Below are 72,089 nucleotides of genomic sequence, written 5' to 3'. Positions count from 1 at the left end.
GAAGTTGTACGACATGCCACGTGTCACTGTTTTGACCTTCAGATCTGAAAAATATAAACGAGAAACTAAATCCTGTCCTCTTTTTGTAAATTTCTTATGAAATTTCAAATGCTCAGAGAAAAAGTTATGACAATTTTCCCAAGGTCACCTATTTAGGATGTAAATCGAGAGCTTACAAAAACCCTAACTTCCTTAGATTATATATCCAAAACAATAGTGAGGCAAGATCTGAAATTATAACTTGAGATTCACCACGATTTACGATCAAATGGGTTTTAATTTCAGAATCTGAACCTTCATAGAAAAACAATTATAGCGAAAATTCCATGATGACTTGTTTTAGATGAAAGTCTAGAGCTTGTAAAAAACCCTAACTTCCTCAGATCATATCTCCAAAAATATAGTGGGACAAGATCTAAAATTCAGACTGGAGGTTTAGACCGATTTCTTCTCAAATGGGTTCTTTTTTAACTTCTAAAACTTCATAGTGAAAACATTATAGTGACAATTCCACGATGACCTGTTTGGAGCAGCAAAACCTTATAATCCAAAGCTCTGATACCAAATGTTATGAAACTAGATCACAAAAAGATAGAAAAGAAAGATAAACGCCTTAGAATTCAGCCTCTTCGAGGGGGCAACCTCCTTTACATTACACAAATGAAAAATTCTTGGATGATACAAATGACAAGACCTCCTTTCTATATATAGGAGTCTAAGAGTTCATAATGTAATCAGAGTCGACATAACAATAATAATGTAAGGGCACAATAATAACAATAGTGGGTTTCTATGGGGCACAATAATAACAATATGGGGACTACATGGGCATAACAATATAATAAGTGGGTTGTACTAATAACAATAAGGGGTTACACCAGTAGTATAGGGACCTAACAATACCTAATTGGTTGGAGAACTTATTTAGTGGCTTATAATTCACCACTAATCTTGGCTTTCCCCTCTTTTGTTTTGAGTGATTATTAACATAAAATCCTATGCAAGCCCAAGTATTCTTAGATGGACAAATAACACCTTTTGTTAGAAGATCTTTTATTTCCTCTTGGAATATTTTAAATTCTGAAGGACTCATTAAGGCTGCAAAAGCCTTATGGGGAATAATTTTTGCCAAAGGATCATACAGAATATTTACAAAAAAAAATCTCCTATGCAAGAAAGCATTAGGGGAATCAGAAGTGCAATCTTATCTTATCTTTCTCGATATATCTTTAAGAACATTTTCTGAGTGCAATTATGCATAGCAGATGTTGTGTTCCATTTTATCTTGTTTTACCATAGGTGTTAGAGTGTACACAAACTTGTTTTGTTCTGCCTTTTCGTCAAAATTTTGCTCTTACAAACACCATATCCATACATTGGTGTATGTACTTGCTGATTATCTATATAGAATATCAATCCATGCCTTTTTACTTCAAACGTAACTGGGCTAACCATATTAATAAAATCAAATCCTAAGATACAATCATATGTGATTTCCTATACACCATAAAATACAACTTCTAACCTTTTCCCTTCAATTTATATTGATAATGGAATAATTACTTAGGCCTTATTTACAACATTGAATATTGTTTCTTTCCACATATATGCAGGGATGACATGTTTCCTCATTAGATTTAGATGTTCCCCTGTGTCTACGAGACAATCTATCTGGTGTGGATTTATATTATCTAGATGAATCCAAACTTTTATAAAGAACTTAATTCCTATAGAAAATAATGTAGGACGTGCTTGTTCTAGGCCCATTATGCTATCTTCTTCAGTTCTAGGTCCTTCTTCTTTAAGTTCAATTCCTTTGTTCTTTTTTTTGTATCATGCTTTATAGGTTCGATCTATCTCGATTTCATCAGTCCCTAGACATTTCTTCATCCGAGGAGACGATTTATTCTAGCTTGATGGATTCCAATAGGATTTTAAGCTCTTTGACCTTTTCTATAGCCTTTTTAGCTATTTTATTTTGTTCTTCAATATGGACTAGTAAAAGAGATTATTTATCTCTTCTAAATTGTTGCCTATCATAATGTTTGTGGGGGAGGGAATAGGGATCAGCAAGATTGTAAATAGATGGATTTGACTTGTAGGGAGATCTATTGGAATTTTCAAGTTGTTGAGAGGTAGGCCTAGCCACTTGCTGCAAGTGAAAATCTCTCACATATCTTAATGCAACCCATTCTTTTACTTGCCAAATAGGAAGAGTGTTGAGCTTTTGACAGATTTCTTCTAATCTTTCTTCAGGACTCTTTTGTTTGGTAGTAGTGAACATGAACATATCATATTGTGGCCTTGGAGTTGCCAGATTTTGGCAGTATTCTTCAAAGCTTGGATATTGGGAATTTTCAGAAGGAATTGTCAGGGTCTTATCTCCCTCCCAATTTCGTGGGTCTAGAAGACAAAATTGATCAACAAGGTGTTCAATATCTAAATAAGAAGAAGTAGTGGAAGAGGAATCACTATCTTCATTAGAGGGAAGAAGGATGATATCATTAGATTGTGGAGGAGGAGTAGTAGAATCAACAAAACAAAGATCCCACCATTCTGAATTGAGGTCTTCAGCGAAGAGAGCATAAAGATGAGGGTTTTTGGTTTTCTTGGGACACTTATTTTCCCAATGTCCCAGTTTATGGCAGTTATAGTAGAGAGTATATTTTCTTGGGGCAGATCACCTTTTGCGATAAGATTTATTTGGAAAAGAGTGTTTATGATAGTGGGTTTAGAGCTCTTATAGTACTTAGCAAGAAGATCAGGAGCCCAACGAGACTTAAAAGAGTACTTCTTATATTTCTTCTTCTTATGTTTGCATCATTTGCAGTAGCAAGATGCATAATTTATGCATTGATATCCTATATTGAAAGCACCATATCCCCATTCTAGCATTTTCCCCACATTTTTGCACAAAGAAGGAGTAAACATATTACTAAACCTTTTAAAATCTTTTGATACTCTTTTCTCAAGGAAATGTTCTTGAATTACTACATCTATATAATAATTTTCCATGGAAAGGGTCATGACTTGCAACCGTATATCTTTATCCTTAAATTATTTCTCTACTACATTTGGAAGGGCACCTAGGAAACTACAAATATACTATTTTATATAATTAGGATCAATGGATTTACCTGCTCCTATGAGTAATTTTTGCATGTCACATAAATATTTATGCTGAAGATACAAAATTCCTAATCTATGAGACATGAAGAGAGATTGAAGATGCTCTACATCTGATCCAACCTTCTTAGCACCATAGAATTGCAGTCCTAAGGCTTTTAGCAAATCATTATCAGCAGTGGGGGAGTTTAAGAATTCATCTTTGGTTGTTTGAGGCAACCAATGCCACCATTCCCATGCAAGATTGGTAAACCCTGCAAAATGCAGATTATCCATATGCCCCGGAGAAATTATACTATCTCGATCTTTCTAAGCAATACTCCTATTTCCTAGAAGTTTGTTAGGGTCCTATACTACTAGTGTAACCCCTTATTGTTTTTAGTACAACCCCCTTATTATATTGATGTACCCATGTAGTGCCCATATTGTTACTATTGTTCCCCATAGAAGCCCACTATCGTTATTATTGTGCCCTTAAATTATTATTGTTATGTTGGCTCTGATTACATTATGACCCCTTGGACTCATATATATAGAAAGGAGGTCTTTTCATTTGTATCATCTAAGAATTGTTCATTTGTGTAATGTAAAGGAGGTTTCCCCCTCGAAGAGGCTGAATTATAAGGCGTTGATCTATCTTTTCTATCTTTTTGTGAGCTGGTTTCATAACATTTGGTATCAGAGCTTTGGATTCTAGGGTTTCACTGCTCCAAATAGGTCATCATGGAATTTCCTCTATAGTTTTTTTTTTTTTTTTCTGCAACATTTCAGAAGCAAAAAAAAAACCCATTTGAGACAAAATCATACTGAACCTCGGGTCCAAATTTCAGAGCTTTTTGCACTATATTTGCGGAGATATGATCTGAGGAAGTTGGTCTTTTTGCAGACTCCTGAATTACATTCCAAACAGGTGACCTGGGGAAGATCGTCATAACATTCTCTCTGGGCATCAGACTAAAATTTCATAAGAAGGTACAGAGAGGACAGACTCTAGTTTCATGTATATATTTTTCAGATCCAAAGGCCGAAACAGTGACACATGGCACGTCGTACAAGTTCGATCTACTAAACTATTCTGTAATCAGGTCAGTATGGGAGATTTGGCATAAATCTTCTCTGGAGAATCCAATTTGGATCAAACTGGTGGCATTGGAAAGAGGACGCAGAGGGCTACTGCAAGTCGCAATTTCAAAACTTAAAGATTTGAAGGTACAGAGTTACAGTCGTTTCAAGATCAAGCTCCTAAAATCAAGAAAAAGCAAGATGAGGAAGTTTGATGGCAAGGATCCGGAAAATTGGATACTTCAGATGGAGTAATATTTTGATCTACATAAAACATAAATCTCTACGCAGTTCTGAAGCGATGACGAAATGAAATGCTTCGAGTAGGGTTTTTGGTGCTCGGGTTCTGGGAATGGGGCGTCTGAAGCCCAGCCCCAACTCCCTCCAAGGACGTCGCAACAGGAAAGGCCGCAGGAATGGCCCCGGTTTTTCTCGCCCTATGAAGATTCAACAACAGGGGAAACCGAGAGCCACGGGAAAGTCCGAGGCTGTGGTGGTCGTCAGACGCAGATGCCGAAGATTATCCAACATTTCGCACCAGCTCCTCTTAGAAGAAGAAGTAAACCCAGCCAGGGTTAATAAAAGCCGTGCTCTGCCTCCCCGGAATGGTCGATACTCCGCATCTCATTTTCAGAACTTTCCAAGCTTCCTGGATCTGCCTAGAAGGAGCATCTGGGATCTGAATGTTTCAACCTCGATTCCTCTTTCAGGCAGCCGAGATCTTACTCATTTCCAGCAAACGAGTTTCCAGATTCAGATAATTCTTCTGACTGGCAAAACCCTGCTCCTAGAAGTCTAGCCGTCTTTCACAGTGCGCCATCTCTCAAAGATTCTCGAACTGAGGTTGGGGATCCCTTCCTCCCTTCTGCGGCTCCTCTTTGTTGGTAAGCAGCTTGATAACAATCTGCCTCTTTCCTTTTATAATATTGAAAGAAATGCCATAGTGATCCTATCACTTCGACTAAGGGGAGGGGCAGTTGGGCAATCCTCTGCCTCCAAAGGTTTCTCATACAAAGATGCAGTACATGCACAGCCTGCCAAGAAGCCTGCCCAATCTGCTGAGGCTCCCAAACCCTTCTTGGTGGACAAAATGGAGGAAACCCCTGCCATTGAAATCACTCATCCATCTTTGGATGATCAATACCAGACATTTGCAGAAAAAGCCCTCATCTGCAGATTTAATAACCTATGGCCACACACTGCTGATCTATACCAGTGGATCCATTCTAATTGGACCAACAACTGCAAAGTCTTCTTCTGCTCGAAAGGCTTCTTTATTGTAGTCATTGCCTTCAACGAAGATTACCAGAAAGCCTTAACGGGTGGCCCCTGGTTCTGGGGATCAGCTGGACTTTTCCTCTCCCCCTGGTTCCCAGACTTTGACCCCTCCACTGCAGTCATCTCCAAGCTTCCTATCTGGGTCAGGCTTCCAAATCTCCCTGCGCATCTATGGCATTTTGCTGTCTTTCAGGGAATCGGAGACACCCTTGGCCGCTTCCTGGCAACAGATACCTCAAGGGGGGAGAAAGGAATATACACCTATGGCAGAATTTGTGCAGAAATAGACATCAGTAAAGGGCTGCTAGATCAGATCATCCTCAAAATCGGGGACTTCCATTGGACGCAAACTTTGGACTATGAGAATACAGCCTTCAGGTGTCGCCATTGCCATCAGACAGGGCATCTCCAGAACACATGTGCAGCGTTCCTCGACAAAAAGAAGAATTTCACTCGCAAATCCAAATCCAAGAGTTGGAAACCTTGTGACAGACCCCCTATGGATGACATAGAGCCCTCTAGCTCTGATGAGGAGGAATTGGAAGTGGACGAGGAGAATTTGGAGCAACCAAAGGACCTGCCCTCAGCCAGTGCCATAGATCCTTCTTTGCCTCTGTTCTCGCAAAAACGTCCTCATGAGTCTTCGCCTTCTGATTCAGACAAGGAGTCTCCTCCTTTAGCTCAGATCAGTCTGCAAGTAGTTCCGGTCCAGCCAGATCCATTTGGTTGGGTCAAAGTCAGCAAAAAGAAAGGAAAAAAATGTAGATTGGAAGATTCTGCCCATGCTGGGTAGACTCCCTAGACCAGCTCGTTCTTTTTGTTCCTCTCTGTTTTCTTTTGCTTATGCTATCGTTGTTTTTGGGACCGAGGTTGATATCATATCATTTCCGGCTCCCTTGCTCCTTAGCCTCGATTCTTTGTAAGCTCTGTTTGTACCATATTTCTTTTCTTAATAGATTTAGTCTTAATTCAGAAAAAAATAAAAAATAAAAAATAAAAAAAATAAATAAATAAATAAAAATAAATAAATAAAATAAAATAAAAAAATTTAAAATATATATATATATTTTGATCTACATGGTGTACCACTGTTACAAAAGATATGTATTGCATCTTCATATTTAGAACCGAATCAATTTTTATGGTATAAACAGCGTTGTTCTCGTAAACAACTTGTTACGTGGTCAATTTTCATGGAGGAAATGATAGCACATTATGAGGATACAAAGAGCAACACCTTCTTTAGAGCAACACCACAACAATTGGAAAGAGTAAAAGGGCTTTGTTACATAGTGGAAAGTAAAATTATGGCAACAAGGAAGTCTACCCCTCACAACTATAAATATGGAAGTGTTGTTTCTCCTAGCCTTCCACAACCTACAAGGGTTACACCAAAACAATTGGAAGAAAATAGAGAAAAATAACTTTGTTATAATTTTGATAGCAAATGCACTAAAGGTCATAAGTGTGCTGAGAAGAAATTATTTTACATAGAGTATGAAGAGGAGGAAGAAAAGGATCAAGAAACATCAAAAGAAGAGGATATACGCCAGGACCCAACCCCAGAGAAAGAAGAAATGAATTAGACCATATCTTGTAATTCATTGGTCGAAATTACCACTCCTCAAACTATCAAGATAGAAGGACATATCAAGAAGAAAAATGTTCAAGAAGTGAAAGATCACATTGAGCATCAAGAAATGAATTCGGCCATATCTTGTAAAGGATTGGAAGAAATTACCACTCCTCAAACTCTAAAGATAGAAGGACATATCAATAAGAAAAAGGTTCAAGCAGTGAAAGATCACATCGAGCATCAACAACAAGTTCTCCAACTTTTAAAGGATAACACCACTTTGGTGCAAAATCGAATGAAACAATAGGTAGATCAACATCATAGTGAAAAATGTTTTGATGTAGGCAATTGGGTATTTCTATTGCTACATCTCAAGCAAGCTATTTATGAGAAGGAAATGTTGGCAATACTACATGCACTTAAGAAATGGCAACCTTACTGAATGGGAAGACACTTCAAGGTAAAAATGGATCATGATAGTCTTAAATACTTTTTAGAACAACTATTATCTTTAGAATAACAAAAAATATGTGTCACAAATATGTTGGGTTATGACTTTGACATCATCTATAGAAAATGGAAGCAAAATTTTGTTGCAGATGCACTCTCAAGAAAGGAGGAGGATGTGGAAGCATTGTTTTGTGCTATTTATATTATCCAACCAGATTGGATAAACAAAGCAAGGGATGAATGGAAGAAGGACGAAGAAGTATGGCCACTTATTCAAAAGTTGCAAAAGATCCCAATTCAAACAATATTGCCAGAAATTGAAGAGGAAGGAAAAATCATATTCGAACTTGGAGCAGTCACAGAAACAAGAACATGACAGCTACGAAATCGATCAATTTCAAAGTATCTCATCAAGTGGAAGAACTTACCCTCTGAAGATTCCACATGGGAGGACAAGAATTTTATACAAAAGCATCAAGAACTACTCAAGCGTTGAGGACAACACTTTTTGAAGGAAAGGGGCATGTTAGGCCCCTATACTACTAGTGTAACCCCTAATTGTTATTAGTACAACCCCCTTATTATATTGATGTACCCATGTAGTGCCCATATTGTTACTATTGTGCCCCATAGAAGCCCACTATTGTTATTATTGTGCCCTTAAATTATTATTGTTAGGTCGCCTCTGATTATATTATGACCCCTTGGACTCCTATATATAGAAAGGAGGTCTTTTCATTTGTATCATTCGAGAATTTTTCATTTGTGTAATGTAAAGGAGGTTGCCCCCTCGAAGAGGCTAAATTCTAAGGTGTTGATCTATCTTTTCTATCTTTTTGTGAGTTGGTTTCATAACAAAGTTGCAAATGCTTATTTAATTTCTTCTCTGCTTTGATGTCCTATATTAAGTATAGGATGCTCTGGCATTGTGGCTATGAGTCTATTCATTCCTTTGATGTCATTGCTCCCTATATTAGTTAGCCTTGATGTGTTTGCAGAGGCTTCCCCCATAGTTTCCTCAAATCTGTTCTGGACCTGAATATGTTGAAATTGAAGTTGGGTTGAACGTTTCAGCAATGATACTCCAATTTTGAGTATTTTTGTATGAAATTGGTCTTCCTCTGATTGTAACAATGTAGAAAGTTTATAACAAGGATAAGCCTCAGAGTAGGTAGTCGGTTGATCTGAGCTTTCAACAACAATTTCTTTAGGAATGTGATAGGGTTAGATTTGATAGGGACGGTAAAATTTTCATGCAACACATGTTAATGCTTCTCACATATATTGTTGTTGTATATCTCAGATATGTTTATTCCACTAAAGACAATATTCAATTGGGCCATACTGCAATTACAAACAACTTTCTAGACTAAAAAAATTTGTATTATATTTTAAAATATGAGGTCTTATATTGAAAGGTGTTGTGCAAATTAACAAATTTTAAAGATAATTAAGTGATTCCAAGGATGTGTCTTAAAAACTGGATGGTTGAAACATGGACTATTAGAGCCCTGAATTTGGTTGATCATATGGTGTTGACAAAGGCGGTGCTACCATCTACTCCGGGTTACATGCTATCCTCCTTGCACCTAAGGGAGTGCTACAAAAGATCAAGTATATTTAGAGAAACTTCTTAGGGCGAGGGGCAGAGGGAAAAGGGAAATCGGTATTAGTGGCCTAAAATACAGTTTGCAAACAAAAAGGTCTTAGTCTTCAGGATCTAGAGATAACCAATAAAACAAATGGAGCTAAATAGTAGTGGATATGGTTAAAAGGCCAGTCAACGCTATGGAAAAGGTTGTGGAAATAAAAATATGCACCTAATTGGCACACAAAATACCTAGTATGATTATCGGGCTCCATTAAGGGGTCGACAATTTGAAATTTAGCATGCAATAACAAAGGTATCATACAACAACAATGCTTCTGGGAAATTATAAATGGAAGGGAGCCCATGTTCTAGGAGTACACATGGCAGCAATAATCAAAGTTAAGTAGGGAGGAACGGTGTCCCTTCCAACTAAGCACAGAAAACCAGGGGTATAGATAATTCCACCAATTCTAGGAGAAGGGGATGAAAAATAACAAATGGAGGTGATGGAAATTTAACATCTTCTAGCATCTAGCCTAGAATGACTTAGGTATTCAGTGCCTAACGGAGGAAATTAGCAAACAAATAATTTTTGTCAATGATGAACATGACCAACTCAGATGGGGGCAAAAAGGAGGGGAGTTCAATCTTAAGGATTATCTAAGTGAGTGACACACTAGTATAAATAACCCAACGTGGAGAAAATTACAGATGGCACCACATTAGCCAAAAGTTACACTTTTCATGTGGTTGATCTTAGACTGAAAGGTTCTAACCTAGGACAATATACTAAAGAGATGATTTATAGGTCCCTCTCTATGCTTCCTCTGCAAAAATGTAGAAGAAAATCTTAATCATCTACTGAAAACTTGAAACAATACAGAAGAAATATTGGAATTGATGACTTTCATATTTCAACAGATGGACCAGAACCAAGAGAGTATACAAGAAACAATAAATAATTGGCGATTGCAGTATAGAAAAAACAAGGTGGTGAACCTTACCTAGAATTCAATTATGGGTTTCATCCTTTAGGCAATATAGAAGGAGTAACTAATGAATATTTTGTGATAAGAAGCTCCCTTTAGAAAACTTGGTGGAAGGAATAAGGCATCAGCTAAACGAAAAAATGATTAGTAGAGGAACTCAACTTTCAGAGTAACAACCATCCCCCCAAGCAGCCTGAATTCTGAAGTATTTCAATTTGGAATACCTGACTGGGCAATGTCATCGGGTAAGAGAATGCCATATCCAGGTGGGATTTGTGGTCCTTGTAACTCCCCCTAAAGGCTTCCTGAAGCTGAAAATTGAAGGGCCATTGAAAGGGAACCCAGGAAAGGCAAGTGCTGGAGGAGTTTTTCAGGACCGGACAAGAAAAATATGCAAAGTATATCTCATAAACCTGGGCCATGCTTCAATCAATGTAGCAGAATTCTAGGCCCTGGAGCATGGGGTATAAATGATGATTTGGGAAGGAATGATGAATGCGATTGTCGAAGGTGACTTGGATTTAGCCATCCAAGTGGCACACAGGTTACAATGTGGCAAACAGTTAAGCAAAGTAACACGGAACTGATGCCTATCCTAGTTAATCCAACGCATTCAAAAGCATCTTTAGGTGTTGAAAACCATGAAGTTCACCTTATTTCGACGGTCGGTGAATGTGATGGCGGATAGGGTGGAAAATGAAGGGGTAGAAAGTGGTCATTCGCTAATAGACATGCCATGGAAGGAGCTGTTAGAGGGTCAGATAAAGGAGGAATGTTGTAGGTTAGCAGAGAAAGACCACTCCACATTATTAAGCCAAGTTGATAGAAAGGGTGTGGGTGTGAATCAGGATAATGACCTACCTAGTTATGAAAATGAATAAACACTCTATATGGAAAGAAAATTAGAGGTTAACTGGGATACGAAAGGGGGTACATGTTTATTGTACAAGGATGTAATGATGGTTGACGATGGGAAGGAGGATATTTCCTCTATAATATATCGCCATTTGGATCGACTAATTAATACAAGAGTGAGGTGAGAGGAGTGGGAAGGTATGACATCAATACGGGCACAGTACAAGAGTAGGGTCATGGCATTTATGATTCTGTACAGCTTACTCAGAGGGGAAAATGAGAGGGAGGATGTCTACAAGCACACACAAAAGAACAACAACATTACTGGTAGTTTGTAGTTACAGAAAATGGAGAGGGAAAGTATTCAAAACTTGGTGAGGGAAGTCACATCATGGGAGTCACCTTTAAATCACAGCTAAGGAGAAAGTGTTGTCGACATAAGGAATATCACTGAAAGGTGGTCTAACTGTGAGTTCGTGGTAGTAATTTCAGCAAGGGAAGTCAAGTTATTAGGGAGTGCAATGGGTAAGGGCCGAAGTATAAGAGGTAGGCCAAGAGGCAGGCCCCGAGATGATGCTTAGGGCTTTGGGACCAGCAAACGAACATACACAAAGGAAGCGATGAGGGCTGCTGCTACCAATTACAAAGGGACAGTCCTAAAGAAAGGGAATAAGATAGTGGAATTATGGGAGAGTGAGGTTCGAAGGAAGCACAAGGTTGTCCTTGATGGCAGAACAGAGGAGGAAGTGGACTAGATTATCGACACTAGTAAATCCAGAACACGGATGATTTTGTACCATAATAACGTGGATACTTAGCATGTCAAGACTTTAGTGGAGAAGTTGTAAGTGGAGGCAGCGCAGGAAAGGACGAGGAGGAAACTTGAGACAGAAATCTAGTTAAAGGTTATACACCAACAATTGAGAGGAATATAAGAGGTTCTCAAGGGTCTAATGAATATAAAAAAAATTGCATTCTTGCAGAATTAGGGATATGAACACAATGTTCTCAATCTATCTAAATTATATTCACAATGTGGATATCTCGCTGGGTGAAGAGAAAGGAGCTCCGACCTGTTTAAGAAAATATAAAGTCTGGGAGGTTAGAGGTGTTGGAGGAAATCCACAGGTGACTCCAAAGGCTCCATGACAACTCCAGGGGTGGATCCAGGAGAGGGGACAAAAACGACAACAACTCCAGTCAAGTAGGACTCTGCTTGGGGAAACATATTGCTAGTTTTTCATGGTGCTAACCAGTGTTCTGTTTAATTTATTTTTTTGTTTTTATATGCAGTATTGTATTTATTTTGAAAAGTCTAGGTTTGAAGAACAAAGTTGTAAATTTATCAAGATAGGAATACCTACAAATAGTAGTAGTGGGAAGGGAAAAAATGTTGAATTGTATAAAGGGTACTAGAGAAAGAAAAAATTGATTGCATGCCTAGTTAAATGTGTGATCAAGAAAATATTCTTCCGTGGCTAGTCTGGTTTCCAATGGAAGACTTGCTGCTATTTTTGTACTTTTTGTTTATTTAGTAATATAATGAATCTATACTGACTTACAAAAAAAAAAATCAATAATCACAACTAAATCATAATTTTAATTTTTTATTATCATTTAATTAATCAAAATAATTAATCCCTCTAGTCTCATACCAGAGGCTAGGATTATACAATGAATATTTCCTTTGGTATCTCATAACTTACCCCAAAAAACATTCTACTCATAATTTGAATTTATTTATTTCTAATGTCATGTTTATTCATAAAATCTTAATGGTTGCTTAAGAGGAAAAGCATGCTTGAAAATCATAGCAAATGAGTTTTAATTTGGATTTGTTTATTTCTAAAGTACATTTATTCATAATAAATTAATATATGCTTTAAAATCATAGTAAATAATCTAATAAAATAAAGATGATTATTCAATAATCAAAGTTAAATCATAATTTTAATTAATTTATTATTATTAATTAATTAATTAAAATAATTAGTATCTCATGTAGAATTTTATTTTTCTCCTCTTAGTAAGAAAATTTTCTTACCTTAAAGAAAAGAAAAACACAAATGAGATCCTCATAATTCATGAAATTAAATACATAGTAACAAAAACTTTCTAGGATAAAAAATAGCCTATTTGATATTTCTAAAACCATGATTAAAATATTTAAAAAATACAAAACACAAAAACATATACTACCAAAAAAAAATGTTTTTATACTCACAACAAAATAATAACAATAAGCATGTAATACAGGTGGTAAAAATTAAAATCAAACATTACATATATATATGGCAATTTTAAAAAGAAACCCGTCATAAGAAAAAAAATTTATGGGTAGTCAAATTTATACCTTGGATATATCTAAATGTATACCTTGGATACGTCTGAAGTGTTTTCAAATAAGTGCAAACTATTTTCCAGTTTATCCGACCAGTCATAAGAAAATTTCTTTATGGGTAGTCAAATTTATACCTTGGATATATCTAAATTTATACGTTGGATACGTCTGAAGTGTTTTCAAATAAGTGCAAACTATTTTCCAGTTTATCCCACCTTTTGTTGAGTTTCCCAAATAATGAAAACAACGCAGTTGAAAATAGCATAGGCTTTTGGCCTCTTCTTCTCGGGAAGAGGCCAAATAAGATGATGAAAGAAACTACCATATAGTTAACATACACAACTGGTTGCATAAGCCGCACACTCAGTGTATAAACCGCGTGAATTAATGCTAAATATCGTCAATCCCATTACTATAGTCTCTGGCCATTGCCAGATGGCAAGGACTAATAAGTGCAAACTATTTTCTAGTTTATCCTACTTTTTGTTGAGTTTCTTGGCATTTCTATATATATGATTTTATAAAGATGAATTAGCTAATTTTTAAATCCGTTAATGTTACAACATTATTAATTTTTTTCTAATTAACTAATATTTAAATTCCATAAACCTGCATGGTAATGACTCAAACACGAAACTGGTTGCTTGTGGAAGATGTAGTTGGTTATTTTGTATGGTTAGATAGTTTGGACATGTATTTTCTGTGGATGGCGGTTAAACACTATAGATGGGTCCCGGTTTCCCTTATGGGCGGGCAATGATCTGCTCTTGTTTGTATATTTTCCTTTAAGTTGACGTAATAGAATCTCGACTCAGTTTACAAAAAAAAAATATTTAAATTCCATTAAATTCCAAAAAAACATAAAAGCATTTTGTTTATTACTATGACATTTATCTAATTAACTTAAATGGATAATAGATATCTATAATAAATAATAACATATTAGGGATTATATATTAACTATTGATATTTATCATCAATATATCATTTTAATTAACTTAGTAATTAAATATTAAATATCACTATTTATTATAATAAATAATATATATATATATATATATATATATATATAATTATAATATTTATTTATAGTTTATATATATATATATATATTCTATGTGGTTCAAGAGTGTCAAGAATATTGAACACGTGAAACATATATATATATATATATATATATATATATATATAAACCATAACAATGGTATAACTATATAACAAACATATATTATAGTAATTATAATATAATAATATATAAATATACTATAATAATCTAGTAATTATTAATATTTATATTAATTATATAATATATTTTATATATTTAACTAATCTAGTAATTCTATATTATTTTTTAGGGAAAATATTACATTTCTTTCTAAATAGGAATATAGATTGTTATGCTAGATATTTCAGGTTAGTTTTTTAATGGGAAGATTAGAGCATAGCCAAGAGTATAGAGGCATAAGATAGCATAATTTTTAAGAAAGCTAAAAAACTTATAAATTTGCTGAAAAAAGGTGTGAATTGGCCATTAAGACCATTGTGAAATCAGAAGGTAAAATAAACCAAAGCATAGCATAAGGCTAAGTAGAAAGATCACAATCTATGGTTGCATCCTAAATGGGGTCCTCATTTTTTGTTGTGGGTGTTGCCTACAAGGGGAGGACTACCAAGGTGTTTCTCAATGCAATTGACACAATGGTTTAGATGCCTCATATGACAATGCAAATGGTCTAGACAATGTAGGATGTTTACTTGATGGTCAAACTGGAAACATATTTCTGTCAAAGAGAAATTTCAAACGCCAATATAAGGAAGTTGTGTACATGTACTTGTTGAAGCAAATTTTCATGTGCCCAACATTTGGCACCCAATTTCTTAGTTTGGCAGTTGTGTCTAAAATTTGTTGTGTTAGAGATTCTTCTTTGTGTTCAATACGAATTAGCTCCTCTTGGATGGGGTCCAGGGTGAGATCCAAAAACTTAGTATTTGTTTCCTCCAGGGAATGATTGGTACATGAATGTCCCCAAGAAGCATGATCCTAATAATAAGCTTCCCTCAGAAAAAACATGTATGTTGATAAGGCACGGTGAAAGGCCTAACAAGGATACCAAACAAGTTATTTGGGAGGGAAGGGACAAGAAATATTCCAAAAGAGAGGTGCCACGTGAAGCAAAGGAAGGGCCAAGGGGCTAGGTGACAGATGAAGTAGGGAAAAAGAAGAGGATAAAACAACCAACTTATCACAAGAAGGAAAAGCTAGCTTGGGAGGGAGTGTAGAAGAAACCACATATCCTTCCAAAGAAACTAGTAGGGGAAAGCAAGAATATGCCAGAGATAGACCATAAAAAAAGAAAAAAGCCTCAAGAGAAAGCCAAGAATTTCTAGGAGAGCTCTAAATAAGAATATTGGCCAAGAAAATACGAGTAGTGGGTTCAATATCACAAACACAAACTAGGAAAAAAGAGGAATTCAAACTAGAGACAATAAAGAGAGCTCCCATTGAAGGGGGCCAATGCCCAGAGAGACTGTCATCCAACATGCATGTGAAGCTATATTTGAAGACCACAACATTCACGCCTACACTACAAAGAGAGTGAAACAACAAAGCTAGTATGATATTCCGAAGTGTCAAATGTAAAGTGTCATTGAATCTCCAGTTGGGGAGAGAAGACCTACTAATTCTGGAGTAGCATATGGGTACCAAGAGTAGGGCCTGGTCAAGGTTCACAGAGGTGGGTCGTCTAGTGCTCCCAATTCGGATTAATAAGAGCTAAGATAAAATTTGCAGATGGGGAATTTTGATACCTAACAGTACAAAATGAGAATTGCATCGTTGAGGAGAGTGATGTGAACTCCATTAGAGTAACAATGATCACCACATGAGCAGAGGCTTGACATGCCCAACGGAATGACAAGTATTCAATGTGGTGATAATGTTTAGGCACGAGATCAGGGAGATTGCAGTCAACCCACACGAGGCAGGCAAGGTCTTGAAATCATAAATTCCATAAAGATGTTTTATGTGGATGTGTTTCCATATCCCCCAACTTCTTAGACAGGTGGCCAATTTTTAAAAAAAAAAAATTATTGTTTTGTCATAATTTTATTTAATATTTAGTTAAAAATAGTTGAAATAGTATATTTGAATTGTTAAATATATAGAAAGTAAATATTTTAGAAGTCCTTAAAATTTCTCATTTAGGTATAAAAAAAATCTTAAATAATTAAAAATAGTATTCATACCAATAACTGTATAATCAAATATCTGATTAAAAAAAGGCGAGAACATCTAATAATTAGACTAAGGGTCACCCAACTTCTTTTAAATTAATATTTCTATATTTCCTTATCTTTATTAGATATCTTAAATAAGCCTAATCTAGTTGTTTTATGATTTGGTTAGTTATATTGGTTATTTTTTTATAAATCTAACATAGATTTATTAGAATTTCACGTTTGAGTTATATAATCTACTATATTCCTCTAAATATAATATTTATTCGAATTATAAATTTGAACTATCACACTAACTTCAAAATATAGTATTTAATGCATATAAGGATTCAGGTCCCTAACATACATTTAAGTATATTTATTATTAGAATTGTAGATTACACTAGCTTTGAGGTATATTATTTAATACATACATAGATTCAGGTCCCTAGCATACATCTTAAGCAATCAATATGTATAGATTTAATAAAAATAATATGTCATTCCAGCCATTTTTTATCAAGTAAATATCATTTAAAGATATATCAAGAAAGTGGAAATTTAAAACATTTATTGGGTTACATTTATGAAATACCAAAATACATGTTTTTTACGTTGTTGTTTTTAAGATATCTATATTGTATTTTTTAAATATATTGATGTATTGAGTGTCTTTAAAAACCCGTTGAATTATTTGGATTGTATGGAATATAAACTTCAGATATTAATTTCAACAAATCCTTATAATGTTTTTGAAAAATTAATAAGTAATTAAATTAAATTATATATATTTTTTTTGTAAGCTGAGGTATGATTCTATTAAGATAAAAATACAAAAACTATGTACAGATACAGATACATGACCCCACCTGCCCAGAAGGGAAACCAGGTGGCCTCCAAAAAAATATTATCCCCATCAAAAGGAAGTGTTCAGTTTGTCGAAAGAGAATTAAGAACCTACTATTCTACCTAAAAACATACTATGCAGATCTGTAAGGAAAAACTTGCTGTACTTAACATTAAACTATGCCCGCGGAGAGAGCAAAAACACAGAAAAAGTCATTTATAAAAACCTCCATACGCTACTGCTTCATGGCCTCTGTCTGGATATCAGGTTCAGTCTTAACTATGCCAGCATCGTGAAGCATCTGGACCAGCTTGTCCATCTTCCTGTCCTGCACCATGAGAGTGATGTGGAGATTCTTCAATTCTTTCTTCAGGGTTTCTTGGGCAAGCTCCACCATTTCAGCTGCTACCTGTTCCATTGATTTTGCGAGCAACCGCTTCATACCCCAATATACATGCAGAGACTGTTTGTAAAGGGACATCCTCCCTCTGGTGTGACCCGGATCAGGAAGATAATGCTCCCAGTCAGCCATCTCATCTGCCGACTGGTCCTGCAACGCCTCTTCCTCCAGATGGTCGATAATCCGCCGAACATTAGGATGGGTTTCCTTCACATAAGCGCTCTCAGCTTCCTGCAATTTTCGTCGCATGTCCTTCTTGCCTCGTTTTCTGCCAGGAACTCCAGCACTACAACCTTCCTCAGACGCATCGTTGCGAGCTCGGTTCGAACCACGGCCTCGTGCTACACCGCGACCCCTTCGTCCTCGACCTCGACCGCGGCCACCGTGAACCTCGTCGTCATCATCTTCCTCTGGACTGCCATCATCCTCCACAGCATCGTCGTCGGGGCCGTGGTGCTGCATCCACTTACCAACTTTACCTCCCGAGGGCGGCATTGGCGCCTCCTCTGCATAATACTCATCGGACTCCTCCGAGATGTCAACATAGACAGAGCGAAAGGTTTCCTCTGCCGAAGGTTTTCCTTGCTCCTCCAGAAAGACCCCCTGACTAAAATTATATACTAAATAAATAAAATTTTAAGATTATGCATTAAATAAATTATGTATTAAATTAAAAAATTATACAATAATCTTATCACAATTATATATCAAAAAAATAAAATAATAAAAATTTATAAAACTTTAATTTTTAATTTAGTAAATTGAAACAAAGGAAAATGCCAAAACCTTTCACCGGATTTCTCCATGCAGCATGGACGAAATTTCACACCACATAAGAGTGGGCACAAATGTTATTCTGTTTTGAGGATCATTTTTATTTTAAAACGGCGTAGAAATTCATTTGCGGAGATCAAAGTAACGAAATATAAAAAGGAACTTCCATAAGGTTGTCTGAGTATAACCAAAGTGCGTTCTCCATATGTTATGGCATTGATGGTTTTTTCCAAATATATAGAGAAGCCAAGCTAGGATATGATATGGGCAGTACGAAGGTCATAAAAATTGCCGCCCCCCACATGCTCAAGGTAGGTGGTGCGGTGTCCTTTGATATGAATGCATGGACAGTGAGTTGGCAAGGTGGTGGAGGAAGGAATAAGGAAGGGTGGCAGAGAAGGTTAAGGCATTCGACATATAGGGTAAGAGAGAGTAGCTGTGGAGATAGGAGGTTACTCAGAGCTGTGGAGAGGTGAAGGCAAGCAAGGAATCTTGGCTGCAGACAAGAAACAAATTCCTGGTATGTAATTTGGTCTCGCTCCTGTATTAATTCCATGATCTAGTTGGGGTTCTGCTGGTGGAAGGGAGGGGCAAGCGGTCGTCTCAATGAGGGGTAGCTCTGTATGGGATGCACTGAGGGAGGAAAGGGTGTGCCATGGCCTGATTCTGCTTCCTGTTTCTATCCCAATCGAATCAGAACCTTGGTAGCGGAATTGGCAATTGTAGGTTGAGAAGATACACGGGCCTATCTCTAGTTTCTCAGACCAAGGTAATAGGGGATAATGGGTTTGCCATTCCTGGGCGTTGGGAGCTAAAGAGAGAGGCACGAAAGAGCTGAGGGGCAAGGGGCAAGGAATTCAACCATGGCAGTAGGATGCCGAGAAAACCTTGGGAAACTGGGCACCCACATGGTATTGAGGGCAAAGCTAGGGATCCTAGGTGGCATTTTGTGCAGAGGGGAAAGTAAAGCCATGGCTGGCATCTGCTGGATGAGGGTGCAGAAAGTGGGTATAAATGCAAGCTTCGTATTAGGCTCTAGACGAGCCTGAGGGCTTGGTTCCAGATGCAGCAAGACGACTGGCAATTGAACCATAGCAAGGGAGAGGGGTACTATGAGGAGCCCTGGGAGAAGAGTCAAAAACCCAATTCCATTGGCCACCTACGGGCTCTGGGCTACTTTAACTCTTAGGTGGAGAAGTATGGAATAGAGGAACTATATGAACAACAAAGATGGGATGATCAACAACATTTGACAAGCCTAACCTCGTTTGGTTGTCCACAGGATGTCACTGCATAGGTTATGGCTCGAGTGGCAAGAAGACGTGGTCGTGGTAGGAGAGGCCCATCCCACTGGGCAGACAAGGGGTCGAGCACGTTAGAAGCTCGTAGGGGTGGTAAGCCTGTAGAGCACCTCATTGTAGAGGCAGCAACGACATCCCGAGATGAGACAGACGCAGGAATTTGGAAGCTGATTGAAGACTGGGAAGTAGAGACTAAGCAGGAAAGTGAATCAGAGGAAGAGATTGACAATTGGAGGATTTTGATCCTAGATCCAGGGAATACTCGTGGTAGAATTACTCAGTTTAAACACACCCTTTATTTGTATTTCTTAATTAAAATTCTTCTTGGAAAAGCGATGGAACAAATCTTTGTGGGGATGGCGGTAACAGTACAGGGTCTGCCAAACTATAAAAAAGACATGGAAAAATCATCTTTCAGTTGCACAAACAGGACATCAAGATAGATCAAATCGACCGCCACATCCCTTGCATCTTGGAGCTATATGGAATGCCAGGGGTGACTGCTGAAGATCCTGCTCGTGTAGCCTTTGTCTCAAATGAGCCGAAAGACTAGACTCTTATTGCATAGTTTTTGTTTATGCAGATAACTTTTAAGTTTCCTATTGCATACGCTAGTTGTTACAATTATGTAGTATCTAGACATGAGATTGAGACTTATCTAGCTTGGCTAGAAAGACTGAAGCAACTTTGTTTTTGGATGGCTTATAATACTTACCGGTGGCCAATAGACTTGGTTTCCCCTCGGGGCAAGTTGAGGCCGCCCAATCGATCTTTGTGGTGTAAATTTATCTAATATATAATAAAAAATGGATGGACTTGCCAAGCTTAACAAAAAAAAAAATAGATTTACAAAAAAATCTGATATATATATCTTACAGAAGCCATTGAATTTTATTGTGAGAGAGTAAAAGTACTCGGTTCAATTGGATATTTAAAATTAATTGAGTATATCAAATTAAGTTTAGTTATTTATATTTCAAATATTTGACACTCATTTGAGGTATTTATATTTAAAGATTTTATATTAAAAATGATATAAAGAAAGATATTTTACTCTTTTCGTTCAATTAGATGTTTAAAATTAATTGAGTATATCAAATTAAATTCAGTTATTTAAATTTCAAATATTTGACTATCATTTGAGGTATTTATATTTCAAATATTTATATTTAAAAACTTTACATTAAAAATGATATTTATTAATGATATTTTTTTTTTGAAATCTTGAAAATGTTTATAGGCCAGAATAGATTTATTTTAAATACAAATTTAACATGACTTGAGCTATATCTTGATATTTTTTTATAAATTGATATTATTTAAATATTTTATTAATTATTTAATATTTTAGATTAAAAAAAAATATATTTTAATACTAAAATGTAAAATGAACTTCCCTGCTCAATAATCCAATTTTATTTTTACATAGTAATACAACCACACAAACTAAATCTTTGATCTGCTAATAAGCTCATAGCTCTGAGGATTCGGGCTTTAAAAACCAAAAAATTATTATACTTATATCTAGATCAGATTTTCTCTAGTCAACTTGCTTTACGCCGCCATGCTATTTTCCAGCTTTGAAAATACAGTGGACCACCGCCTTACATAGATCAGATTTTCTCGGAGAAACGTGTTTTGCGTGTCTGCCCCCTTGATGAAGTCAGGGTCAATAAAAGAGCCCGGGCCCCGATCGGATTTTCTCCTATAAACTTGTTTTTCTGTGGTGTCCGTTCAATGGTGCAGTCAAAATCAAAAGAAAAGCCCAATCAGACTTTTCTGGAATAAACTTGTTTTGCTGTGGTGTCTCCCTCAGTGTCAGAAGAACTGACAGCAGCGGAAGCTCCGTGTGCTCCATATATTCAGTCAACCCTTTCAGATGCACCAAAGTCATCGGTAGACTCTTACCCATCTCGAAGCTCCATAACATTGCACGAGTTGTCTGCATTTGTAGGAAACATCTCCACCCACGCTTTATATATCCATTCACATCCTTACCCTCTCACGCCAGACCCCTCGTTGCCCCTTAGGGTTTCAGCGCGCAGGCGCTGAGAGTGTTCATGTAATTATTAATCTTTCCTACTACATTTTGATAGATGGAGATGTGAAAGAAGAGCAGGTTGAGAGAATCAATGGGGAATCTTATGTGCTGCGCTCAAGCGTCGAGAACCATGGCGGCCGCAAAAGTTATACGGTGGGACGACGGCGGCGTTGAAGAATTTAGGGAGGCAATTAAGGTGGGAGAACTGATGATGGACAATCCCCAGCAATTTATATGCAATTTCAGTGACCTCCGAGCAGGGGTTCGCATCGCAGCGCTCCCTGCAGAGAAGGAGTTGCTGTTGGGAGGCGTCTACCTTCTTCTGCCAATGCAAAAATATTTGCGTCGTGTTCTATCGCCTTCTGATATGACCTCACTTAACTTGTTAGCATTTAATTGCAATTCCGGCCATAGAAAACTCTCTTGCGACTCCAGGATCTTTCCAGCACTTGGCACCGGCAATTCGTATGAAATTCGTTCAAAGCAATGCAGTATGGGGAGATCAGATTTGAACGAGAAAGTAGATGAAGACGAAGATCAGCCGTTGGTGTTAGGGTTACACGAGCACCGGATACGAGGGTTTCGGTGCTGGAAGCCGGCGCTAGAGACCATAAAGGAGTCCCCGCTTGTTTGTAAACCCTAAAAGCTGTGCTGAACCTGGTTATATTAGAACTTCACTTTCGTTTGAACTTTCAGCAATGATGCTCCAATTTTGAGTATTTTTGTATGAAATCGGTCTTCTTCAGATTGTAACAATCTAGAAAGTTTATGGCAAGGATAAGCCTCTGAATATGCACCTGGTTGATCTGAGCTTTCAGCAGCAATGTCTTTAGGAATGTGATAGGGTTAGATTTGGTAGAGGCGGTAAATTAATTTTTAATGCTTCCAACATTCAGTGTTGCTGTAGATCTCAGATAACTTTATTCTACTATAGACAATATTCAAGTGGGCCGTACTTTGATTACAAACAACTTTCTCGACTAAAAAATTCTGTATTTACTATTATTTGTTTAAAGATTATCTCCGATATTAAAAGGTGTTGCGCAAATTAACAAATTTTAAAGATAATTGAGTGACGAAAGACGTGTACAAAGAAGATTAAAGAAGAAAAAGATGAGATCTGAGTGATCCAAGTGAAATTATTGTATTTATTGTATGGGTGAACAAAAATATTTATTTTCGTATAGTATGGGCGGTGAAACTTGATAGTTCATGTAAATATTTTTATGAATATAGTTTGTTTTTAGGTTAAAAATACACTTTCATACTTTAATTTCTCTTTAATATAATTTCATAGTTTTGACCATGGAGTGCTTTATGATTTTAAACCAGAGTTTTGGTTAGGGAGATAAAGCGATAAAATTAAAAATTGATATATTCTAATTAGAAATCTTATTAATTAAGGCTAATTATAAAAAATTTACAAGTTTAAATTTATTCACATATTAGAATTATTAGAATTTTGAGACTAAGAGGGTTATTGACTATTCTTTGATGATCATTTGGTAGCCTAGCCTAGCTTAGCTAACAATCACTTTGAATATTTTGATTGGTCACATACTTCAATTCTAATGCGACTCTAAATTTCTTTCAATTTAGTTAAATCTCCATGTAACTAAAATTTTGTTTTGTTTACGAATGTTTTACAAAAAAATATATAATGTCATTTTCTTGGACTTATATAGTTTAGTATAGTTATAAAATAGATAGTCTAGATGTGAGCTATGGTCCTTTTTCCTAAATTTTACATCATATCACTAAATATATGGGTAAATTTGATGTGTCTCCATGCATAATTTTTTCTTAATATACTTTTCTACTTTAAAAAACAATTATTTCATATTAAAAAAACTGTCACACCTTAACAAATTTGATCTTTGTGTATATTCAATAGATAATTATTTAATGTAGAATTATATTATATTTATTAATAACAACTACTTCACTATGTTCTAAAACATCTCTTTAATCGAAATGCAACAATTTTTTTAAAAATTGAAGTTATTCGATCATTAAATTATTCATGTTTTTTTTGCTAGACTAATTCAAGTAAACTTGGATTCATCATAGAGTAAATTTACCATCAGTGGTTTACTCACTACATAACTCATGGTGTTCCCTAAACATTCTAATTGGATGGATCCCATTTAGAAGTAAAATGATTCTATTACTAATTGTCTTTGAGCTAAAATAATAGATTTATTATGTGAAGCTAGTTTCCCCTCAAGGGTTTTCAAGTTTAAAGATGGTGTCCATGTGTTGTTAATGTTTATATGTTATAATATAGGAAAATTATAGTAATAAACATGTGTCTGAACCAAATTAATTGTTAGATGTGTGTTGCACATGACAAGATAGAAGTTTGTGGGAATCAACCTAATGGCTGAGGTGAAGAGAAAGCAAACGCCATCCAAGAAAAGCTCATGAAAATTGACTGAAGAGGAGCATTAGATATTCACTATTGAAGTTCGCATGGGTGAGTGAAAGAAGAGTACAAAAGCAGACTTGTTGGCATTGTTGTATGTTGAAGCAAAAAGTGAAAGTGATGTTTTTTTTTAGAAACCAAGAGGTGAAGAAAGTGGTTTCACGGCTATTGGATGAATTTGTATGCAATCAAATTTGAAATCTATGCCAATGGGAGATATAATTGATCTAGGGAATGAAAATGATGTTGGAAGGCTAGGTCAAGGTGAGAAAACAATAATAGATGATTGATAAGTGGTGGTTAAGGAGTATTTGCAACTCATGGATCGAAATGGGCTAGAGATATAGTTAGAGATAGGTTGTAGAGCTGCATGTATGAGAGAACATAGATGGATTCAATGATCTTGAGGTCACGTAAAGGAATCAACAAGTAATGGAGAATGACAGTAATGCATGAATACCTTAGAGTGTTTGGTCTAAGTTGTAAATCCTAGCCATATGCAAGTTATATTCCCCAAGGTTATTGTAAGACCTATTTTTTCGACATACATGTAGAATGGTAGCATATGATATCGATTTTTTGAATGAACCAGTTAAACTAATACAAGGGTGGAATGTGTACTCTTACACTAGGTTGAGGTCAGTTTGTTATAAGACTTGTTAGTGAGGAATACATGTTATAGTGCAATGCATTGAGTTATATATAATCAAATTGTGGAATGTACCACTAAAATAAGTACTGGATTTCTTTTACCTATCAACTTTCCCATAGTATTATAATTCAATGTACCTATTTAAAGTCACTATGATTTCAATACTAATTGGTTTTAAACCAAGAATAATATATTTATTCATTCAAAACCGATTATCTCCCCAAAACTTTCCAAATTAAAATATGATATGCATATCTATTAATATTAATATTTATGTGTTGTCATTAATTTTTCTACATTATCTTTTTACTAACATTGTTAACATATATATTCATCATGTTTACTTTAATATTAAACCTAACATTACATATAGTTTACTAATCATTAAACATATATTTACGTCATAAGGCATTCCCCTTCTGAGAAGAATTGCCTAGTTGACACCGTGTACGGCTCTGAGCCATTAGATGTATTATTATACAGTTGTACCATTATCTATCGTCAAATTGAACATTCATCTATCTCCATCATGGTTTACAGTTTCAACTGAATACGACACCTAGCATATGACCCCTCTAGGATGGTTAGCTTCACCTTCCATTTTCATTTTCAATTTGTATAGGAAAACTCCTCTTAGGGTTTATAAGATAGTTGTTACCATACCCTGGGGGCTTCATAGTTATACTAGTTAAACAAGGTTTATCATATCGACATTGCAGAGAATGTAAAGTTGTTATTGTTCACCTTTCACAATAAGAAAACCCTTTTTGCTTTGAACAAACAATGATTTCTCACTTATTCTCCTTATTTGAATAAAAATAATGTGAGAGTGAGCAGAGACGAGGGTCTCCTTCAGCGCCAGAAATTTTGGGGCGGCACCAAGACCCCTGATGTTGTAGGAGATTAAGAAGGTCATTTAGAGGGTTGACCAGCCGTGCATGCTCTAAGAGGCTGAGGAGAGGGGAGTTCGTGAATCGGGACATCAACCAAAGGCAGGTTTGTGATCTCCAGTTCAGAGGCAATCGTCCGACCTCTAAAGTGGCGGCTTCCCCCTTTGTGCTTTTTTCTTACAGTGATATTTTTGGCAGAGTTGGGGCTGATGGAGGGGAAAGAAGGCTTATGGATCGTCAGGGGTTCAAGAATGGATGGATGGCGCTGAAGAAGAAGATCGATGTCACTATCATGTCTGTTGACCGGCGAGTCTGTTGGAGAATTGAAAGGGGTCGGCGTCATCAAGGCCTCTTTTCCTTTATGATTGGCAGAGGACGATTTAGTGGGGGAGGGGGATGATGATGAGATTTGTATAGGGTGCGTTCCCACAACGAAGTCAGCTTTATTCATGGCCGGCGGAGATGGGACAGTCGCCTCCTCTTGCTGTTCAAGGATGGGAGGACTAATGAAGTCGGTCATATTCATGAGCGGTGGGGAGAGAGCTGCCGATACATTATACACCTTCGGTGAGCGTGGACTCTTGAGATCCGCCATGATTGGAGACCCAGGTCGATTTTGTGTGTATACCTGTGAGCATCGGACATCATGAGAATTGGAGAAGAAATGATCCCCCGATGGGCTGACATCTTCAGTTTGTGAGACAGAGTCGGATTGCCGGTCCTTTCGTGGAGGGATGATGTCTGGCTTGTGTCGACGGAATCTGCAGTTGTTGATGAGGTGACCCGTCCGATGACAAGAGGAGCATCGGAACGGGATGCCCCAAAAATCAAGGCGCTGGCAAATCTTTGACCCCTCCCAGGAGATTTCAATCTGGTCGGGATAACCTCCCTTATATGGTTTTTCAATAAGAATCCATGCGATTCTTTTATCCTTTTCGCCTCTGACCCATGGATCCACATATATGAACTTTCCAATTGCGTTTCCAATCAAGGCCAGAATCTCTGTTGTCCAAAGCTCCAAAGGCAGATTGGGGAGCTTGACCCAAATCATGCTGTGGGACGGAGTGTTTTTGAGAGGGTCAAAACCCAAATACCATCTCGACTATATCAAAAAAATAAAATAATAAAAATTTATAAAACTTTAATTTTTAATTTAGTAAATTGAAACACAGGAAAATGCCAAGACCTTTCACCGGATTTCTCCATGCAGCATGGACGAAATTTCACACCACATAAGAGTGGGCACAAATGTTATTCTGTTTTGAGGATCATTTTTATTTTAAAACAGCGTAGAAATTCATTTGCGGAGATCAAAGTAACGAAATATAAAAAGGAACTTCCATAAGGTTGTCTGAGTATAACCAAAGTGCGTTCTCCATATGTTATGGCATTGATGGTTTTTTCCAAACATATAGAGAAGCCAAGCTGGGATGTGATATGGGCAGTACGAAGGTCATAAAAACTGCCGCCCCCCACATGCTCAAGGTAGGTGGTGCGGTGTCCTTTGATATGAATGCATGGACAGTGAGTTGGCAAGGTGGTGGAGGAAGGAATAAGGAAGGGTGGCAGAGAAGGTTAAGGCATTCGACATATAGGGTAAGAGAGAGTAGCTGTGGAGATAGGAGGTTACTCAGAGCTGTGGAGAGGTGAAGGCAAGCAAGGAATCTTGGCTGCGGACAAGAAACAAATTCCTGGTATGTAATTTGGTCTCGCTCCTATATTAATTCCATGATCTGGTTGGGGTTCTGCTGGTGGAAGGGAGGGGCAAGCGGTCGTCTCAATGAGGGGTAGCTCTGTATGGGATGCACTGAGGGAGGAAAGGGTGTGCCATGGCCTGATTCTGCTTCCTGTTTCTATCCCAATCGAATCAGAACCTTGGTAGCGGAATTGGCAATTGTAGGTTGAGAAGATACACGGGCCTATCTCTAGTTTCTCAGACCAAGGTAATAGGGGATAATGGGTTTGCCATTCCTGGGCGTTGGGAGCTAAAGAGAGAGGCACGAAAGAGCTGAGGGGCAAGGGGCAAGGAATTCAACCATGGCAGTAGGATGCCGAGAAAACCTTGGGAAACTGGGCACCCGCATGGTATTGAGGGCAAAGCTAGGGATCCTAGGTGGCATTTTGTGCAGAGGGGAAAGTAAAGCCATGGCTGGCATCTGCTGGATGAGGGTGCAGAAAGTGGGTATAAATGCAAGCTTCGTATTAGGCTCTAGACGAGCCTAAGGGCTTGGTTCCAGATGCAGCAAGACGAGTCCTGGCAATTGAACCATAGCAAGGGAGAGGGGTACTATGAGGAGCCCTGGGAGAAGAGTCAAAAACCCAATTTCGTTGGCCACCTACGGGCTCTGGGCTACTTTAACTCTTAGGTGGAGAAGTATGGAATAGAGGAACTATATGAACAACAAAGATGGGATGATCAACAACGTTTGACAAGCCTAACCTCATTTGGTTGTCCACAGGATGTCACTGCATAGGTTATGGCTCGAGTGGCAAGAAGACGTGGTCGTGGTAGGAGAGGCCCATCCCACTGGGCAGACAAGGGGTCGAGCACGTCAAAAGCTCGTAGGGGTGGTAAGCCTGTAGAGCACCTCATTGCAGAGGCAGCAACAACATCCCGAGATGAGACAGACGCAGGAATTTGGAAGCTAATTGAAGACTGGGAAGTAGAGATTAAGCAGGAAAGTGAATCAGAGGAAGAGATTGACAATTGGAGGATGTTGATCCCAGATCCAGGGAATACTCGTGGTAGAATTACTCAGTTTAAACACACCCTTTATTTGTATTTCTTAATTAAAATTCTTCTTCGAAAAGCGATGGAACAAATCTTTGTGGGGATGGCGGTAACAGTGCAGGGTCTGCCAAACTATAAAAAAGACATGGAAAAATCATCTTTCAGTTGCACAAATAGGACATCAAGATAGATCAAATCGACCGCCACATCCCTTGCATCTTGGAGCTATATGGAATGCCAAGGGTGACTGCTGAAGATCCTGCTCGTGTAGCCTTTGTCTCAAATGAGCCGAAAGACTAGACTCTTCTTGCATAGTTTTTGTTTATGCAGATAACTTTTAAGTTTCCTGTTGCATACGCTAGTTGTTACAATTATGTAGTATCTAGACATGAGATTGAGACTTATCTAGCTTGGCTAGAAAGACTGAAGCAATTTTGTTTTTGGATGGCTTATAATACTTACCGGTGGCCAATAGACTTGGTTTCCCCTCGGGGTAAGTTGAGGCCGCCCGATCAATCTTTGTGGTGTAAATTTATCTAATATATAATAAAAAATGGATGGACTTGCCAAACTTAACAAAAAAAAAATAGATTTACAAAAAAATCTGATATATATATCTTACAGAAGCCATTGAATTTTATTGTGAGAGAGTAAAAGTACTCGATTCAATTGGATATTTAAAATTAATTGAGTATATCAAATTAAGTTTAGTTATTTATATTTCAAATATTTGACACTCATTTGAGGTATTTATATTTAAAGATTTTATATTAAAAATGATATAAAGAAAGATATTTTACTCTTTTCGTTCAATTAGATGTTTAAAATTAATTGAGTATATCAAATTAAATTCAGTTATTTAAATTTCAAATATTTGACTATCATTTGAGGTATTTATATTTAAAGACTTTACATTAAAAATGATATTTATTAATGATATTTTTTTTTTGAAATCTTGAAAATGTTTATAGGCCAGAATAGATTTATTTTAAATACAGATTTAATATGACTTGAGCTAAAAAAATAAAATGAACTTCCCTGCTCAATAATCCAATTTTATTTTTACATAGTAATACAACCACACAAACTAAATCTTTGATCTGCTAATAAGCTCATAGCTCTGAGGATTCGGGCTTTAAAAACCAAAAAATTATTATACTTATATCTAGATCAGATTTTCTCTAGTCAACTTGCTTTACGCCGCCATGCTATTTTCCAGCTTTGAAAATACAGTGGACCACCGCCTTACATAGATCAGATTTTCTCGGAGAAACGTGTTTTGCGTGTCTGCCCCCTTGATGAAGTCAGGGTCAATAAAAGAGCCCGGGCCCCGATCGGATTTTCTCCTATAAACTTGTTTTTCTGTGGTGTCCGTTCAATGGTGCAGTCAAAATCAAAAGAAGAGCCCAATCAGACTTTTCTGGAATAAACTTGTTTTGCTGTGGTGTCTCCCTCAGTGTCAGAAGAACTGACAGCAGCGGAAGATCCGTGTGCTCCATATATTCAGTCAACCCTTTCAGATGCACCAAAGTCATCGGTAGACTCTTACCCATCTCGAAGCTCCATAACATTGCACGAGTTGTCTGCATTTGTAGGAAACATCTCCACCCACGCTTTATATATCCATTCACATCCTTACCCTCTCACGCCAGACCCCTCGTTGCCCCTTAGGGTTTCAGCGCGCAGGCGCTGAGAGTGTTCATGTAATTATTAATCTTTCCTACTACATTTTGATAGATGGAGATGTGAAAGAAGAGCAGGTTGAGAGAATCAATGGGGAATCTTATGTGCTGCGCTCAAGCGTCGAGAACCATGGCGGCCGCAAAAGTTATACGGTGGGACGACGGCGGCGTTGAAGAATTTAGGGAGGCAATTAAGGTGGGAGAACTGATGATGGACAATCCCCAGCAATTTATATGCAATTTCAGTGACCTCCGAGCAGGGGTTCGCATCGCAGCGCTCCCTGCAGAGAAGGAGTTGCTGTTGGGAGGCGTCTACGTTCTTCTGCCAATGCAAAAATATTTGCGTCGTGTTCTATCGCCTTCTGATATGACCTCACTTAACTTGTTAGCATTTAATTGCAATTCCGGCCATAGAAAACTCTCTTGCGACTCCAGGATCTTTCCAGCACTTGGCACCGGCAATTCGTATGAAATTCGTTCAAAGCAATGCAGTATGGGGAGATCAGATTTGAACGAGAAAGTAGATGAAGACGAAGATCAGCCGTTGGTGTTAGGGTTACACGAGCACCGGATACGAGGGTTTCGGTGCTGGAAGCCGGCGCTAGAGACCATAAAGGAGTCCCCGCTTGTTTGTAAACCCTAAAAGCTGTGCTGAACCTGGTTATATTAGAACTTCACTTTCGTTTGAACTTTCAGCAATGATGCTCCAATTTTGAGTATTTTTGTATGAAATCGGTCTTCTTCAGATTGTAACAATCTAGAAAGTTTATGGCAAGGATAAGCCTCTGAATATGCACCTGGTTGATCTGAGCTTTCAGCAGCAATGTCTTTAGGAATGTGATAGGGTTAGATTTGGTAGAGGCGGTAAATTAATTTTTAATGCTTCCAACATTCAGTGTTGCTGTAGATCTCAGATAACTTTATTCTACTATAGACAATATTCAAGTGGGCCGTACTTTGATTACAAACAACTTTCTCGACTAAAAAATTCTGTATTTACTATTATTTGTTTAAAGATTATCTCCGATATTAAAAGGTGTTGCGCAAATTAACAAATTTTAAAGATAATTGAGTGACGAAAGACGTGTACAAAGAAGATTAAAGAAGAAAAAGATGAGATCTGAGTGATCCAAGTGAAATTATTGTATTTATTGTATGGGTGAACAAAAATATTTATTTTCGTATAGTATGGGCGGTGAAACTTGATAGTTCATGTAAATATTTTTATGAATATAGTTTGTTTTTAGGTTAAAAATACACTTTCATACTTTAATTTCTCTTTAATATAATTTCATAGTTTTGACCATGGAGTGCTTTATGATTTTAAACCAGAGTTTTGGTTAGGGAGATAAAGCGATAAAATTAAAAATTGATATATTCTAATTAGAAATCTTATTAATTAAGGCTAATTATAAAAAATTTACAAGTTTAAATTTATTCACATATTAGAATTATTAGAATTTTGAGACTAAGAGGGTTATTGACTATTCTTTGATGATCATTTGGTAGCCTAGCCTAGCTTAGCTAACAATCACTTTGAATATTTTGATTGGTCACATACTTCAATTCTAATGCGACTCTAAATTTCTTTCAATTTAGTTAAATCTCCATGTAACTAAAATTTTGTTTTGTTTACGAATGTTTTACAAAAAAATATATAATGTCATTTTCTTGGACTTATATAGTTTAGTATAGTTATAAAATAGATAGTCTAGATGTGAGCTATGGTCCTTTTTCCTAAATTTTACATCATATCACTAAATATATGGGTAAATTTGATGTGTCTCCATGCATAATTTTTTCTTAATATACTTTTCTACTTTAAAAAACAATTATTTCATATTAAAAAAACTGTCACACCTTAACAAATTTGATCTTTGTGTATATTCAATAGATAATTATTTAATGTAAAATTATATTATATTTATTAATAACAACTACTTCACTATGTTCTAAAACATCTCTTTAATCGAAATGCAACAATTTTTTTAAAAATTGAAGTTATTCGATCATTAAATTATTCATGTTTTTTTTGCTAGACTAATTCAAGTAAACTTGGATTCATCATAGAGTAAATTTACCATCAGTGGTTTACTCACTACATAACTCATGGTGTTCCCTAAACATTCTAATTGGATGGATCCCATTTAGAAGTAAAATGATTCTATTACTAATTGTCTTTGAGCTAAAATAATAGATTTATTATGTGAAGCTAGTTTCCCCTCAAGGGTTTTCAAGTTTAAAGATGGTGTCCATGTGTTGTTAATGTTTATATGTTATAATATAGGAAAATTATAGTAATAAACATGTGTCTGAACCAAATTAATTGTTAGATGTGTGTTGCACATGACAAGATAGAAGTTTGTGGGAATCAACCTAATGGCTGAGGTGAAGAGAAAGCAAACGCCATCCAAGAAAAGCTCATGAAAATTGACTGAAGAGGAGCATTAGATATTCACTATTGAAGTTCGCATGGGTGAGTGAAAGAAGAGTACAAAAGCAGACTTGTTGGCATTGTTGTATGTTGAAGCAAAAAGTGAAAGTGATGTTTTTTTTTAGAAACCAAGAGGTGAAGAAAGTGGTTTCACGGCTATTGGATGAATTTGTATGCAATCAAATTTGAAATCTATGCCAATGGGAGATATAATTGATCTAGGGAATGAAAATGATGTTGGAAGGCTAGGTCAAGGTGAGAAAACAATAATAGATGATTGATAAGTGGTGGTTAAGGAGTATTTGCAACTCATGGATCGAAATGGGCTAGAGATATAGTTAGAGATAGGTTGTAGAGCTGCATGTATGAGAGAACATAGATGGATTCAATGATCTTGAGGTCACGTAAAGGAATCAACAAGTAATGGAGAATGACAGTAATGCATGAATACCTTAGAGTGTTTGGTCTAAGTTGTAAATCCTAGCCATATGCAAGTTATATTCCCCAAGGTTATTGTAAGACCTATTTTTTCGACATACATGTAGAATGGTAGCATATGATATCGATTTTTTGAATGAACCAGTTAAACTAATACAAGGGTGGAATGTGTACTCTTACACTAGGTTGAGGTCAGTTTGTTATAAGACTTGTTAGTGAGGAATACATGTTATAGTGCAATGCATTGAGTTATATATAATCAAATTGTGGAATGTACCACTAAAATAAGTACTGGATTTCTTTTACCTATCAACTTTCCCATAGTATTATAATTCAATGTACCTATTTAAAGTCACTATGATTTCAATACTAATTGGTTTTAAACCAAGAATAATATATTTATTCATTCAAAACCGATTATCTCCCCAAAACTTTCCAAATTAAAATATGATATGCATATCTATTAATATTAATATTTATGTGTTGTCATTAATTTTTCTACATTATCTTTTTACTAACATTGTTAACATATATATTCATCATGTTTACTTTAATATTAAACCTAACATTACATATAGTTTACTAATCATTAAACATATATTTACGTCATAAGGCATTCCCCTTCTGAGAAGAATTGCCTAGTTGACACCGTGTACGGCTCTGAGCCATTAGATGTATTATTATACAGTTGTACCATTATCTATCATCAAATTGAACATTCATCTATCTCCATCATGGTTTACAGTTTCAACTGAATACGACACCTAGCATATGACCCCTCTAGGATGGTTAGCTTCACCTTCCATTTTCATTTTCAATTTGTATAGGAAAACTCCTCTTAGGGTTTATAAGATAGTTGTTACCATACCCTGGGGGCTTCATAGTTATACTAGTTAAACAAGGTTTATCATATCGACATTGCAGAGAATGTAAAGTTGTTATTGTTCACCTTTCACAGTAAGAAAACCCTTTTTGCTTTGAACAAACAATGATTTCTCACTTATTCTCCTTATTTGATAACAATTTTTCATTCGTAGCTAAGAACTCAGCCTAGGGTCTAATTTTGTAGTTCTTCCACCTCACATGGCTATGGTGATTTTTTGGAAGCCACCCTTTTCTGGAGCCATGTGATGCATCACTTCTCTATTCCTCCTATTTATAGGTTTAACTGGAAAGGTTTTTTTTCATTTAAGGCTTGAAGTTTTCTTAATTTTTTTGACCTTCAGTTGATGTTATTTCACCCTCACTCCACTCTTTGCGTGCTAGGGTTATTTGAAGATTTGAAAATGAGTGTTACGGGGGAAAAGGCTTAATCGTTGAGCAGTGAAGCATTATAAATTGTTGGATGTGGAATTCCTACCTCTTATATGTCGGTGTATATACAGGACATATTCCAGTTAATGTTTCTTTTCCTGATGGTTATTGTTTACCATCTATACCCATGTCTAATTGAGGTTGCATGTCTCAAATTCCACTATTTGTGTAATATGCACCTTTATTGTTTGGATTTGATAGATAGAATCACATATAAAGGTCGATCCCTGTAGAATTACACTCACAATTAAAGATATTTCACATCGGTTTTTACCTATTTTGAAACGAACCTGAATGATTTCTATTTTGGGGTATCATTGTGTTTTTCAGGATTACTTTGGTGTGTATGATGGACAAGTCGTGGAGTTGTCGTTGCTGAGAAACTTGGACAAAATATTATGGATTTGATGCTCAAGTCAGAAAAAGAAGATTATGACATAGAGCAGGCAGTTAAGGTTGGGTTCTTGGAAACATACAAAATCATTTTGGATTGATTTGATTTTGATTTTGAGTTGGTGAGATTTAAGGCTCATTTAATGCAGAAGATGGTCCCTTGCGAGATTTAGATAACAACTTCCAAAGGAAACCATCATGGTGATTACAATCTATGCCAGCTATTAAAATTCCTCTATTTAGCCCTTCTAATCTTTATGACTTGAAAATTCTTCAAATCACACACAAATTCCCTTTTTAATGTGTGAGACGGACCTGAATGATTTATATTTTATGGTATTGTTATGTTTTCAGGAATTTTTTGATGTCTATGATGGACATATGTGTTGAGTCTAATGCAAAATATGAGAATCTTGGTTTATCTCACCCTAATAATAATCTGGTAGACCATTAACAAAATTATGAGGTTAATAATATAAACTACTAGGTTAGATTATTTGTAAGTATATAGAACTATGCTTTTTACAATGCAAGGTAGCACAAGTTATATTTTGAAATAGTTCTTTATTGACTTAAATTGTTCAGGTAATTCAATTATGTTCAATATGATAATAGAAGCAAGTGGAAAACTATTTTGGAAAATAGAAAGCTTTACGTGGATTCTTGGATCTCAAATTTGTTGCAGAGAATGGGAATGGACAAGGTAATATTGAATCTAGATCTAGTACTAGATTTGGTTATGAGTTTACCGAAACCAAACCTAAGGATTCCCAATGCATAAGTTTTCCTCCATTTGGAAATGCCATGTATAAATTACAAGAAACTCTTGGGAGCAATGGGTTTATGAAGGTATGGTTGATTACATGGGTTCCCATTTTCCTTTATCGACTAAACAAAATTAAGGCACTCCTAAGTTGTGACAGTTGAAGCCAGTGCACTTTTCCTTAGGGGGTGAAAAATTCTACTAGTCAGTAGGAGAAAATTTCTAGGATTAGATTCCACTTTTTCCTTAGCAGCCCTTGATTCAATCCCTCATCCGCCCCCTCAACCATTAGGTAAATTTTTTCATATTGTTAGAGAAGGATTAATGACATGATCCATGTTGTATAAGACTTTGGAACATGAGAAAATATGTCTAGAAGAGGTCTCGATCCTTGTGGTCTAACAAACTTTAAACATTACTAATAATAAATCTATTTTGCTAAGAAGCAATTCCTTTTCGAACATTGCTTCCTTTTTTTTAATTCCTTTGAAGGTGTGGTCCATGCAAGATTAATGCTCCCAAAATGCAAGAACTATCAAATAAATGCGTCAATGTTTTGTTCCTAAAGCTTGATTGCAACCAGCAGAACAAGGTCTATTGATTTTATTGATGTACTTGATGACTTAAGTTTGCCATATTGCTTCTTCTATGACATTGCATTTTGTCTATAAAATATTTATGACACTCCTATTCACTAGTCTCTTTAATGGATAAAGTGGCATTGCCTGAACACTCTATTTTTCCTCATGCTTTTTCTTAAATCCATATTTGAATTTCTTTTTAAATATTTCATTTGTTTGTGATATATAACATATTTTAAGCTAATGCTTTTGTAAATTGATTTTTTTGGTTACAACCTTTGGCAAAGGAGCTCAGACTGAAGGTTGTGCCCACCTTGTAAGTATTCAAGGGTAAAAATATTGTTAAATAAGTGACATAAGAACAAATTAAATGATCTGGTACAAGCTATTGAAACTATAAAATCAAGTTCATACATCTTTCCCATGATATTTATCTTTGATGTAGCCTATTTAAAGGTCAATCAAACTCACAATCCTCTTTGAGAAACTACGTGTGAGGGCTCACTTTGATTTGTGGTTGTTTTCATCAAGGAAAAATTAAACCATTTAGCCTTGATAAGGAAAGACAAATTTTGAACATATAGTGAGCTAATAAGTGGAAAATTGAGCCTTTGAGTGGCGGTGAAGGGAAGGAATTTAAGCAAAGAGGGAGTTAGGTGATAATTCGTTTTTTTTTTTAAGATTTATCTGTTAATGAAATCTTGGTATTTTAAATAATTTTAGAATGGATTAAAACCTAAAATATTCAAATTTAATAAAATTTACAGTAATATATGATCCCCTTCTTGAAATGAGTGCTTAGAACGATTTTGGTTAGCCTATTGCTTCATTCATTTATGAGCTTGATGTAGATTATCTTTGAGATGAGCGATCATGGCAGCACGGTTCTGTAGGAAATTAGAAACTACCTGTAATTTAGAACATCTAGGGATATAAAAATAGGTGAAGGTGTGAGTTGGCCATACACTGCCTCATATGGAGTCATCTTGGTGGCTTCATGATAGTTAGTATTATACCACCATTTAGTTGAAGGTAGCCACTGTACCCATTGATGTTTCTTTTCGGAAGTGAAGAACCTTAGATAGGTCTCCATAAACTTGCTCACTACTTCTGTTTGACCTTCAGTTTGGGGATGATATGCGGTACTTAGTTGAATTTCGTGCCCTGTAGCTTGAAAAGTTTTGGCCGAAATTTGTTGGTGAAAGTGGGGTCACAATCAGACACAATAAAAGTCAGCGTGGCATGTAGTTTGAAGATCTGGTCCAAGAAAACTTGAGCCACAAAAGTGGGGGTAAATGAGTGTGGTAAAGTGCAAAAATGAGCATATTTAGAAAGTTTGTCCACAACCACTATTATGAGGACCACAAGTTGCAGGGTGAGCTGCGGTCATGGTGGGAGGTCACATGAAGCACTTGGAGAAATGTGTGATGAGTTTTGGACGTGAGAAACTTATATCGTGTAGACAGTCCCGGGTGCCCCAACCGATGGGTGGGCCGACAGGTGGATGATGGAATGGTGGGGCAGCCAACCATGGAGATGGGCGGGCCGACATGTGAAATAAGGGTGAAGCTGACGGATGTGCAATGAATGGGCAAGTTAGCTGGGTGTTCAAGCATTCGAGTGAACACAGATATATATGACGAGTTGGAGTTGGAGAGCAATCAACCATCTGGCAAAGTCTTGGTGAGGAGTGCAAGCTAGAGGCATGTTGTAGCTAAGGAGCAGGGCACAAATGTGCCCACATGCCGAGTGAACCAAGGAGTGAGGCACAGGTGTTGTAGGTCGGAAGGAGGTGATCGTCATGCAGGGCGCGCTCAAGTAGGGCATTGGCGACACGGTAGTGCAGAGCGCGCCTAGGTTAGGCAACACGAACACGGAGAGCAGGCGCTCGAGTTGGGCAGGTGACACAGTGAGCTGAACAAATGTTGAACCAGAGGTCGTGAATGAGATTTTTGTAGACGGTACTACGTGCGGCCCACCGAACAAAGGGAGGTCGAGATCATGAATGGGAGTTCGGGTGAGAGGTGACACAGGTGTGTGTGCACCCACCAAATGAAGGCACATTTGGGTTGAACGATAATGTCGGGTGGGGTAGCATGGTTTGGATGTTTGCTAAACAAACATTGAGTGAGCTAGGTGAAGACGTGCGATGGGTTGTGAACGAAGGCGACCGATGTGCAGATGTGTCAGGTAGGCGTGCACGGTGACATGGGTGGGCACCCAAGTTGGGCAAACGACGCGACGAGCTGAACGAGTGCATTCAGGGGTGAATGAAGAGTTGGGTAGAACGTGCGGCGACCATTGGAGGTGCCCACAAGGCTGGGCAACCAAGTTTGCCAAAGTTGAAAAATTGGCTAAGTGTAAATTTTACGTTTCCTCCAAGATTTAACTTGTACATGAAATATTGTGGATTATACATATTGATATATGGGTAGACTCATATTGCAGGGAGTTGCCCCTCCCTCTATACCATTGTGCATTTATATGTGTAATGTTATTTATGATGAATGTTCATGGTTTTCATCATGTATAAAGGATAAACTAATACTTGGTAACAAAAATAAACTAAGTACGAATGTTAGGCATAGTACAAGATCATAAGTATTGGTGAAAATAAAGTGGTCAATGGTACCACACCTCACTATAGTGCGGTTGGAAGATTACCGCTAGTGTAGGGGCATGACAAGTGGTATTAGAGCTGGTGTTGAAGTGTTGAAGTTGATACACACTTGCACTTCGTGACAAGTGGTATCGGAGTTGATTCAGGTGGAGTGCAAGTGAAGGAAGCTGATCCCACAAACAGGTGGAATCAAGAGCTAGTTCAGTTTTGCAAGGAGAACCTGGTGAATGGTGAAGAAATCTAAAGGATGATTCAGGTTGCAGGAAAGTGGATGGCCGAGATGGTAGAAGGACCTATGTCAGGTGAATCTAGCCATGATGCAAGTGAAGCTTTCTGGTATAAGGTATTGGGACAAATGAGTAGATGGAATTCTAAATGGGCTTCGATGAAGGTCGAGAACATGATGATTCAAGAAGGCTATTCGAAGATCAAAGAAGAACTTGAAGAACTCAAGGGCCAATACGAGGATGTTGCAGATGTGACAACGATGGTGGATGAACTTGAGGTTGATCAAGTTGGACAAGGATTGTGTAGTTTGCAGACATGGGTGGATGAGGAAACTCACATGGAGGGACCTCGTGATGAAGTAAGTACTATTGATACTTGTGTTTTAGTTGAGCATTTGGTAGATGAACCGTATGCTGGGAAGAGCGAAGTCAGTTTGCCGATACAAGGGAGGATCTTACCATGGATGTCTATGATGAGACCTTGTATGGAGAAGCAAGGATTGTTGATTGTTGCAGGACTTGTTGGGGTTGTTTGTGATCTTATGGTAGAAGGTACAAAGGCCCGTGACAAGGGAGGAACATGATGATTGTTGCAAAGGAATGGGTCATGCTTTAGCCATATGAAGAAATTGGCTAAGTGCCTGGCATGACTCATGGACAGATTAGAGGAGGGCACACACTTGAGTTTGATGATACTTAGGTGGACTTCTCATGGCCGAGACCAAGAGCAAGTCTTGGTGGAACCTTTAGTGGGGGAGCCATGGTGGAGAGACTCATGTGATGATGATATGGTTGGGTGACTAAGTTCACTAGATCGAGATTTGTAGACTTGGATGAGGATGACCGATTGTTGTGATGGGTATACCTAGTTGGACAACATGGGAAACTTAGTCATGGACATTAGGTTGGAGGTATGGAGCATGGCAACCTATGTAGGGACATTGTGTAGGAACACTTGTAGAGGTGTCACTTATGGGCATCCAATGAGGAGTGTCAAGGTAGGGATGTTGTGCAGGTGGATTTGCTGGTGTGATGTCATGGAGATGTTTTATTTATGAGCCGATGGAGATGTTGTGCACTCTTGTACAATAAGGCCATGGACTAGTTGGATTTGTGAGCAGACTATGGAGCATTCCTACTACATGGAGAGATGAGGCATCTTGCAGAGACCTTTGGACCAAGGCTTGTATTCTTACTAGAGTGTTGGTTGGAGATGACTCATGGAGCTCATGATGACATGAGGCTGTGACTTTAGGGGACTTCATATATGGTGGACTTCGAGGATCTCATGCATTGAGAAGCTAAGGTCAGGGACTTTGATGCAGGATGGGGTGCATACTTTTGAGTACATATGGGTGTGCTTGAAAGAGTGACTTGATGAGGAGGATCGATATGAGACACTTTGGAGTGATGGAGTTACAATGATGATGATGCCTTGGTGGCAACACTTGGGCATGGGTTAAGCTGAGACTTAACCACTTTGGACACATGGGAGATGAGACAGGTGTATACTTGTTTCTATGGCAGGCTTGAGGGATGGCACATTGTAGATATGATGGAGGTGACTTAATTGACCTGGATGTGGCACATTGAGAGTTGGAGTTTGATGAGAGGATCTCTTCACTTTGAGGAGATGGATGTTTTGTAGATGGATGATGATGTTGAGGTAGATGTGGCTGACTTCAGGTAGCACATTGGTACCAGACATCATGGACAACATGTTGCAAACGAGATGGAGACTACTTCATGGACCTGAGCATGGCTTACACTTATATGGAGATAGATTCTTGATCGAGTTGATATTGTGACAGGATGTTCTGAGAAACGACTGATGATGGCATGAGGATGTGCATTCTTATGATTTGGGCATGACAGTTGGATTAGCTACCCAACTAGTTCAAGTCATGGGGGTCGACAGTGTGCAGAGATATGTTAGCATTGTGTTGGAGTAACATGGCGGCAGTTCACACGATGACGATACATGATGAGGTTGACACGATATGTTGCAGTGGGCATGTAGCTTGAGATGGAGGGACCAACCTTCCATGATGGGAGTAGCATGTGGAGATTGCGACGAGGTGGGTGATGATCATCGATTGAGATGAATTTCTGATGTATGACATACCGATGGAGTATATGCCTTGGTATGGATATCTTGGTGACAGATGGTTGCTGGGATGAGAGATTGTCAAGGACGACAATGATTTAAATTGGGGGAGAATGTGAGGACCATGAGCTGTAGGGAGAGCTGCAGTCATGGTGGGAGGTCATGCGAAACACTTGGAGAAATGTGCGATGAGTTTTGGACGTGGGAAACTTATATCTTGTAGGCGGTCCCGGGTGCCCTGGCCAATGGGTGGGCTGAGAGGTGGACGACGGAACGATGGAGCGAACAACCATGGAGATGGGCGGGCCAACGTGTGAAAGAAGGTTGAAGCTGACGGACATGCAATGAATGGGTGGGTCAGCTGGGCATTCAAGCATTGGAGTGAATGCATATATATACAACGAGTTGGAGTTGGAGAGAAATCAACCATTCGGCGAAGTCTTGGTGAGGAGTGCAAGCTAGAGGCGTGTTGTGGCTAAGGAGTAGGGCACAGATGTGCCTGCACGTTGGGCAAACCAAGGAGTGAGGCGCAGGTGTTATAGGTTAGACAAAGGTGACCGTCGTGTAGGGTGCGCCCGAGCAGGGCATCGATGACCCGATCATGTAGAGCGTGCCTAAGTAGGGCGTCGGTGACATGGTCATGTTGAGTGCGCCTAGGTTGGGTGACACAGACACGGAGGGCAGGCACCCGAGTTGCGTAGGTGACACGGCGAGTTGAATGAAGGTTGAACCGAAGGTCGTGAATGGGAGTTTTGTAGGCAGTACTATGGGTGGCCCACCGAACGAAGGGAGGTTGAGATCGTGAATGGGAGTTCGGGTGAGAGGCGACACAGGTGTGTGTGTGCCCACCAAACGAAGGCACGGTTGGGCTGAATGATAATGTCGGGTGGGGTAGCACGGTTTGAGCATTTGCTAAACAAACGGTGAGTGAGCTGGGTGAAGAAGTGTGACGGGTTGTGAACGGAGGTGACCGATGCGCGGACGTGCCAGGTAGGCGTGCACAGTGACATGGGTGGGCGCCCAAGTTGGGCAATCGACGCGACGTGCTGAACGAGCGCATTCAGGGGTGAATGAAGAGTTGGGTAGAATGTGTGACAACCATTCAGAGGTGTTGACAAGGCTAGGAAATCGAGTTTGCCGAAGTTGAAAAATTGGCTAAGTGTAAATTTAGGGTTTCCTCCAAGATTTAACCTGTACATGAAATATTGTGGATTATATATATTGATATACGGGCAAACTCATATTGCAGGGAGTTTCCCCTCCCTTTATACTATTGTGCATTTATATGTGTAATGTTGTTTATGATGAATGTTCATGGTTTTCATCATGTATAAAGGATAAACTAATACTTGGTAATGAAAATAAACTAAGTACAAATGTTAAGCGTAGTCCATGATCATAAGTATTGGTGAAAAGAAAGTGGTCAGTGGTGCCACACCTTGCTATAGTGCAGTTGGAAGGTTACCGCCAGTGTAGAGGCGTGACAACTATGATGACTAATTTGTTTCTATACTTTGGGAGACCAGTGATGAAATCCATGGAAATATACATCGAGACAAAAGCAGGGAATGGAAATGGTTGTAAGGTTCTTGGTAACTTGATTGTTTCCCATTTGTTGCATTGGCACACATCACATTCAACTACAAAAATAAGAATGGCATTTTTCATGCCAGTTTAAAAGAAAGAATGGCATGCGCGAGCATAAGTCTTCTGAAATCCTAAATGTCCTGCAATTGGAGATGAGTGTAGCTCGTCCAAGATGCAGGTTTTGACGGTGGAGGTTAGTGATATAACTACTCGATCCTTGTAGCGAAGAATTTCATCCTTCTAAGAGTACTCTACTGAGGAATTGGGATCTTTTCTTAAGTTATTAATGTGTTGGGAAAGAGAGGGGTGGGAGAACCATTCCTTGTGGGCCTCTTCAATCCAATCTGGTATGAGTAGAGAGAATGATTGCACGATATCTCTTCCTCAAATTGGTGCAATAAAGCATCAACCACTACATTGTCACATCCTTTCTTGTAAAAAATTTCATAATCATATCCCAACATTTTGGAAAGGCATTTATTTTTCTATGGTGATGATAAACGATGCTCCAAAAAATATTTTAGGCTTTGATGGTCCATGTGGATTTGGAAATGTCACCCATATAATATGGCTTCCAGGTGTCTACTCCATGTAATATGGCCATCATTTTTTTCTCATAAGTAGAATGACCCAGATTTTTTCCACTAAGTTGTTGGCTAATGAAAGCCAATGTTCTACAAATGCCAATACATGTACTTGAAGCATCACATTCAATCACAAAAGATTTGGTGAAGTCGGGTAGGGCCAATATAGGAGTGGAGCACATGGCCTGTTTGAGATCCAAGAAGGCTCGCTGAGCTACATAAGTCCAGAGAAATGAATTTTTCTTGAGAATATTAGTGAGGGATCTATCAATGCGTCCATAATTGTAGACAATAATAACCAGTGAGACCCAAGAATCCCCTCAAACTCCTTAAGATTTTTGGTTGGGGCCAATCTTGCATTGCCTGAATATTTTTTGGATCAAACCGTACTCCTTCACAACCCACAATGTGTCCCATATACTCGACTTCTTCCATGCTAAAAGAGAACTTGGATAATTTGACAAATAATTTGTGATCGCAAAGCAGTTTCAATATATGTTCTACGTATTGAATATGTTTGTCCCAGAATATGTTGTAGATAAGAATGTCATTGAAGAAGACCAGTCTGAGATATGGTTTCAGTAGGTGGTTCATGATGCTTTGAAAAGTAGATGAAGAATTATAGAGACCAAATGGCATGACTAGGAATTCATAATGGCCTTAATGAGTTCGGAAGCTAGTATTGGGAATGTCTACTTCCTTCATGCATATTTGGTGATAGCCCAAGCAGAGGTCTATCTTGGTAAAGAATTGAGAACCATGCAATTCATCAAATAGATCATGAATAAGCGGAATAAGAAATTTTTCATTGACAGTGAGCTTGTTGAGGGCCCAAAATTTTGGACACATGTGCCATTCTCCATATTTCTTTAGAACCATGACCACTGGAGATGAATAAGGGTTGATGTTGGGACAAATAACATCGGTGTCAAGGAGTTCCTTCATGATTTTTTCAATTTCATTCTTTTGGGCAAAAGGATATCAATATGGGCAGACATTAAGTGACTAAGCACCCAGGACCAAAGGGATGTTATGATCATGTTCACCCCTAGAGGGTGGAAGCTCTTTACGTTTGTTGAAGACCCGCTGGTGGTGATCTAATACTTGTTATATCTCAAGACGAATATGAGGAGTATTGGATTCAATGGCTTGAATGGAATTAAATTGGGTGACTACTCCATGATGGCCCTTTCTTAAAAGCTTCTCTATTCGAAGTGAGATTATGATAGTAGGAGCACTTGCCTGGAGTCCCCTTAATATATGAATGTGGTCGTTCTGCTTAAAGCTCATATATAACTCCTAGAAATCCATTGTGATAAGGCCCAATGTGCAAAGCCATTTATCACCCAAGACAATGTCACAACCATCAATTTCAATAACAAACATGTGGCCTTCACATTTCATGGTCCCCCCCATCAGCGATAAGGACTCAAAAATCACATGTAAGGCTTAATATTTTCACAGTGGCATTCACATTTCATGGTACCCCCATCAGCGATAAGGAATAAGAAATTAGATACCACCTGCACAAAGAAATGAACAACTTCTACAACTCTATTATGAATAAATTTAAGAGTTTTTCCACTATCAATCAATACCACTACTGATCGATGTTTAATAAAGCCTCGAATTTTGAGATTCTGAGGTGAAGAAATGTCAGCCAAGGCATGTAGTGATATAACTGGCTCATCTAGCATAGTTGTGAGATCATTTTCAGTTTGGGTTTACCTTGCTTCTTCCTTGGGCCCCTCAACGGATGGAGCTTCATCTGCTGAGATGTTATCAGTAGCATCAATTTGAAATAATTATGGTTCCTTGCATTTGTGTCCAGGGGAGTACTTGTCATCATTGTAGTAGCATAGTCCTTGTTTTCTTCTTTCGGCCATTTCTATTGGTGACACCTTTTGAGCCTTAAGTGTTTTGGTGAGGCCCTAAGCCTGGGTGGGATGCACCTTGGTGACAAAATTTGGATGATTGGACTAGGCATTTAAGGAGATTTCCACATATAAGGCCTTCCGGCATGCATCCAACCAAGTAGTTGGGTGGTGCATCCAGACATGGGCTTGTATGGCTTCTTTTAGGCCACTGATGAAACATTCCAAGTAGAAGTCATCTCCTAGACCATCAATTCTGAAGGACAATTTCTCAAAGACTGTAATGTAGTCCTTTATTTTACCTATTTTTTGGAGCTTAGTGAGATGACCCAAAAATTATATTCCTGATCAAAGCGATCACATATGGCTTTTGAGAACGTGGTCCAATTTTCTCTCCCTCGATAAAATTTCTGATGCCACTTCCACCACTATCATTTCTCTTGGTCCAAGTAAAGGGCTCCCATATGTAGTTTAGTTTCATCTTCGTGGATATCATTAAGGGAGAAATATTGTTCCATTTGTGCTACCCATACTGCAGGATTAGAGACATCAAATTTGTACATGTCCAGCTTGGGTGTCCAGTGGTTGGAAGAGTGGTTATTTCGATGGAAGTGAATTTGATGGCTAGATTCTCCTTCTCTGTGTGCATCAACACTAGGCTCCTCCCTATGAGGCGTACTTATAAGGGCTACTAGTTATGAGAGTTTTTTGGTAATATTGAACTCGAATGCCTTGATTATGTCTTCAAGGTTGGAAACCCTCTCGACTGCCTTTTCCGTAGCCATAAATTGAGATCTAGTACCTAGCATACACCAATCCCAAATAATGTTTTTGAGCTTACTTAAGATTAGTTTTCTTGGAAAGAGGTCAAGTGTTAAGAAACCAACTCACAAAAAGATAGAAAAGATAAATGAATGACTTCATAATCAGCCTCTTCGAGGGGAAAACCTCCTTTACATTACACAAATGAAAAATTCTTAGATGATACAAATGACAAAACCTTCTTTCTATATATAGGAGTTTAAGGGGTCACAATATAATCAAAGTCAACATAACAATAATAATATAAGGGCACAACAATAACAATAGTGGGCTTCTATGGGGCACAATAATAATAATATGGGGACAATAGGGGCACAAAAATAATAATAAGGGCTACAATGACAATAGTAATGGGGGAATCACTAGTATTATAGGGACCTAACATGCCCCTCTCCTTCAAAAAAGTGTTGTCCTCAATGCTTGAGTAGTTTTAGATGCTTCTATATAAAACTCTCATCCTCCCATGTGGAATCTTCAACGAGTAAGTTCTTCCACTTGACGAGATACTCTAAAATTAATCGATTTCCTAGCTGTTGAGTTCTTGTTTCTATGACTTCTTTGGGTTCCAATATGATTTTTCCTTCCTCATAAAGTTTTGGAAATATTGTTTGAACTGGGAGCTTGTCACCAATAACCTTCTTTAATCATGAAATATGGAAAACTGGGTGCACTCAGGAAGTCTCAGGAAGATCCAATTTGTATGCCATAGTACCAATCTTTTGCAACACCTTTTACAGACCATAATACTTTGGTGATAATTTATTATCCTTCTTAGCTTGCTTGAGGGACATTTGTTTATATGGTTGTATCTGTAGAAATACCTAGTCACCTACATCAAAAATTCTTTCACTGTGATTTTGATCTACCTGCTATTTCATTCTATTCTATGCCAAAGTTAGGTTATCCTTTAAGAGTTGGAGAACTTGTTGTTGATGCTCGATGTGATCTTGCACTACTTGAACCTTAGAATTTTCTCTTAAATATGATGTGATAGACAGTGGGTGATATCCATAAAGTGCCATAAATGGGGTCTTTTTTGCTGCAGTATGAAAGGAAGTGTTATACCACCATTAAGCCAGAGGCAACCATTTGACCCATTGTGTCTATTTATCAGATACAAAGTAGTGAAGATATGCTTCCAAACATTTGTTTACTATCTTAGTTTGCCCTTCAGATTGAGGATGATAAGATGAGCTATGAGCTAATTGAGTACCAAGACAAGAAAATAATTCTATCCAAAAATTTCCAGTGAAAATGCGATCTTTGTCGCTTACAATAATATTTGGATTTCCATGTAGATTTTGAATTGTTTCCATAAATGCAGTAGAAACTGTATTAGCTTTAAATAGATGAGATAATGCACAAAAGCGTGCATACTTGGTAAGTCTGTCAACTACCACCATGATGACACTCTTTCCTTCGGACTTGGGTAAACCTATGATATAATCCATTGAAACCTCCTACCAACATTGACTTGGAATGGATAAAGGTTGTAATAGACTCGAGGTGTTAATTGTTTCAAATTTATTTTGTTGGCAAACCAAACATTCACCACAAACTTTTGAATATTATATTTAAGGCCATCCCAAAAAAATTCCTTCTTAACTCTGTGGTAAGCTTTTTAAAATCCCAAGTGTCCTCCTAAGGGAGAGGCATGCAATTCCATAAGAATATTTTATTTGAGTTGGGAATTATGACATAGGTATAAACAACATTTGTACCATAACAAATCATTTTTCCAACTAAATGTATCAGATGTACTGGGATCTTGTTGTAACTTTTGAATGAGTGCCCACACTTCTTCATCATTCTTCCATTCATCCCTTGCTTTGTTTATCAAATCTGGTTGGATAATAGAAATGGCACAAAGCAATGCTTCAACATCCTCATCCTTTCTTGAGAGTGCAGCTGCCACAAAATTTTGCTTTCCTTTTTTATAGATGATTTCAAAGTCATAACCCAACATCTTTGTGACCCATTTTTGCTGCTCTTCTGAAGATAATCTCTGTTCTAAAAATTATTTAAGATTGTCATGATCTGATTTTACCTTGAAGTGTCTTCCCATTAGGTAGGGTCAACATTTCTTAAGTGCATGATGTATTGCCAACATTTCCTTCAATTGGACGACTTTCGAAAGAAATGGCTCTTTCTTCTTGCATTAAAGCAAAACCAATTCCATTTCCTAAGGCATCACATTCCACAATAAAGGTTTTTGTGAAGTCTAGCATAGCTAAGACCAGTTCTTGGCACATTGCCTCTTTAAGACGTTCAAAGGCCTTCGTTGCTTCTAGAGTCCATAAAAATGATTTTTTCTTCAATAATGTTGTTAGAGGTGCTGCTATTCTCCCATAATTCTTAATAAACTTGCGATAATACCCTGTCAACCCAACAAATCCTTGTAGATGTCTTATGGATGTGGGGATTTTCCATTCCTTAATGGATTTAATTTTTCTAGAGTCTACCTTAACACCTTCATGAGATACAATATGACCTAGATATTCCACCTCTTTCACTCCAAAGAAACATTTGGAGCTTGTTATATATAATTGTTTCTCCTCGAATGGTTTGAGCACCTTGTCAACATGTTTAACATGATCCTTCCAAGACTTGCTATAGATTAGTATATCATCAAAAATACTAACACAAATTTTCTAAGGAAGGGTTTGAAAATGGAATTCATCAAACCTTGAAATGTAGAAGGTGCATTAGTAAGCCCAAAATGCATGACCAAAAATTCATAATGTCCCTCATGAATTCTAAATGTTGTTTTCGGAATGTCTTCAGTCTTCATTCTAATTTGATGATATCCTAAATGAAGATCCAACTTGGTGAAGTAAATTGATCCATGCAATTCATCCAATAGTTCATCAATGACATGAATGGGAAATTTATCTTTAATAGTGAGCTTGTTGAGCTCCCTATAATCTGGACACATGCGCCATGATCCATCCTTCTTGTGCCCCAATACTACTGGAGTAGAGAAAGAACTTTGACTAGGTTGAATTATACTAGCCTCTAGCATTTCTGCAACCATACATTCAATTTCACTCTTTTGGGCATAGGGATATCTTCAAGGCTTTATGTTTGGAGGAACACTTCCTGGAATCAAATGAATAGCATGGTCATGATCATGAATAGATGGGAGACCTTTGGGAGTCTCAAATACCTTGGAATGATTGTCCAATACTTTTTGGAGATCTGGAGAAATAGATGATTTCGATGTCGGAACCTCTAGCGAACATAATTGTGCAATTACGTCTCGTTGTTATTTCTTTAGAACCTTTGGCATTCCATTAGAGATGATTATCTTTCCTAGTTTCCATGTGATACCTCCTAATTCAACTTCCTTTCCTTTTGAAGAAAATTTCATGAAAAAATCTTGAAAATTAAAAGCTATTGTACCCAAGGATTATAGCCATTGGACTCTTAGTACAACATAAACACCACCCATTGGGATGGAAAGCATTGGGCTATTCAATACATATTCTCCCATGGATAGCTTGATATTATGGCACTTTCCATAGAAATTTATGGTTCCTCCACTTGCAAACATCACTTGACACTCTTGTGCTGGATATAGGAAGCAATTCAATTCCTTGGCTATCTTACAATGAATAAAATTATGGGTACTTCTTGAATAAATCAACACTATTACCTTTTTCTTCTTGATATGTCCTTCTATCTTTATCGTTTAAGGAGTGGTAATTCTAGCCAATTCATTATAAGACATGGTCAGATTCATTCATTCTTTCTCTAGGGTTTTCTCCTGGTGTATATCCTCTTCTTTTGATGTTTCTTGTTCATTTTCTTCCTCCTCTTCACAATCTATGTAAAATAATTTCTTCTCAGCACACTTATTGTTGGGTCCCTATAATACTAGTGATTACCCCATTACTATTGTAGTTATACCCCTTTTTTATATTGTTGTGCCCCTATTACCCCCATGTTGTTATTTCTGTGCCCCATAGAATCCCTCTATTGTTATTTTTGTGGCTTTATATTATTATTGTTAGGTCGGCTGGATTATATTGTGACTCCTTAGACTCCTATATATAGAAAGGAGGTTTTGTCATTTGTATCATCCAAGAATTGTTCATTTATGTAATGTAAAGGAGGTTTCCCCCTCGAAGAGGCTGAATTCTAAGGCGTTGATCTATCTTTTCTATCTTTTCTTGAGCTGGTTTCATAACATTTGGTATCAGAGCTTTGGATTCTAGGGTTTCATTGCTCCAAACAGGTCATCGTGGCATTTTCGCTATAACTTTTTTTCTGTGACGTTTCAGAAGTCGCAAAAAAAACCCATTTGAGAAGAAATCGCGCTGAACCTTGGGTCCGAATTTCAGAGCTTTTCGCGCGATATTTGCGGAGATATGATCTGAGAAAGTTGGTCTTTTTGCAGACTCCTGAATTACATTCAAAACAGGTGACCTGGGGAAAATCGTCATAACTTTCTCTCTGGGGATTGGATTGAAATTTCGTAAGAAGGTACAGAAAGAGGACGGACTGTAGTTTCTTGTATGCGAGTTTTAGATCCAAAGGTTGAAACAGTGACTCGTGGCACATCGTACAAGTTCGCTCTACTGAACTAGTCTAAAAGCAAGTCACTGTGGGAGATTTCACATAACTCTTCCTTGGAGAATCCAATTTGGGTCAGACTTGTGGCATTGGAAAGAGGACACAGAAGGCTACTACAGGTTACAATTTCAGAATTGGATGATCTGAAATTACAGAGATACATCAGATTCAATATCAGGCTTCTATAAAGTGAAAAAAGGTGTGTAGTTTTTTTTTATTTTTGTGTAAGCTTGGTTTAACAGAATTCAAAGGGCATAGTAAAGCATTATTATCGGTAACTGATGCCCCGAGGAAAGAAAATGCAAACACCTAGTAAGGAACCTGAAAGCTCTAGCATGACTCATGAAGAAGAGGAAGAAATGCTACATGATATATCAAAATTACAAGAACAAGTGCAACAAATGTCACGCTCACAAAAGCTAACAGAAGCTAAGATAAATGGCGTGGAATCTAAGATAAATGGCGTGGAGTCTAAGATAAAGGGCATGGAAGCTAAGATGGATGATTTGAAGACAAACATGGCAGATTTGAAGACAGACATGGCAGATTTGAAGACAGATTTGACAAATTTTCTACAAGAAATACTTACTAATGGTGAAAAGGTTGTAAAGGAAACTCATGATGTGAACAAAAGTAATGTTAATCATGATTCCATAGACTCTAATGTTGGATCGAAGACCCACCATATTCCAAAAATCGATATGAGGAAGTTTGATGGCAAGGATCCCGCCACATGGATATTACAGATGGAGCAATTCTTCGATCTCAATAATGTGCAAAACACACAAAAGGTACGTATGGCAACTGTATATTTGGAACCAAATCAGTTTGTATGGTATCAATGGCTTTGCTCTCGTAAAAAATTTATCACTTGGGCAATTTTTACGGAAGAATTGATAGCACATTATGAAGATACAAAAAGCAACACTTTTTTTAGCCAATTGATAAGTCTCAAACAAAAGGGTTCAATAATGGAGCACATTGAGGAGTTCCAAAAATTGAACATAAGGGTAAAAGATATTCCAGAGGAGCATAGGATTGATGTGTTCATAGGGTCTTTAAAGGATAATATCCAACATGATGTTCGCCTTTGGGAACCTGATTCATTAGAGAAGGCATTCAGGTTAGCAAGAAAAATGGAAAGCAAAATTATGGCAACTAGGAAGCATACCACTCACAACTATAAAGACGGAAGTGTTGTTGCCCCTAGTCTTCCACAACCTATAAGGTTGACACCACAACAATTGGAAGAAAAAAGAGCAAAAGGGCTTTGTTACAGTTGTGATAGCAAATACACTAAAGGTCATAAGTGTGCTGAGAAGAAATTATTCTACATAGATTGTGAAGAGGAAGAAGAAAAGGAGCAAGAAAGGTCAAAAGAAGAAGATATACTCCAGGAACAAAGCCTAGATGAAGAACAAATAAATCCGACCATATCTTGTAATGCATTGGCAGGAATTACCACTCCTCAAACCATCAAGATAGAAGGACAAATCAAGAAGAAAAAGGTAATAGTGTTGATTGATTCAGGAAGCACCCACAATTTTATTCATTGTAGGGTAGCAAAAGAATTGAATTGCTTCCTATATCCAGCACCAGAGTGTCAAGTGATGATTGCAAATGGAGGAACAATAAATTGCTCTGGAAAGTGCCATAATATCAAGCTATCCATGGGAGAATATGTATTGACTAGCCCAATGCTTTCCATTCCAATGGGAGGTGCTGATGTTGTACTAGGAGTCCAATGGCTACAATCCTTGGGTACAATAGCTTTTAATTTTCAAGAACTTTTCATCAAATTTTCTACGGAAGGAAAGGAAGTTGAATTAAGGGGTATTGCAGGGAAACCAGGAAAGATAATCAGCTCTAATGGTATGACAAAGCTTCTAAAAAAGGAGCAAAGAGGTGTAATTGCACAATTATGTTCGCTAGATGTTTCCACATTGGAATCATCTATTTCTCCAGATCTCCAAAAAGTCCTGGACAATCATTCCAAGGTATTTGAGACTCCCAAAGGTCTCCCACCTATGCGTGATCATGATCATGCTATTCATCTGATTCCAGGAAGTGTTCCTCCAAACATCAGGCCGTACAGATATCCCTATGTCCAAAAAAGTGAAATTGAACGTATGGTTGCAGAAATGCTAGAGGCTGGTATAATTCAACCAAGTCAAAGTTCTTTCTCTACTCCAGTAGTATTGGTGCACAAGAAGGATGGATCATGGCGCATGTGTCCAGATTATAGGGAGCTCAACAAGCTCACTATTAAAGATAAGTTCCCCATTCCTGTCATTGATGAATTACTGGATGAATTGCATGGATCAATTTACTTCACCAAGTTGGATCTTCGTTCGGGATATCATCAAATCAGAATGAAGATTGAAGACATTCCGAAAACGGCATTTAGAACTCATGAGGGTCATTATGAATTTTTGGTCATGCCTTTTGGCCTTACCAATGCACCTTCAACATTTCAAGGTTTGATGAATTCAATTTTCAAACCATTCCTTAGAAAATTTGTGTTAGTATTTTTTGATGATATACTAATCTACAGCAAGTCTTGGAAGGATCATGTTGAACATGTTGACAGGGTGCTACAACTATTGGAGGAGAAACAATTATATGCAAAAAGATCCAAATGTTTCTTTGGAGTCCAGGAGGTGGAATATTTGGGTCATATTGTATCTCATGAAGGAGTTAAGGTAGACCCTAGCAAAATTAAAGCCATTAAGGAATGGAAAATCCCCACATCCATAAAGCATCTGCGAGGATTTCTTGGGTTGACAGGGTATTATCGCAAGTTTGTTAAGAATTATGGGAGAATAGCAGCACCTCTAACAACATTATTGAAGAAAGATGCATTTTCATGGACTCCGGAAGCAACAAAGGCCTTTGAACATCTTAAAGAGGCAATGTGCCAAGCACCGGTCTTAGCTACAACTTCACAAAAACCTTTATTGTGGAATGTGATGCTTCAGGAAATGGAATTGGTGCTGTTCTAATGCAAGATGAAAGACCCATTGCTTTTGAAAGTCGTCCAATCAAGGGAAAGTTTTTAAGCAAAGCTATTTATGAGAAGGAAATGTTGGCAATACTCCATGCACTTAAGAAATGGCGACCCTACCTAATGGGAAGACACTTCAAGGTAAAAACGGATCATGATAGCCTTAAATACTTTTTAGAACAAAGATTATCCTCTGAAGAGCAACAAAAGTGGGTCACAAAGATGTTGGGTTATGACTTTGAAATCATCTACAAAAAAGGGAAGCAAAATGTGGTGGCAGATGCACTCTCAAGAAAGGATGAGGATGTGGAAGCATTGTTGTGCGCCATTTCTATTATCCAACCAGATTGGATAAACGAAGCAAGGGAGGAATGGAAGAATGATGAAGAAGTGTGGGCACTTATTCGAAAGCTACAACAAGATTCCAGTACGTCTGATACATTTAGCTGGCAAAATGATTCGTTATGGTACAAAGATCGCTTATACCTCTGTAAGAATTCCCAGCTAAAACAAAAGATTCTTATGGAATTGCACACTTCTCCCTTAGGAGGGCACTCAGGATTTTTAAAAACTTACCACAGGGTTAAGAAGGAATTTTTTTGGGATGGCCTTAAATCAGATATTCAAAAGTTTGTGGCGGAATGTTTGGTTTGCCAACAAAATAAAGTTGAAACAATTAAGACACCGGGTCTATTACAACCTTTATCCATTCCAAGCCAACGTTGGGAGGAGGTTTCAATGGATTTTATCACAGGTTTACCCAAGTCTGAGGGAAAGAGTGTCATCATGGTGGTAGTTGACAGACTTACCAAGTATGCACACTTTTGTGCATTATCACATCCATTTAAAGCCAGTACAGTTTCTACTGCATTTATGGAAACAATTCAAAAGCTACATGGAAACCCAAAGATTATTGTAAGTGACAGAGATCCCATTTTCACTGGAAATTTTTGGACAGAATTATTTTCTTGTCTTGGTACTCAGTTAGCTCATAGCTCATCTTATCATCCTCAATCTGATGGGCAAACTGAGATAGTAAACAAATGTTTGGAAGGATATCTTCGTTGCTTTGTATCTGATAAACAGACACAATGGGTCAAATGGTTGCCTCTGGCTGAATGGTGGTATAACACTTCCTTCCATACAGCAACAAAAATGACCCCATTTATGGCACTTTATGGGTATCAACCACCATCCATCACATCATATTTAAGAGAAAATTCTAAGGTTCAGGCAGTGGAACATCACATCGAACATCAACAACAAGTCCTCCAACTCTTAAAGGATAACCTCGTGTTGGCACAAAATAGAATGAAACAACAGGCAGATCAACATCGCAGTGAAAGAAGTTTTGATGTAGGTGATTGGGTATTCCTACGGCTACAACCATATAAGCAAATGTCCCTAAAGCAAGCTAAGAAGGATAATAAATTATCACCAAAGTATTATGGTCCGTACAAGGTGTTGCAAAAGATTGGTACTATGGCATACAAATTGGAGCTTCCTGCAGCTTCTCGATTGCACCCAGTTTTCCATGTTTCATGTTTAAAGAAGGTTATAGGCGACAAGCTCCCAGTTCAAACAATATTGCCAGAACTTGATGAGGAAGGAAAAATTATATTGGAACCGGAAGCAGTCACAGAAACAAGAACTCGACAGCTACGAAATCGATCAATTTCAGAGTATCTTATCAAGTGGAAGAACTTATCCGCTGAAGATTCCACATGGGAGGATGAGAATTTTATGCAGAAGTATCCAGAACTACTCAAGCGTTGAGGACAACACTTTTTTGAAGGAGAGGGGCATGTTGGGTCCCTATAATACTAGTGATTACCCCATTACTATTGTAGTTATACCCCTTTTTATATTGTTGTGCCCCTATTACCCCATATTGTTATTTCTGTGCCCCATAGAATCCCTCTATTGTTATTTTTGTGGCTTTATATTATTATTGTTAGGTCGGCTGGATTATATTGTGACTCCTTAGACTCCTATATATAGAAAGGAGGTTTTGTCATTTGTATCATCCAAGAATTGTTCATTTATGTAATGTAAAGGAGGTTGCCCCCTCGAAGAGGCTGAATTCTAAGGCGTTGATCTATCTTTTCTATTTTTTCTTGAGCTGGTTTCATAACACTTATGACCTTTAGTGTATTTTCTATCATAATTGTAACAAAGCCCTTTTTCTCTTTTTTCTTCCAATCGTTGGGGTGTCAACCTTGTAGGTTGTGGAAGGCTAAGGGAAACAACACTTCCATCCTTATAGTTGTGAGTGGTAGGCTTCCTTGTTGCCATAATTTTGCTTTCCATTTTTCTTGCCAACTTGAATGCCTTCTCCAATGAGCCAGGTTCCCAAGGGTGAACCTCATGTTGGATGTTATCCTCTAAATTCCCTATGAACACATAAATCCTATGGTCCACTACAATATCTTTTACCCTTATATTCAATTTTTGGAATTCCTCAATGTGCTCCATCATTGAACCCTTTGTTTGAGGTTTATCAATTGGCTAAAAAAAGTATTTCCATTTGTATCCTCATAATGTGCTATCATTTCTTCTGTAAAAATTGCCCAATTGAAAAAAAATTTATGAGAGCAAAGCCATCAATACCGTACAAACTTATTTGGTTCTAAATATAAAGTTTCAATGTGTACCTTTCGTGTGTTTTTCACATTATGGAGCTTGAAATATTGCTCAATCTGTAGTATCCATGTTACAGGATCCTTGCCATTAAACTTCCTCATATCGATCTTTGGAACATGGTGGATATTCAATCCAACATTAGAGTCTATGAAATCATGATTAACATTTCTTTTTTTCTCATCATGAGTTTCCTTTACTACCCTTTCACCATTAGTAAGCATTTCTTGTAGCAACTTACCCAAATCTATCTTCAAATCTTCCATTGTCGCCTTTCATTTTTTCTTCTATACCATCCGTCTTAGAATCCATGTCATTCATCTTAGCTTCCATTCCATCCATCTTAGCTTCCATGCTATCCATCTTAACTTCCATGCCATTCCTCTTAGCTTCCACGCCATTTATCTTAGCTTCCATGCATTCTTTAAACCATCAATCTTAGCTTTTGTTACCTTTTGTGAGAGTGAAATTTTTTGCACTTGGTCTCGTAATTTTGATATATCATGTTGCATTTCTTTCTCTTATTCATGAGTCATGCTAGAGATTTCGGGTTTCTTACTAGGTGTTTCCATTTTATTTCTTCGGGGCATCAATTAATGATAATTATGTTTCACTATGCCCTTTGAACTTCAAACTAATTTTTCAACCCAAACTTATGAAAAATTTTAAAAAGACTACACACCTTTTTTCTCTTTGTAGAAGCTTGATATTGAATCTATTGTATCTCGATAATTGAGGATATCCAAGGTATGAAATTTCTTCCTGTGGTATCCCTCTGAGTCCTCTTTCCAATTCCACTAGTCTGATCAAAATTGGATTCTCCATGAAAGTATTATGTCCAATCTCCAAAGATGACCTGATTATATAATTTTTTAGTAGAGAAAACTTGTACGACATTCCACGTGTCACTATTTCATCCTTCGGATCTGAACAAGATACAAAAAAAACTTTATTCCTTCCTCTTTCTATAACTTCTTACAAAATTTCAATTTGATGCTCAGAGAGAAAGTTATGATGATTTTCCCAAGGTCACCTGTTTGGAATGTAATTCAGGAGTCTGCAAAAACCCTAACTTCCTTAGATCATATCTCCGAAAATATAGCGATACAAGATCTAAAATTCGGACCCGAGGTTCAAATCGATTTCGGCTCAAATGGATGTTTTTTTTAGCTTCTGAAAATTTGTAGAAAAATGTTAGAGTGCAAATTCCACGATGACCTGTTTGGAGTAGCGAAACCCTAGAATCCAAACCTCTGATACCAAATGTTAAGAAACCAGCTCACAAAAAGATAGAAAATATAGATCAACGACTTCAGAATGAGCCTTTTTGAGGGGGAAACCTCCTTTACATTACAAAAATGAACAATTCTTGGATGATACAAATGACAAAACCTATCAATGTGACTAATTCGAAAGACTCATTTCTACATTATGGATCACAAAAGTCTTAGATCTAACAATATAATCAAAGTTGAAATAATAATAATAATATAAGGGCACAACAATAATAATATTGGGCTTCTATGGGGCACAATAATAACAATATGGGGACAATAGGGGCACAAAAATAACAATAAGGGCTACAATGACAATAGTAACAGGGGAATCACTAGTATTATAGGGACCTAACAACAAGCTCAGGAGTCTAATGGTGTGGGTCACTAGAAGTCGCATAGGGAAAATTTTGGGACAACCAAAAATTTTGGGGCTTACAAGTGAATGGTACCACTGCGACCAGTTCGTCATCCTGAATATTATGGGCTAAGTCTCTTGTAAGTGTCCCAGGATAGTCTCTAACTCGATTTTTTTTTTTTTTTTTTTTACTTCGAACGGAGTTATACTCCCCGTTGATCAATACTACTGTGGCCAAATTCCAAAAAGCCTGATACTGCCAATGTCCTGCGAAAATCGGGCCTGGACTATAGTAGCAAAAGCCCCAAGGTCTTAGTGCTGTCAAATCTGATATGGACTATGGAGGCCAAAAACCCTCACTGCATAAAGATTCTGATTTGCACTGTGAAAACCCCAACTGTTGAATCTAAGTTGTGCGACGATGACATAACCACAACTATTAGATATGATCAGGAAGATAAGGTAGAGGGTGATCTTTAGGTAAAAGGGGGAACTATGGTCACAAGGGGGTGTTAGTTGCTAGAGATTGCAATATATGAAAGTTTCTAAAAATAGTACCCGACCTAATATTTTAGGGTGCTAACTAAGGAGGATCGACCGTAACCTTAGTCGTACTACCCAACTACCCTATTGTATGTCCAAGTAATCTCCCTCAGTGTTGTTCTTAGTGTACTGTAGTAGCAAGACAGTCGACGTCTTATCTAATGTTAGGTTTCAGGTGAGCCGAGGGGGTTTCTAATATACCCAAGGGTACGTGGAAGTAAAGTTTGTGCGCCGTTATGTCTAATGTGCTACTACCCGAAGGGGTACCCATAGGGGTTACAAGGGAGTCCAAGAAGTGTGACCACATATTGTAGTTCCTCCGTGCATGCCTCCCCAAATCCATAGGTTTATGCACTCAATGACATGTCCCATGGTTTAAAGACGTTGGAACATGTCTCTAGCCTAAAAGATAATCTTAGAAAATTGGAGGTGCAATTGGCCCTGGAAAGTGCTCTGATACCACTTGTTATGATCTTGACCTGCGAGAAATCCAAAATACCAGAAATACAAAGAAATATAGCCTAGATCACAAATTATCACATGAAATGAGAAAAACTGCAAAGCATTTTATTATTTAGATACAGATACAATGTTCACTTGCCTCTTCGAGGGGGCAATCTCCAATAGAGAAGAGTGCAATTAAAATAAGACTCTATGAACTTTCCATTACTAACTAAGAATATTTATAGCTAAATGACATTCAAAACCCTAACTATCAGTGGTCCCCTGCATAACATAGCTTAACCACTTTAGTTATTAATTATGTCCCATTACAACTAACTGTGGCCCCTTTCTCTAATTTGGGTCAAGCACTTACAATTATTAATGTGGGATTACTAACTCTTTAATTAACTATGACACCGACTCGACCCATTAGGCTTATTACATAAATAAAGGGGTTGGGGTTGGACCCTAACATTGAGCATCTGGTGCCAAATCCTCCATAGAAGATAGGACTTGTTCCTCTTCCTGATCTATCATGGAAGGATCATAGAGTTTCAAATTCTTTACATTCACAACTGAATAAATGTGCATATATGGTGGTAAATTGAGTCGATAGTCATTATCACCCACCTTTTCTAGTATCTTAAAGGGACCATACCTTAGTGCCTTGATTTCTTACTAGGCCCCTGAAGCCTCTCCTTGTTTAATTGTAGACATTCTTTGTCTCCTACCTTGAATACTTTCTCTATTCTGTGTTGATCATGCCTAGCCTTATGCTTATTTTGTGACTTATGTGGTGTCTCTTGTACTTGTAAATGGATATGCCTATTCTTCTATATAAAAAATTCAGTCCTCAAGTTGTCTCTTGTAATATCTTCCATCACTCCTCCTTGTTGCCCATATGCAATATCTGAAGGTGAAGGTGGAAAAAATCCAAAACAAGTTTCAAATGAGGAATTTCCTATAGAAATATGGGCCGCTCTATTATAAGAATGTTGTATATATAACAAATTTTCATCCCAGGCCTTTAGATGCTTATAGTTGTATCCCCTCAAATGATACACCAAAATATGGTTGACTAATCTCATATGCCCATCTGTTTGTGGATGGAATGTTGTAGATATTTTCAAATTTGTGTCCATATTCTCCCACAATGTAGTCTGGAATGCATTTAGAAATATTGTATATCTGTCTGAAATGACGTTCTGATGGTATCCCAAATTGCACCCAGACCTGTCCAAAGAACAATTTTTATGCATCTTGACCACATATGGCCTTTTTACAGCACATCAGAACACACATCTCGCTGAAATTATCAAGTACCACAGACAAGTAGTCATGTCCCTTCCTTATTGTTGGTAAACTTCCCATAAATTCCATGGAAATGATTTCCCAAGGATGAGTAGGTACATGTGAGAGAAGATATATACCTTGTTTTGTAATAGCCCTAGTTAAAAATCCATGTAAAAATATATAAGACCACGGATGATGGGACATGTATTCCAAGCTAAATGGTGGGAGAAACATCCTAGCGAGTGTTCATTTGGTTTATTATGGTGAAGGAAATTGGCAAAGGTAATGGATAAGGCTTTGGAAAGGAAAAATGGCATTTTTGGCACATTTATTTATGAAAATAATGGAAATTAGGAGAAACAGGAAGTGAAAGGTTACAGGTTGCATGTGAGGAGAAAATTGAAGGAAAATAAAGAAAAATGAAGAAAATAGAGGCCTCATTAATAAAAAGTCTTTTGAGTATCAGTTGGTAAGCTCTTTGTTAGTGCTAAGCTCTTGGCATAGCCTTGGTCAATGTAATCTTGGTCAGTTTGGTTTTGGAGCTCTCTAATTATTCTCTCTCTCTCTCTCTCTCTCATACTCTTGGAGATTGATTTTTCTTGGAGCACTCTTGGAGGGTGTGGAATACATGGATTTTTGGAGCAAGAAGGCAAAGGAAGAGCAGGAAAGCACAAGAGGACATCAGGATCAGCAACTACAACGGGTTTGGCTTGCAGGTACTGAGTTGCATGTATGTTTCCTTCACTAGTTTTGGCATGCATGGCACATGTATGTGGATTCTTGTTCATGATCTGTCATTGGCACGAAGGATGGACGAGATTGATAATGCATTTCTTATCCTTTCCATTTCCTAGATAACCATGTTGATTGTGGATTTATTTTCTTTGATTTTTTTTGGTTGGTTCTCATGTTTCCTTAGCTTGGGTCCAGTTACTAGTCCTAGAGCCTTGGTTGGAAAAATGCTATAAAGCCCTGGAACATCTTGGGTTGAGTTACTAGTCCAGTAGCCTTAGTTGGAAAAATTCTCTCGAGCCCTTGGTGGGTATATTTACTAGTCCTGGAACCTTGGTTGGACAAATGCTATGGAGACCAGAAAATTTTGTGGGTTGATTTACTAGTCCTGGAGCCTTGGTTGGGCAAACACTCTAGAGCCCTCGATGGTTGGGATAGAGACCGATCTGATGATGGTTTTGTGATTTCCAACTGAAAAGTGGAATCACCATTTGATGGGTTGAGGTGGATGGCCTTTGGAATACCTGGATGAGTTTTAATTCATGTGTTCTATGAGATACTACATGAATCACGCTTTGAATAAGCACGTGGGTGAATGACTAAAGAGAGATTTGGCTCAGCCATTCTACAGTCGGGTGGAATGTGGAAGTCCCATCACAAGTTGGATTTTTCATCATCAATAAGAGGTTATTTCTCATTGAATTTCTATGAGCGCTATACTAGATTATATGAGGTTTATATTGTTGTGATTTCATTGATATTTTTGTCCCTATTATGTTGGTTATGTATGTGTTTTATGATAGCAACTAGGTATGGATCTCATCATGTTTTTAATTGTAAATGGATGAATAATGTATCTATGACCTAATGGATGGAATGGAAGTTAACGTGTTGAGGCATCAATGCTTCATGGTGAATCTCATATAAGTATGAGAACCCTATGCTCATATCTATTATTTACACTTGTAGATTACATATTCATGATATGTTTGATGAAATTCCTGTCATGGCTAGTAGGGGTCCAATCAAGGTATTAAACAACTATTTCCTTTAGTACTGTTATTTCCATGTTATTTTACTGTTCTGAAGAGGTGGTCCAATTCTTGGTAGTGACCTGGTCTTTGGGCCAAAAAAAGTGGCTCAAATCCTAGGGACGTTGGCATATAACTAACAAAAAGAGTCTCTGGACGCTGGAAGGAAAGCCTGTGAGATCGATTGGAGGTTTATGGATGTTGTCATGCCTATAGGATGGGAGTGACTGGGGGTTAAGTTGTCCAAAATTTCAGTGGGACCCAAGGGAAACTTGTTTGGAGTGTTGGATTGGTTCCTGAGGGTCCTAAAGCCGACGTTGAATTTCTGTATGGTGTGTTTCCATCGATTCCACTTCCTTAACATGACTTAGGAGGTCGAATCATATCATAGTGGCCTCTCGTTGCATGTTTACCCCCAGCTAGAGTATTGCTTGGGTAGATGTGGGAGGAGGGTGTTATAGAGTGGTATCAAAGCGTGGTTGCGATCTCCTTTGGCTATGTGTTGATCATGTTTTCATGTTGGTTGCATATGTGTATCTTATGCATGTATTCCATGTGCTTGTTTCATTTTCATGGTGTTGATCATGGTTGCAGTGATGTCATCAGGAGAAGATTGATGGTGTTGCCGTGGAGTATGTCTTCATGTGTGTATGGTTTATTATGCATTGTTATGCATGTCAATGTTATCAAGTGCACGAGTGGTTGTTATTTTCATACATGATGTCATGGTTTGTGTAGTTGATATGGGCATGGATTGATGACTGGACTCTAGATAGAATGATGTGTATATTTTTTTGTACTCATGTGTTATTTGTCTATATGTGGTTGTTATGCATGCATGGCCTTGGTTATACTTATGCATGAAATGTAGGTCAAACATGCCTTGTGAATTCATAGTATCAATTTAGGTTATCATGATATTATTGGTATGTTAGGATGTTAATGTGTTGGTTGAGATAGAGAAGGAGATGCAGATCATCAAAGTGAAGTTGGAGCATTGGACCTTGAGGAAGGAGCATGTTGTCATACAGGTTTGAATGATGGACATGCATGTATGTAAGTTAAGGATTTTTATATGCATTAGGTCTATATACATTAGGTTTATGTACATGTCTTTGGATGTTATGGTTACATACATGATAAATGATATTTGATTAGTACAGTCATAAGCACATGTGTCAGATAGTCAAGGATGATAGTAACCCGTGGTTGTATGCATTGTTGTTGTTGTTTTATGTTAGATAACTTGATGATTATGTTATCTATTGTTGATAAGTATGGTATAGGTTAATTGCTTTAGCTTTATGTTAGATAACTTGATGATTATGTTATATGTTGTTGATGAGTATGTTATAGGTTAATTGTTGTTGATGAGCATGTTATATGTTAACTTGTTGTTATATGCTAGTAACTTGATGAGTAGGGTTATAGAATTAATATATTGATGTTATATGTATTGTGTTAACCTGGATTGGCCTATGAAGATGGTTATGGTTAAGACATTCAGGTATGAGTCAATTTTTTGTGACATTGTGTTGTACTAATCTAGACTAATCATACATATGTGATTTTTATGCATGAACGACAAATGTTTTTGAGATTATGATGTGAAAATGTTAGATGGTGACTATTATGGATATCATGATCTTATTTATGTTTAAGTTGATATGTTGAGAAGTTATATCATGCTAACAAGATTGATCGTGCAGACAAGATAGCCTTCTCTTAGATACATCAGGGTATGAGTTCTCTTATGTCATATATTTGGTGCTTGATTATTTGATTATGTCATCTATTTGATGTTCGAGTATTTGGTGTCTATTACGTCATCTAGGTGATTTATTTAACATGGTATTTTTGCAAGTTGGTTGAATGTTTGATGAATTGCATAATATGAGTATTTGTTCAAATGATCTTGTTTTAAGATGATTGTACTAACTCATATGTGTTGAGGCAATTGATATGTACTTGAGTGTAAATAGGTGATAGTTATAGCATTATGTCTAATGACTATGATTATTACATGATTGTTAGTCTTGGTAAGGGTTCATTTCAAATTGATAGATATGATTGTCTTGATATTTGGAACATGTGGTTGACATGTGTGAGAAGTTGCAGGAAACATGTTTGGTATTAGTGTGATAAGGTAATAGTTGATATCTTTATATAACTAACAGTTGGGTGATGTGGCAGTACATAGTAAGCCTCGATCGCAACAAGGTAAAAAGGGGTAAAAGAAAGGAATTGGACAAGAATTCCTTTGGTTGTATTTGGAAACCCTAATTCCAAACGAATGAGTGCCTTACATACAAGAAGTCTTCTTAACCTTGATTTTGTCTGACATTATGTGGATAGGTGTTATAGTCATGAACATGTATTAGACAAGTATATCAACTAGTTTACAGTTAAATATGGATTCATCAAGGGAATTGGAGCCCCTTGAGAGATGGCATGGATGTGTTTAGTTATAGGGCAATGTTCTTAACACAATATGGTAAGGTAACAAGTATGTTGTTATGTTTATTTACGCGCTGATATTTATGCGCTCATGCCAATATGATGCAAGGAATTACATGACAAAGAGATTGCAATAAAATCATGAAGAAGGATCGGGTTGAGATTTCCTTTGGAAGCACTAGGAACCATGGGGATTGAGTCATGGTATCTATTGAGAGTCTTGTGATTTTGGTCTTTTGTGATTTTCTTGTGCTTGATTTGCAGTTTTTCTATGTCTAGTGCATGATCATGCCACTTTGTTTGTGGTGTCATATTACTACTGGTTTTCATGGTTTTCTTCTTGGTTGTTTCTTTTTTTTCCTTTTATGTTTTGAGTCTTGGGAATTGGTTAGGAAAGAGGACAGTTAATGGACCTTGGGGAGAGTTATGTGGTACCTGAAAGGTAATGTAAGTTTCATATGAAGCTATGTACATAAGTAAGCACAGCGGAAGGTAAGACTATGATAGCCAGTTGGACTGGTTTGTTCCATTGGTGTAAATGGACAGTGGAAAGATAGTCATGAGAAAAATAATAGGAAAGGTGAAGTAAATGGATCTAAGGCATCAAATGCCTTGACTACGTTGGGAACAATTTCTCTCAAAGTTGTGCATGGTGTGAATAGATAAAGGGTGTTCTCTTAACCTTGACCTTATGATATTTGGTAATTATGTTGTGATCATGATTGTGTTGATGTTTATATATGTATACATGTATGTATGTACGTATGTCGTGTCTGAAAACGTCATCATGGATCATGATTGTTCAATGCTAATATTTATATGTATATATGTATGTATGTATGTATGTCATTGTCTAACAGTTTCGTTAGGAATCATTATTGTGGAGGAATGATTGCTTACGCAGGTGAATGACATGAAGAGATTTTGGGTCTTACGAGGAATCAATTGGGAGGAGTAGCCAAACATATTTATCAGTTCAATATCATGTGGTTATGACTTGATATTATGCTATTATATTGTGTCTATTCTATGGACAGGTAACTCGATGGATACATTAGCGAAATGAATTCAGTTTGGTCTGCAACATGCTATGACAACCATGGATAAGACACTGGAAGAAAAGTTGCTAGGTAAAGACAGTGCGGTTTTGGATGTGTGGTACTATTTTTATGCATATGTTGTATATGATGTACATGTTTCATATGTTTTGTTATGTGCATGCAGTGTTTTGCATATATAGTGTGTGTACATGTTGTTTATGCAATGTTATGTACATGATGGTACAGATAGTGTTGTGCGAATATTGCATATCCAGTGCTCGGTATAGATGGTGTTATGTAAAGGTTGTATATGTAGTGTTGTGTACAAATGATTCTATGTACATGTTGGATATGCAGTACTATGTACCTGTGGTGTTGTGTTTGTTAGTCCCTACAATCTCCTAGGATGAAAAGGAAATCGACAAGGGTAACCTCAAACCACGTCAGCTCAGTAGCTAGCCCTACTGAGCATGAGAGGGATCTCTCTAAATCTCTTATCAGTGATATGAATTTAAAGCAAATGAATTTTAGTCTAGATATGTGTATTTTTTTGTTTGTTTGTGAAAATTTGGTTTTTTAGGGATTTGCTGAACTTAGGGTTTGGAGCCACAAGTAGGTCTAGGTTGTGGGAATGCAGGAGCAAACATAAGAAGGAGCCAGATGTCAGAAGCCATGGTGTAATTTGAGTATTTGTTAGTGTAGTATAGAGGGTGTAGTGTGGAAGAAACTAATGAGCATAAATAAACATGATTTCATTAGCTTAGGAAGACAAAACACATAACCATGAAAACCAGATAACAAAGCTTGAAAAACAAGAATTTTGAGTATTTTAACACAAGGCTTTCATAGAAATAAGAGATATAATGTAGATAAAGATGTTTATACCATAAGAAAACAAAAATAATGAAGTAAAAACACCATGAACTCACTGGGCTAGAGTTCCTTGAAAATAGTTGCAACCTGTATCTGTATTAGCTGAAAGATGATTATAATGCAAGTCTCCTTTACAAAACGTTCAACCCTCTTCTCCCGAGGAGAAATTATACATATATACTCTCCTAGACCACTTGCCCACCTTTAGGAGTCGAACTCCTTGGTGGATGAATTGGCTCCAAGATTCTCTCAACCAACAGGTGAGAGTGAGAAGGTGAGACTCAAACACCTCATGAAGAGTTTGTTTAGGAGTTTGCTTATTTTATGAGGCCTAATAAACATAAAAAACAACCTATGATATAAATTTATTCATTCCTACATCACCTAGCCTCACAACTAGTGCCATTACATAGAGAATCTTGATTTTGACCAAGTCAGACTAGAAACTAGAAATTTTACACAGTGAAATTTTCCAAATAAAAACAGAGAATGTGCAAAAGCGCAGCGCCGACTTTGAGTTGATTTTGTGGTGCCTTCTAAGGCTCAAAACCAAAATTTTAGAGAACAGTCAACTAGCCCTTCAAGTCTAGTTTCTAGAACAATTTTAATTTCTAAATTTGGAGCACGGGAAGACCTTCAAAAATCCATTCTCCCAAGGTTGCTCCAGAAGTGCAGTGCTTATCAAAAAATGGTCCAAAATGCTATTTTTTGCCACTTTTTTGCATTTTTCTCCAAAACTAAGCCACCTATGAAAAATCTGGGAAAATGGGTTTTTTGAGGATGGAAATACCTTTCCAGAAATGTAGACCTTTCCTCAAATGGAGGCCTGAGGAAGAAGCGCAATGCCAAGGCACTGTGCTTCTGGAAAGGCTAAATTTTTGAATTTAGACCAAAATTTGCCAAAAAATTCAAAATGCTCAGAATTAGCTCAAAATTGGAGGGAAGGTGTAAAAATATATTTTTTATAGCTTCATGGAGATTTCATCAAGCATCTCCAAGTTTCCCTCATCATTTTGGTCTTTTTTGCCTCCTTGGGCTTGTTTTCAAGCTGTTTTACCTTAACATTGGCGATCATGAATTGAGCTTGATAGTGATGCGCCATGTGTCTGAGAAATTGATTGTCTCCATTTGCCTTCTCAAGGAGCTTCTCCAAGTGTTCATTCACCCTATTAAGCCAATATTCTTTATCTTGATGAACCTCTAGTGCAATCCTTTCTTCTAGGTCAAGGTCTTTATTCAACATAATGTGCTCTTTCTCTTCTTGCAATGCCTTCTTTAGGCCCATTGTTCTTATCCTTTTCCTCTTTCTTGTACCTTTTGATCCTTCAGGCTCGCTTGATTATATGATCTCCTTGCATTTTCCAACCTGTTGCAATAACTTGGCTTATTCTTTTTCCATGATTAGTTGTTTAGTCTTAAGTTGACTATTTTCTTGGTCAAGGAAGCAAATGATGAAATGAGGGAGTTAGGGAAGGGATATGATGATAGGGGAATTTTGGGAGATGGATACAAGTGGTAGAAAACTTAGGAATCTTAAATGGAGTGAAATGAGGGAAATAAGTGATTAGGAGAAATTGAAAAACAGAGTTGCTAGGAAATCTACACAAAATGCTAGGTATGAGCTAGGGTTTAGGTAAGGGTGAGGCAATCTGATGATTGATAAGTTATTTAGTGAATCAAAATGAATTTTAAACATGTACAAAGGTGTGAAGTGGAATATTTACATGTTTCCAATATCAAAACTAACCAAACTATCAGTTACAGTAGTGCTTGCAGCATGAAAATTTCACCTAAACCCTAGATGAAGAGAACTTGCATTTGCATTCATCTTGTCAAAGGAAAAAGGTGAGAAAAAGACTTATAATTACTTGTGCGCAAGCATAGAATAGAAATAAATAGGTTCTCAAGCTTAAAAATCAAAATTTGGGTGAGTTTGGATGAGTTTTGGGTTGCTCTGGCACAAGTGCAGCGCAGTTCACAAGAGCCTAGTGCCATCTTCCAAACCACTTTTTGGGGCCTTAAACGACTCCAAATTGAGAGTTTGATAGCTTTTTGGAAATATATTGAAGTATTATATAATATGGACACCTCAAGCATGTAATTTGGACATTCCGTGAGGGAGAAGAATTGATTTTCCCAAGGTCACTCCAAAAACTCAAGGTTTCTCTGAAAAGAGAGCAACACCAACTTGCAGAGCACTTCTAGATGCCTTCCACTAATTCAAATAACAAGCTGAAGGTACCATTGGAAATATTAGGATGTCTTATACATAATAGAGTCCTTAAGAATTGCCACCACCTGTTCCAAAACCTTGAAAAACTATCTTGAAGTCAAGTTGTCCAGAAGTGCAGCAACTCTCTCGTAACAAGTGTATTTTGAGAATTTATTTCAAATCATAACACTTGTGCATAAAATGAAGGAGGTTTTTTTCCTTGGAATATATTAGATACAAACCTCTTTTAATTTTGTAAAATTCTTCCCCATTTGGTTGAAAACATATTTTGAAGAAAACATGTCCCTATGAGAAATGATGAGGCAAGGTAGTGTACTGCAACAATGTCTTATTTGAAATAAAACATTACCTTTACCTTTATTTTGCCTTCCCTAAGCTGATAGCTGCCTTTACCCACTTAATCACATGATGGACATATTTTTGGCAACATATGGTATCGTGATGACACATGGAGTGAAACCCTAGATGATGACCTAAAATGAGGAATTTAACCATTTCATGACCCAAGACACTTAAATGAAGATATGATACCTCGAATAAGTCAATGAACATGATGAGTGATGAATACCATGAGTAAGTGAAGGGAGCAGTAGTGACCTAGACACAACAACCAATGATCAAATTTTTATTTGAAGATTCATTGAAATGACAAAAATTTGACTTGACACCCTAACAACACCTTGTAAGAGCATATTTAATCAAGGTGACAGGCTAACAAGACTGACACTAACATTGGCTCCAACTGATGATGACAGCTCCTTGGAGGTGTCAAGAACATTGAAGACCAAGTAGCCTTATCCATTGGGCAATGGAGTTGGAATGCAAATACTAAACTCAAACTGAAAACTAACTGACTAACTGACTGACTTGACTATAAAAAATAGACAGACTAAACTTAGTAATGGTAGCAGACCATCAGGATCTTAGGGCCTTTACCTCGGGCTTCAAATCCTAATGATAACCGCCCACCTGTTGAAGATGTATATACAATCATGTGTAATGATCCCTCCAGTGTAACCAATCCAGCAAGTGGCTACTTACTTGAATTTTGCTTGTACCTTCCTTGAGCAGGTAGAACAAACAAAAGCTAGGAAACTCCAGGTGTCCACTGAACATGTGCTCATGATCCATAAATACAAGAAAATTCATCTTTCCAGATGGCTGCAATAAATTGGCAATAGGGTCTATAATAATTTGGTACATTAGCATATATTGAAATCCAGAAGAAATACAAACACACTCTTCATTTTTAGCATCTGGAGGAAGACCATCATGTGCAAGTGGCTCTAAAACAACCTCTTTTTTATCACTGCTCTCCTCTTCATAATCTACTTGTAATGTTTGATGATTATTCTCTGCCATAATTACATTGTCTGAAACCTTCTCACATGCCAATTTAAAATTATGATTTGCATGAACCTGCCCTTGAAATAGTGCTTCAGAAAATGGATGAGCTGGAGAGACATATGAGTGGTGAGTGTCTAGATATCCTTGTTCATACATTTCATCAGAAACCTCATCTTGGTCTTCAAAAACCTGATCTTGAAATAAAACCTCAGAGAAAGAACAAGTGAATGGTTATCTTCATACCTCTCATCCAAAAAACAGGGTTTTGGATGCACATGGAAAACTTTAAATGCAGCAACCACTTCAGGTATATTTGATTCCTCATGTGCTTCAACAAGAATAATATCAATTTGACTGCCACAAGAATCAAGGGAAACAACTTCTTGTTCACTATTTCCTTGCAAAAGTAGATGATCATTGTCATTAGATGGTTCACTACTTAAGTTTTTTGTACATGCAATTTCAGAATTCTCACTTGGACCAATTTCTTCTTGACTGTAAGGATGTAGATCTATTTCATCTTCAAGCAAAGAAGGAGTTGACATGTGTTGTGAATGATCCTTTGTATCAAAGTAGATAATCTCTGTTATTTTTTTTTGGGAAGAATATTCATAAAGGGCCTCTATGATTTCATAATCTAGACATTCTTCATCACCAAAAGCCTCTTCAAGGTATTGAATGAATTTTTCACAGGATTCACAACAATCTTCAAACAACACAAATGAATGATGATATTTTCCATAAAAATCAAAGAATGTTGTGTGGAATTATTTAAGAGAGTATAAGCTACCTAGCTTCAATCCTTCATACCAAGATCTTGCTTTTCCTTCTAGGGTAGCCATAAACATTTTCATTAAACAATCCTCATGAAACCTGATCCCAAGCTTATGTATATGCCAATGAAATTTTATTATATGCATAATAGCCTCATCTTGGCCATGCTGACCTTTAAACTTTGGCAGCCCTGTTTGCCAATCTATACAATGAATGCGATTCAGAAAACTAGGAATATGAGTTCGATTCATAGGAGCATACCTTTGAGCAGTTGAATCCATTTTGAAAATAGTTAAGTCACCAAGAAGTTCTTCAAACTACTAGTTTTGAACACTGGAGTCACCATGAAAATTCTAAACCTTTGGATTCTTTGACACTGGATTCGCCAAGTGAAAGATGTGCAACCTTTCTTGTAACTGATAACTATTAACCATAAGCAATTAGATCTGATATTTGTCGTTCTTTCCTAGGGAAGATATGATCTTTCGTTCCCCGGAAACGGTGCCAAAAATGTTAGTCCTTACAATCTCCTAAGCTGAAAAGGAAATCAACAAGGGTAACCTCAAACCACTTCAACTCAGTAGCTAGCCCTACTGAGCATGAGAGGGATCTCTCTAAATCTCTTATCAGTGATATGAATTTAAAGCAAATGAAGTTTAGGCTAGATATGTGTATTTGTTTGTTTGTTTGTGAAAATTTGGTTTTTTAAGGATTTGCTGAACTTAGGGTTTGGAGCCACAAGTAGGTCTAGGCTGTGGGAATTCAGGAGCAAACATAAGAAGGAGCTAGATGTCAGAAGCCATGGCGTAATTTGAGTATTTTTTAGTGTAGTATAGAGGATATAGTGTGGAAGAAACTAATGAGCATAAATAGACATGATTTCATTAGCTTAGGAAGACAAAACACATAACCATGAAAACTAGGTAACAGAGCTTGAAAAACAAAAATTTTGAGTATTTTATCACAAGGCTTTCATAGAAAGAAGAGATATAATGTATATAAAGATGTTTAGACCATGAAAAAACAAAAATAATGAAGTACAAACACCAATGAACTCACTGGGCTAGAGTTCCTTGAAAATAATTGCAACATGTATCTGTATTAGCTGAAAGATTATTACAATGCAAGTCTCCTTTACAAAAAGTTCAACCCTCTTCTTCTGAGGAGAAATGATACATAAAGACTCTCCTAGACCACTTTCCCACCTTCAGGAGTCAAATTCCTTGGTGGAGGAACTAACTCCAAGATTCTCTCAACCAACAGGTGAGAGGGAGAAGGTGAAACTCAAACACCTCATGAAGAGTTTTTTTAGGAGTTTGCTTCTTTTATGAGGCCTAATAAACATCAAAAACAACCTATGATATACATTTATTCATGCCTACAACACATAGCCTTGTAACTAGTGCCATTACATATAGAATCTTGACTTTGACCAAGTTAGACTAGAAACTAAAAATTTTACATAGTGAAATTTTCCAAATAAAAACACAAAAAGTGCAG

At 37.4% G+C, this 72,089-nt stretch overlaps 2 protein-coding genes across 2 annotated transcripts; both read left to right on the top strand.

Annotated features, from left to right (window-relative positions):
• Window positions 1-21,977: 21,977 nt before the first annotated feature.
• LOC149177933 (uncharacterized) lies at window positions 21,978-22,490 on the top strand. Its single transcript, XM_089421926.1, has one exon. It carries the CDS (start codon window positions 21,978-21,980, stop codon window positions 22,488-22,490), a length of 513 nt encoding a protein of 170 aa, XP_089278052.1.
• Window positions 22,491-30,357: 7,867 nt separating this feature from the next.
• LOC149177932 (uncharacterized) lies at window positions 30,358-30,870 on the top strand. Its single transcript, XM_089421925.1, has one exon. The coding sequence runs from the start codon at window positions 30,358-30,360 to the stop codon at window positions 30,868-30,870; it is 513 nt and encodes a 170-aa protein (XP_089278051.1).
• The last annotated feature ends 41,219 nt before the right edge of the window (window positions 30,871-72,089 follow it).

This window comes from Pinus tabuliformis, chromosome 4_1 (genome assembly GCF_031772625.1).
Source record: "Pinus tabuliformis cultivar Carrire ecotype Pingquan chromosome 4_1, CPIR1, whole genome shotgun sequence".
Lineage (NCBI taxonomy): Eukaryota > Viridiplantae > Streptophyta > Pinopsida > Pinales > Pinaceae > Pinus > Pinus tabuliformis.
The sequence above is the reverse complement of the archived record's forward strand: the minus strand, read 5'-3'. Positions and strand labels throughout refer to the sequence as shown.

What these genes read in the sequence shown, in the direction of transcription:
- LOC149177933 (XM_089421926.1), top strand. Translation starts at nt 21,978, where the DNA reads ATGGCGGCCGCAAAAGTTATACGGTGGGACGACGGCGGCGTTGAAGAA.
- LOC149177932 (XM_089421925.1), top strand. Translation starts at nt 30,358, where the DNA reads ATGGCGGCCGCAAAAGTTATACGGTGGGACGACGGCGGCGTTGAAGAA.